This window comes from Dendrobium catenatum, unplaced genomic scaffold, assembly GCF_001605985.2.
Source record: "Dendrobium catenatum unplaced genomic scaffold, ASM160598v2 original_scaffold_224352, whole genome shotgun sequence".
In the NCBI taxonomy this organism is placed as follows: Eukaryota; Viridiplantae; Streptophyta; class Magnoliopsida; order Asparagales; family Orchidaceae; genus Dendrobium; species Dendrobium catenatum.
Genome location: NW_021542761.1, coordinates 578090 through 638943, shown reverse-complemented (window position 1 = coordinate 638943; position 60854 = coordinate 578090). Strand labels below are relative to the sequence as shown.

Here is a 60854-nt window from a genome sequence, read left to right as displayed (position 1 = left end):
CAGGAAAATTGAAGTCACAAGTAGACATTATGAATTTATGACATGAGAAAATTCTCACCCAATTGAGAAGGCCCATACATCGTCAAAGACAACATTGAGAAAGTGATGTGGGGGGATCATTGAAGAATCATGACAAGTTATAGCTCCTATGAGCAAGAACAAAAAAATAGTAATTACTATTATAATCCAAAAATATTCATTCATATCTTACTTTCTAAAGCAGCTTACATATATAATTGACAACAGAAACTTCTAGAGAAGCCTAGAAAACATGTATTAAATGATAAACTATTCCTAAGACTTAATTTAGTTAAAGATGTTCCACATCAGAAAGGCTCTTATAATTGTTGTTGTGTCCTAGAATATTCGCGACGGTAGAGTAATATATTTAGTTTAACGTCTTAGCTTTGTACGAAGATCTAGAACACAATAAGATAAAATAGAGGGTCCAACATTCATAAGATACCACAGAGTTTTTACATGGAAACCCCTGAAAATGGGGAAAAATTATGGGGCTTGGTCCAGTTTGAAATGATCCGCTAGTATTTGTAGTTGATTACAAATGAGGCACTTCCTTGGGGGGAAGGCCTTGACTTGATGTAACAAATATATATCATATGGAGTACATTACATGATGTGAATAGGAAGAATCACTATTGATGTGTTCATTTGGTCGGAAGAACCATAGTTAGTGGGCGATGGAGGTCGGAAAGACCATTGTCTGGCGATGAAAGTCAGAAAGACCGTTGTCTAGCGATGAAATTGGAAGGACCATAGTTGGTGAAGGAGGTTGAAAGGACCGTAGTCGGCGGGCGACGTAGGTTTTGAAAGACTATTGTTGGCAGGTGATAGAGGTCAGAATGACCGTTGTCTGGCGACAGAGGTCGGAATGACCGTAGTCGATGAAGGAAATGGGAAGGACATAATCGGTAGGCGAGGAGATCAGAAAGAATGTTGTATGTCTATGGAGGTCGGAAGGAGCGTAGTCGGCGAAGGACGTCAGAAGGATCATAGTCGGCGGACGACTAAGGTTGGGAAAACCACAGTTGGCAGGCGACGAAGGTTGGGAAAACCACAGTCGGTGGAAGTCTGGCATTATGCGGTGGTCTGGCGGAAGTCTGAGAGATGTTCGAGGAGGAGCTATGTGGTAAGAGCGATCTTCGATCTCTCTTCTTGCTTCTTTGCTTGGGCGTCCCCTTTCATGAGAAGGGAAGGGTCTATTCATAGATATCTGAAAGTGACATGACCCCGTAAATAGGAGGTAGATCAAGGGTAAATTTGGGGTGGTTTGAATGGTCAGTCGATGTTAAACCCTTTATCATAGACCATTTATTAGACATTTAAATGTCTTAATAATATTAGAATTTGGTGATCTTGGGCTCATTGGATTGTCTCATCAATCCGTTCGATTCTACTATAAGCATGTCATGTTTAGAAACTGTTTGGTAATCCAAATTATTGTTTGAACCTTCCAAATGTGTTTTGGGTCTTTGATTTGGACCCATTTGGGCTCGGACTGAGTCGAATATGGTGTCCTTGTGTTTGTCCTTTTGAGATGTTCAGTTCGATAGTAAGTTTGTTGAAATCAGAGTTCATATGGTCTTGGATTTAATTTTTGAAATTTCCAACTTAATTTTGCCTCAAGATTCGTGCCCGATCAAGATAATTTTTTAATGATATATTAATTATATCAATTATAAACATCTATTTATTGAAAAAGGGGTTTGCTTTGTATTGAAAAGATACAAAACAAATCATAAATAAATTTCTTTGGAAAATTTTAAATTGTCTTTTAAATTTTAATTCTGAAATTGAACATGTCATCAGAAACGATATACCACATTAGGAGGTGAAAATAAGATTTTTTTAACGGGGTTCATATTAGAATTGCAAACTCCATTCTAAATGTCGTAGTCAAATTCATGGATGAAATACATATGGCCCCTAATGTTCAATATAATGTTCGATCAAATATTTAGCTACGATAATCTAGATGTGTTATCATTAACTTCATATTCGAGGTCATAACAATGAATGCCATATCTCCTCGAGAAAAGAAAAATGTATGGCTTATCAATTATTCAAATATGGCGATTATGATTGTCGTTGATTTTGATTTCCTAAGAAGATTAATTAATTTTTTAAGAAAATTAATTTGGGGTCTTTAAATCTCCTACGAGCGCAAGATCTCATAGTTAATTATATCATAGGAAACTTGAATTTCATACAAGAACTCTCAATTAAAATAACCACAGAAATTTTATCTTAAGATATTTTAAGGAGTTATATCAAAGGAGTAAGGCTTGAATTTTCAACTGGGATTTGATTAAATTTTAAGCAATTATTTTTGTAAGTCAATGGAGAAAAAGTATGAGATACTTTGAGATTCTGAAATAATTCAGAAATATCACGTTCTATCCTATGTGTTGGGCTTTAAATTTTGATTTGAGTTGTCAATTTATTAGAAAGTTGGGGTCGCATAGTTTTGAGTCATGGATACTGGATCTAATTTGGGCACTAAACAATAGTGGCCCGAACCTAGCTAATATAGTGCAAATCTGGACTTATCACGACCTAGATTGGGGTCCTTGGGAGCTAGCTAACCACCTAAGCGCTTTAAAAACTAGCTCCTACCTGACTTACTGCTTATCCGCATCGGGAAGTCATGAAAAATTATGTGTCCAATCTGTTATGCAGATGGGTAGGGACGTTGTCTATTAATTTTTGAGGAATCGGGGCCAAGACTTAAAGTAAATCTTAAGTGACCCCTTAACTTATGTAGGTTGATTGATACTCCAAAAAATACAATTAATTTTTTTAAATTCTTTTAAATTATTTTCAATGTAATGCATGTTAAATGAACTTTGAATGTATAAAATTGATATGAAGTAGTTTGAAAAAACTTAAAATATATTTTTCCATATATATTGCACAACATCATTTACAGGGATGCACCTTAATAGATCAGGTGGTCTGCGAAACCGCAGGCAAGGAGGTGCCTAATAAGGTAGAGAAAAATCAAAATAATGCATGCGAACTCTTGGGTCGTTTCTGGGCTTATTTCTTAAGATCATTAGATTTCTATGTAAGCTTGATATATTTTATTTAATTTGAATAGAAAAGATTTTAATATACCCTCACGAGCCTCTGATCGATTCCAGGCTAAAGCAAAGATCAACATATAAAAAAAAGATTAACATACAATTTCTACTGTGCAATCAATATAAACAAAATAATTAAATCATCAAATTAAATATAAAGTCTATATGGCAAGCTCCACTTAATTACTACTAAGGATTTGTTGAAATTAAAAGTGGTAGGGTACCACCGACAACCTAGGTTTTACTTCTAAAATTGATGCAAGTTATTCTAAGAATGAGATTTCTCAGTCTTCATTTCTTCATCCTTTTGCAAGGTCCTTGGATTTGTTGGGTCCATGTATCCAAATGGAAAGAACTCCTCCCATAAGGGGTGTTTCTTTCATATTTGGATTCAAAACCATAATAACTTGAATTTTCAAATGGAATAGAACTCTCTCCTAAAAGATGTTCCCTCCAACTCTTTGGATTCCAAGTAGGATGTTTAACATCTTATCTCAAAAATCACTTTCATAGCATTTGACATGAATTAAATTACATTAAATCTCAAAAATTAAAAGACTATAAAACACTTGTTTGATTATTTTAAGAAATTAATATTGAAATCAACATCTCAAACAGTTGTATATATTAAATAGCTTAAATTTCAATTACATCCACACTTGATCATGCTCTTTTAATTTTAAGGGAGCTTAGCATATGTCACAACCCAACCCGACCATGACATGTCCTATCGCGTTAAGCTGTGACAGAAAAAACATCAAGATCTAGTTTTGAATTTTTTTTAGATTTTCTGTCAATATTCATTAAAATAAATGACAAACTACATAGCTACTAAAATATTCAAATACTGAAAAATATATTCATAAAGTTTTTTTCATTCATCAAAATAAATATCAACACTACAATATATGACTACAGACAAGAGCTACATAACTAAAAAAATTAAACTAATCATAATTGTACAAAAATCAAAATAACAAAATATCTATGACCTCAAATCTGATCATGAACTGCTAGTCCACAATCTCCTTCCCATTTCCAGATCTTGAAAATCAGAAGTAAAATCACAGTGAGTTATAGCAGCTCAGCAAGCCACACAAACCAATTTAAAAATTTAAATATTCTTTTATCAAATATTTTGCTGAATATTTAAAAATAGTTAATTGTAGTTTAAATAAATCACTAAACTGAGAATCAGAGAACTGAAATATAATAAATGTATAGCAGTTAGTATATGATTTAAATAATAATACATAACAAATAAATAAATTGAAATTCATATCACAGAATAGTTCATATCACATTTATCGGATTCATATAAAATCTAAAAGTATTCTAACTCCTAGAAATTTCCTGACACAGACAGAATTTCAAAGGATTCAAGCCCCTTATGACTCACAATATTATCATTTACTCACATATGCACATATATTTTCACATTATAACAATTAAAAAGTAACAGAGCGTGTATCAAAATTTTAATGTTGTATAACGATAGACAACATAAAATCTAACTATGAAAAATTCACTTTTTCAAAAAATTACCAAATTATAAGGGATTATATAAAATAATGTTTTAATATTTTTATTATAATACATTACTATTTTTCAACATTCCGATAAATTTTTATTCAATAAAAATCCCTTAAATTTTAGATCCTCCGGTGAAAAATTGCCAGAAAATATTCAAAATGTGCATAATCATAATCTCTATAACATGAAAAAGTTACGCGGTGAAAGCTTTATCGGTGCAAAGTTATCCTTACTTTTCGCCAACAAATACAAAATTTTGATCGGAATATTCGCTAAAACATGTACATTTTTTAAAATAGTGATGGACATAATTGTCTTACCTCGAGATGAACAAGTTTACCGATTGGACCGATGGACGAAAATGACCCGAACTCGCCCAAAAATAAGATTTCCTCTCTTTCTCTCTCCTCTTTTCCTCTGATTTCCCCTAAGCTATTCTCGGTTTGGGAAAACCGAAATAAGCAAACTTTTTATCATGAGATAAATGAGTGGAATTATATTTTTATTAAAATATTAATTATTCTAATTATTTAGTATTAAAATATTAATTTAATGCAATATATTTTATATCTTTAAATTCAAAAAATCCAAAAATTAGTGAAAATATTTATAATTTGGCAAATTTCGTTTGGAAAATTTAGGGAAAATCAGTTTGCAAAATGAAAACCCGACGGTCCCAAAACCCCCTCTTGTACCAATAGGCGTCGATTTCTTAATGAATTTTAACAATGCTAAAAAATTATGAAAAAATTAGGAAAGCTAAAACATGCCATTGTAAATGTTTCAGCGAAGACGATTTATGATTTGAACTTCTCTAGGTCAACCAAAAAAATATTTAAAAAATTTAAAGGGTTTCACAACATATTTAACACTTATAAAAAATTCGTTAATTTAACTTTAATTTTATCCTCTTATTTTTAGCTATGTATTAACATTACCACCTATAAAAAATTATGTGAGTATCTAGATCGTTCATAATTTAAGGATTTTCTAAAACCCATCAAATTAATTCAAATATTGCATAAATAAAATAAACAATCACATCAATCAAATAAAGAAACCAGCATGTAGTGAAAATTATGAAAAAACCCGGTACACAACAGCAGAAAAATAAACACCAGCCTAGCCTATAACTAAAAGTTGTTGTCCTAGTAAACCATCTAATGCGTGTACAGTATGCTGTGTAGTTAAGATTACTGATTTTAAAGTTTGAGTTGATATTTTCTTGAATTTAAAGTTAATTAATGAATTTTTAATTTTTAATTATTTTATTATATTAGATTATGGGTCAAAACTTGATTTTTTTATTAAGGTTGAATTCTTAAATTTTAATATTTTTCTTTAAATACTAAAACCTAATATAAGTAATTAAATACTAAGTTTTTTGGAATTTGGTTTTTCTAAATTAAGTTATAAATTTTTAATGTTTTGACTTAAATTTGAACTATAGTTGAACAAAATGTTGACTTTTGACTTTGATTTATTTCTAGTGGTTTAATATTTTTAATAAATACTAGACCTTAAATGGAGTCTAATGCCCTTGGGTTTGTTCAATTTAGAATTTTTTGAAATTAATTATGAATATTTGAAGTTTGATTATTTAATTGATTTATTGAAAGGGAGTTTAATGGTTTTGATTCAAATTGATTCCAAAAATTTTGCAATCGCTCCCAAGGGCCAGAAATGACTCATGAGAGTGTTCTCAAGTGTTTGAGAATTGTTTGAAATTTAAATTTTTTAATTAATTATTTTTTCTTAAAAATTAAATTAAGCTCAAAATTGAAGCCTAGTCAAGGGCCTTTTTATTTTCTTGAGTAAGGATTTAAATTTGTTCAATTTAATATATTATTTGTATTTTTATAATTTGATTTAAATTTATTGTTATTTTTTTTTAAGTTTCAAGCTTAATTAATGAATTAATTTTGAGTTAATTAAATATTTGACTTAATGAATTTTAAAATCATTGAATGTTCACTAAGTTAAAATGTTTTAAATTTCACCCATATTGGATGCTTATTTAATTTTCTAGATTTTTTTTTTAAATTTCTAAGACATGTCCTTAATTATTGTCCTTACGTGACACTAAGTTGTATAGTTTTTAAAATTAATATCACTAACCCTTCAAACAAACATAAGTGCATTACATCACATGCATCAATCAAGAAACCTAGAACTAGATGTATATGCAATCTTAAAAAAATCAAGAAATAGCTTAAATAATTGAAAAACTTAAAGAATGGGCAATTGAAACATAATTCCACATTAATCAATCCCTACTAAATCCATTTAAGAATAATGAATCTATGTTTGAAATCTCATACCCTATCTAAATGCATGCAAAGGATTTAAAATATGCAATTAAAATACATTTTGAAATAATTAAATATTAAACATAACCTTAAATTTATGTAAATTCAAAATAATATTAAAATTAAATTTAAATAATTTTCAAATATTCATTAGAGACTGAAAACATGTTAAAATAATTTTTCTCAAAATTTGAAATTATTTGGATGTATATTTAATGAAAAATTAATTAAATATCAAACAATTATTAATTGATATTATTTAAAATATATGAAATATTTTTTGTTCAATTTTAATTTTAAATGAAAGTACTTAAAATTCTGAGAAAAATTATTGCACTTATTTTTTTGGAGTAGTACTTATTTTTTATGATTTTATGAAAATTATGTTAATTAAATGTTTTATAATAAATTTAAATTAACTAATATTTAAAACATTATCGCTGGTGCTGGTGGGGGGACACGTGGCTTGTTATGGTTCATGGAAACGAAACTACGCTAATCATTGTTGGTGGTGGAATTAAATGCTAATGATTGTGCCGCCAACAATTATTTGCATTTAATGCGCAACGGCGCGGGACCGACGCACTTTCACTGATCCGCATCAGCGCGATGCGACAATTGTCTGATATTCCACTGTTTTGTATAAACAGCTCAGAGTGAATTGGACGTGATCTGTACCGCAAAATGGATCATGCAATTATGGCTAAATCAGGAACATCATGATCAGGGTCATTGATCACGAAATCAATTGCCCATAAAACGTACCATTAATGCTCGTTACATAAAAAAGCCTAAAAAATAAATGATTCATTCTCTCAATCAAAATTGACAAAATTTTAAATAGAGTATGTACTAATGAATATCATTAATGGGGGGTTAAATTACTAGTTTGAAATGCAATTTTCAAAAAGCTATTTGACTATAAGTGTCCTAATCTTGGGTTGGAGTTTTACCTCGGTTTAATGGATGGCATGGCCATTTAATGAATGGTAGCATTTGTAGATTGTCCACACAAAATCCCCTTAAAAAAGTGCTGTCTAAAATGCCTTGGATCGCGCATTCTCGGCCTAGGATGGAAGTGGTGTTTGGGGTGCCCGGAGGATCGCCGACAGGGTTTGGCCGGTAAGATTGAGCTTGGAAAATGTTGGTGAGATGTTTTGGAGCTCAAGTAAAATTAGAGTTGGGTTTGAGAGGCTCTTGATGGTGAGAGAAAGTTAGGTCAAGAATGAGACTTGTTTGGTCTCATTTGCCCAATTCAAGTCCTTGGGCTATGTGGACGGCTGAGATGGTTTTGGCAGCTTGTCAAGATGCTTTCCATAACGTTAGAGAGGCAGGGGATAGGACAAAACTAGGACAATGATGTGTAAAGGGAGTTTTATCCTCTTGTGCACATGGGAGCATTTGGGTTGAGTTTAGGATCAGCTTAATGCTTGAAATAGGATTAGGAGCTGCTTAAGAAGCTTCTAGAGAAGCTTTTAATTGCTGAAATGAATTGGATTTGAAGTTAAGTGCTTATTAAAGCTAGTTTGACCATTCTAGCTCATTTAGCCATTTGTTTGACATTTGACTAATAAAATAGTTAACTACGAGGGCTTATGCTCGTATGAGATTTAAAACACACATCAATTTTTCAAATCTCGATCAATATTTTTTTTTTGAAAAATCAAATTTATAATGATTGTTATCGTCATAATCGAACAATTGCTAACGAGTGATATTTTCTCCCATTGGGAGACACATAATTCACTAACATAAATTTGAATGTGAAATTAACGATCACTCCTCTTGTTTATCGTAGTCAGGTCATATTTGACTGAATGTCATTCTGACCCTTCGGGGCATATGTGATTCTCTCTTAAATCAAACTACAACATTCAAGAGAAAATCTACAATTCCGAGTTTGAACCCGTTAGGTGATTTTATCTTCCCCTTCTGAGGTGATAAATTATCCCTAATGGCCTATTCGACTCCAGATTTCAAATTTAAATGTAATTCCTAATTTTCCTAAAGAAAATTAATTTAGATTTGTATTGCTCTTTGCAAGGCAAATCACCTTTTCAAACCACAACAAGGTATAATGTGTCATACTAGGAATTTTCCTAAAGAAAATTAATTTTGATTTGTTTTGCTCTTTGCAAGGCAAATCACCTTTTCAAACCACAACAAGGTATAATGTGTCATACCTCGTTATGGACAACTTTCCCAACTGGGCCGACTGCTAAAAATGACCCGAAGTGACTCAAAATTTCTTCTCTCTCTCTCTCCCCCCCCAAAAAAAACCTTCTTTCTCTATAAAATCCTCTCATTCTCTCTCTACTTCGATTGCATGTAGCGCTCTGAATGAATGAAATAGTGGTTTCATTTTATATTTAAAGTGTAATTAGTGGCCTAAAACTACGATGTTTGTTCATTTTTCAAAAATTCGATACTACAATGTTTAAATGTCATTATTTGGCACCTTGGAAGTATTGCATCACTACGAGGCTCAGACACCTAGCACATATGTGGTCAAATTATAAAATTTTAGATTTTTTTTTAGCTAAAATGCACTCCAAACCATTGGGACTCAAACACATGCAAACTATTTTCATACACCAAAATATTTTGAAACACATACAAATGGGTTTAAAAATACAAAACTTAAAATATTTTTCTATTTCAATTTGAGTCAGAACAAGTAGAATCAAATGTTAAATCTAGAGGTGTCACAAATAGAAAAATGACCAGAGACAGTTAGATAGTGAGCTAGAGAGGGGTAGAGAAGGGTTTGTTTGGGGATTTGAGAGAGTCATGTGCAGGTATGGGGTTTGATGCACGAAATGGTTTTCGTGTGGGCTTGTTAGTAAGTCGTGCAAGGGAGTATTAGAATTATATGGATTTTTTATTTATTTATTTTGTTTATTAACACCAATCTCAGAAAGAACTCTTACATTTACTGTTTGGCTGGTGGTAGTATAAAATAATCTCTGAGGGTTTCAAGGAACTCCTCCTAAGTAATATCGACATTCATCCGGCCTTGACCCTTCTTCCTTTATTATTATATCAACCAACAATTAGCCCCACTATTGAATAAAAATACTTACGAAGACACTATGTTATCCTTTGGGCATTACATGTTGTCAAAGGACTTCTTCAATCTCAATGACTAGTCTTCTACAATATAATGATCCACTGTATTATTGAAATGAGGTGGCTTTGTTCTAAAAATTAATACCAAATGCTTATACGCCTCCTAAACTCTAATAACATACATTTTTCTCAATAACTTACCTATCAATTTGGACATCGAGCTAGCAAACTATGTCATATAATCAAAAGGCATTGCTTGCAGTACTTTGTAATAGTATAACTTTATTAGAACTATGCCAATTTGCCGCATCTTGCTCTTAAAAATTTATACAGACCCAATCACAACACCCACACCTAAGAAACCACATACAATAAATGACAATGATACACACATACACATAAAGGTTTAAAAAAACTTACAATACTCAATTTCTATCATTTATCTACAAAGCAATCATATTGCTTTGTCATAAATTAATTCCTCCAAATCCTACTACTCTAATATCAAAAGTTGTATCGCAACCTAAATGACATAACCCTCACATCGAAGCAAGTTAGACCATGATAAGTGCACATTAGATATTACATGAGACATATTTGAAAGGAATTCATTTTTATCTTTTATGTGTTATAACATAGAGCTACTAATACATAATCAAAATAGTAAAACAAAATCATCCAAATGAAATCATTTCATACCACAAAACAATAAATTCTAAATAATCAATATATAATAATCATAGTACACATCACTTTATCAATCATCATATAATATTACCATCACTGCAATATATATATATATATAATTAATGCTTATATGCATCATTTAATATGATGATCAAATTTTTGATCCAACTAATTTAGCATGGTGATCAAATTTTGGGATTATAAGTCATCTTTCCATCTATATCTTCACAATTGTAACCATTCCTATTATTTCTTGACATGAAACTAATCAACTTGCAAAGTTTATATTACAATTTCCATTTAGAAACAATGATACATTCCTTGAAAAGTTTGAATTTCCATTATGTCATAATTATGATTACATTTCATCACTCCATAAATATAATTTAATTAGATTAAATATTTTTTCTTCTCCTTTTTTTATTTAGATGGTTGACATTTGTTAACTTTTTATGATTATTATTGTCAACTAACAAAATCCCAAAAATAAATCTAACCCACATAAAATCATGATAAAAAATTGCATTTATTAACTTAAAGAGATAAAAAATTATACATTTAGTAGAAAAAGATCATTTTTTCTAATTATTGCAAATAAAAGTAGCCCATGAGGCCAATAATTTTGGGGAGAGTGATACAAAGTGGTATATGGTTTGTGGTAAAATGTTTGTTTAGTAATATAAATTGAAAAAAAAAAGAAAAAAAAAAGAGTTATTTTTTTTTAATTTTTATTTGTTGAGAAGAGAAAAAAGGTCGAGCAAAAGGCATGTTTGAAATAAAATTAGAACTCTGGTCGGGAAAGTCAATACAACCAGGTAAAATTCACCCCGGCGAGCGGGCACGTTAGGGCACTAATCTCTGTTCTTCAGAAACAGAAGGAAAGATGCAATCTTGGATAATCTTTTGCAATCCGAGTTTTCTGAAGATCTGAAACGAAATTGGGGCCATACCTTCCAATTTCGCCCGTGACATTGCGAAGTTCCTGATCGCGATCACGAACTTTCTAACCGGAAACCGCCTCCGTAGCGCTCCGCGAAAGCGTGAACGAGTGAGTCAACTTCGCCTTTTTTTCCGTTTCAATTGCTTCCAATTGAATCTTCAATGAAGAAAGGGTTTAAAGTGATTGTTAATGGACAAACGTGTCTGGTTTTGTTGCTTTTCGTACAGAAACCCTATATAAGCAACTCTTTTTCCAGCATTCTTATTCGTTTCCTATTTGTTCTTAGTGAGCTTGCTGAGTTTTAGCTTGCTTTTAGATTTTCTGGGTGGAATTCGTGAACTTTTACGTTCTTCAATTCATATCTATAGCCTGGAAGCTCGGTTTTTTATATTGGGATAGCGGTAAGATCTTTTTTCTTTCTTTTTGTTTTTTTTGGCGCTTCAGAGTACTTCTAAAAAGCTTATTGTCTCGTTGCACCACTTTCCTTCAGTGGAAGTTGCATTGCAAAGTTTGAATGTAATTGTGGTTGTATTCCTTATGCCGTATTTACTGGTTTGACTGCTTAATTATGTTGATATTGTCTATGAAGGCGCATTGAAAAAAGCTTCTGGCCATTTAAAGAATGCAACTGACTGCTTCTAAGATTTTGCTTAGACGAAGAGATAAATTTTGGTGGAGACTTCATGCATTTGTCGTGCTGGATGTAGGATCCTCCATGGCTGAGCCATGATGCGTCTTATCATTTTCTAGATAGGAGATCAATGTACAAGCACAGTTGTCTGCGAAGTCTACAAATCAGGCAGTTCAGCCGGTTTCTGGGTCCTGTCAGCTAACAGTGAATTCATTGTCATCCCAGATGCAAAATCTTGGCCCTCATGCCCATAGAATGGATCCTGAGCTGTTGATCAAGCGTAGGAGGACAACACAGGATTATATGTAAGTTCAATTCTGCAAAATGCAGCTCTTAAATTGTTGCCTTGTTATCACAGGCTTTTTTTTCATAGAGTTGGATATAACACTGGCTTTGAACATTTATAAACTTCCATTTTTTATGGTAATATCAAATGCGGGAGATTTAATATTGAATGCAAAATTGTTATTAGTGATAATGCTTTAGTTAGCTAGTTATATTATTCCTATATCACAATCATGCCTGTTTTATAGTTGTTTACCAGTTGAATTTATTGTACTGGCATTTTGCTTCCATTATTTATTTGGTAAATAGGAAGGCTCTCAAAACATTTTCAGATAGTTAGCATTGAAGTTAATTGTTTGGGCCTCATGAAATCTCACTTAGGAAAAAAATTCTCAAAGCTATTGTATACACTAGTGTTTTTGGTGCATGATTTATTTTGTTTACTTTATTTAAGAAAAGAGAGGAGCATCTCATGACTTAGAATAAAAGTAATAAAACTCATATTTATTATTTTCTTACAAAAAAGTTTGTTTAGATTACAAAGATTGTAAAATCATTCCAAGTAGAAGTTTATGTATCCAACATTGTTTATTAGTTTGGATGTTAAGATGATAGGGTGAAGTAAAATATTGTCCTAGTATTAGATTAAAGAACGTTAATAAAAATATGTTTTAGAGTAATATTCAATATCTTAAGATCTAAGTTATCCATGATAAATTTAATGTTATTCGGGAAAAAAGTAGGGGGTGATATTAAATATATTGTAAAGTTTGCTTGGAGAATCAAAAGGAAAACTTTTTAATGAAGGTTGTGAGAATACGATTGAATTTAGTGATCTTAGCCACCTAAATGAAAGTAAAAATTTATATTTTTATCGTCATATTATTAAAACCGAACTTGGAGAGGTTCTAAAGAAAATAAAATTTAATTATATTTATTGATGTAAAGAAAGCACATGACAAAGTTTCAAGAGAAGTGCTCTGGAGAGTTCTAAAAAAGAAAGGAGTTAATAATACTTATATTCAAGTAATTAAGGATATGCATACAAGAGCTGCTACTTGTGTTCAAGACTTCAAGCACAAGGTGGTTTGACAAATTATTTTTCTATTTCAGTTGGATTGCATTAATGTCTGTTTTAAGCCCATATCTTTTTTCTTTAGTCATGGCTGTTCTTACCAGACATTTGTAAGAGGATGTACCTTGGTGTAGCTTTTTGCTTATGATATCCTTTGTTATTGATAAGACTAGAGGTAGTTGATGAAAAATTTGAATTATGTAGGTCAACCTTAAAGTCTTAGTGTTTTCGTTTGAGTAGATCTAAAATCAATTACATGGATGGAAATTTAATAGTAATAGATCTAATGGTTGGATTATGACATTGGGTGATCAAGTCATTAAAAACTGTACGTTTTAGGTATCTCGGGTTTATTGTTCAAAGCGATGGCAAAATATATGGGATATTATTAGTAGAATTCAAGTTGGATGGTTGAAGTGGAGGAAAACATCAGGCTTGTTATGTGATAGAGAAGTACCTACCAAACTTAGACAAGCATAAAATTAAGTGTTGCGGAGATATTATGCTCAGCTGGATGAGTGACTTTACAGTTAGAGGCAAAATTTGAAATGAGTATATACGTGAAAAGGTTGGAGTAGCTCCAATGACAGATATGATTAGAAAGAGTTGCCTTAGATGGTTTGGTCACATAAAGCATTGTCCTTCAAATGACCCCGCTAGTAGAGTAGTTGTATTAGATTTGACCTATGTTAAGAAAAATAGAGATAAATCAAAAAAGACTTGGCTATATGGTATTAAAAATGATTTTTTTAAAAAATTAGATTTAAATGAGAATTTGCCTCTTCATAATACCCAATAGAGAAAAATGATTTATATAGCTAACCACACGTAGTGGGATAAAGGCTTGTTGTTGTTGTTGATGATGATGATGATTAGCCCACCATTTTGTTCACTGTACAGCTGATGGAGTTTACTCTAGGGTATCAACTTTGGATATATATCCTTTGAGATGATCTAGTTAATGTAAAGGTTCAAGCTGGTTGTACGAGCTCACAACCCATGATTAAATTTATTCAATTTTGCCACTAGCAATGCATGTTCATATAGTGGTTAAACATTCATGTGAAATATTATTGTTTCAAGTAATATTTGAGTTGATTGTGTGGCGCTCCTTGGTGTACCATGCCAACATGGTATTGCCATAGAATATGGTTACCAAATCGAAATATATAATCTAAGTATCGGGCAATATGCTAGATAATTTCTATCACATGACAGCATGCTCATTAACACCTATCCTAAATCTTTTTTATTTAGTTGCATCGCTCAAAGATCTTATACTGCTCAATATTGTATTTCCTATTGTTATGTTGCTTTGAGTTATGACCTTGATAAAGATTCATTGAGATATATGTGAATTCTTATCATGATATGCTACGTGCATAGGGGTTACTACTTCTATATCGATTGCTTACTTAGGAATAGGATCTAACCGTCCAATGCACTTTGAGATGGGAGACAAGTTGATGAGTGGCTGGATAGCTTCTTCATTTAAGGACAAGCCTACCTGTATTTTTTTTTTTTTTTTTTGAGTATGTGGGATTTCATCATGTTCGTTACCAATTTTTATAATTAATCACCTTGGATTCTATCTGGTTGAGGCTAAATCTACAATGACCTTGATTTCTACTAGAAATGCAATTTCATTTCATTTATCATGAACAATTCTAATATTTTACTTATGATGTTTGTATGTTTACATCATATTTGCCATGATGTCCAATATCACTATTTAAGGTATGTTGTTATATCTCAAGTGGTTCTCATGTGAGTAAGACCGTTGCACTGTTATACTTGTTACCACCTTTTTTTCTTTTGCTTCCATCTCATGAATTTATTTTATTCTTTTTTTTCTATTATTTATGAAAAATGTAGTTCATGAATATAATTTTTTGGTGGGTCATGTACATAAAATTTTGGTAATTTTACTAACTAAATATATTATGAAAAATGTTTACTTCTAGACTTTAGACCGAGTGATTAAAATAGTGAACTTTCTTAGGGGTATTATGTGATAAAAGGATATCACCTAGAGTTGAAGTTAATTATTTAATGATGCAATTATACCCACTATGTTGTATGGATCTGAGTGTTGGCTACTAAAAAGTTGTTGATAGTTAAGCCAAGCGCAACAAAATGAGAATATTAAGATGTATATGTGAAAAAACTAAAAGGATAAACCTAGGAATAAATATAGCGGAGGATAATTACAATGACATCTATTGAATATGAGATAATTGATAATAGACTTAATGCTTTGGACATATACATTGAAGGGTAGAAATGAACCCATTAGGTGGGTAGATAAATTTAGTGTTGAGGGATTTGGAAAGGAAGTGAACTTGTAGATAGAAGACGTTCAAAATGATTTCCAAGGATTAGATGTAACAAGTCAGTAAGAATGAATGAAAAAAGGTAGCCAATCCTAAATATTTGGATAAGGCTGATGATGACGGCTCATGAAATATAAAGACAGACATGATATACGAGTATGACAGAATTATAAAAGTTAGGGCACAAAATATCATGTATATGATATTTTCTTTTATAAATTATTAATATAAAATATGTAATCAAAATACCTGATTTTTATGTTTTCAAATTAAAAAAAAACATTAAATAGTTAAATCTGATATTATAAATATTGCATAAAAAGCTTCAAGTTCAACAAAAAAAAGGTTTAGTACAATTATTTTTTAATATTTCATCACAATTATTAACTATAACCCATTATTAGCATGAGTAATTAGACATGATTGTGTCAAAATCAACATTTTATTGTTCACATAAAATACCAAATGCAAAAAAAAAAAAAAAAAAAAAAAAAAAAAAAAAAAAAAAAAAAAAAAAAAAAACTTTAAAATAACTACACAAAATGTGATCCGGTTGATGTATCACTATTTGAACCAAACACATTTTGTGCTGCCACAATCATAATAAATGTCACTAATGTTCTTTCCAACATCACCTTGACCATCATTGAGAAAGAAAACAGTTTACAAAAGCTAGCTCTTTGAGAAAGAAACAAAATCACCATAATCAGCCATGTACAACTCTAATTTTGAAAGATATTGCATCAGTCAATTTTTAGATCATCAGACTTGTGTCGGGGTGTGGCTTATTCGTGTCTAACATGGGTACAAAAGGACTTTTGAAATATCTGTGCTTCATAGATGGTAACGTTGATATACATCTCTACCTTGACTATGCTTTTTTGTTTAAATCCTTAATAATACATTTGCCCATGCTGAATATCATCTACTCGTATAACATTTTTTCCATCTCTTATGGTAATCCTTTTTCAGCATTCAAATTCTTCAGCGAAAGAGTTATAATCCAAGTCCAGAAGTTATGCAGAAAATATCCGAGCTTGCTAGGCGCCTTGAAGAACGCATCTACAGGGATTCTCTTTCACAGGTACTTTTGCTTCAATCAGACTGTTCTCTGTCTGCATGAATATTTATGTACTTTTTGTGAACTAAGATTCGCCTTAGATGGTTGGTCACATAAAACGGCGGCCTTCCGATGACCCGGTTAGGAAAGTAGAGGTATTAGATTTGAATTATGTTAAGAAAGCTAGTGGCAGGCTTAAAAAAAACTTGGTTAGAAAATATTAGAAATGATCTTTCTCTATGAGATTTAAACGAGAATTTGACTTTTAATAGGACACAATGGAGAAAAATGATTCATGTAGCCGATCTCACATAGTGGGATAAAGGTTTGTTGTTGTTGGTTTTGTGAAATAAGATTCACTTGTATTGGGGTATTGGCAACGCTTAAAATAAAAATTAAGCTATCATGATTCTATGGTTTTTGTTCTAAAGTATAATCTTGGATCAATTAATTTCACATCTTTAGTGGAATGTGACTTAACTGATCAGGGAGAGGACTACATCAACATGACATCGACTACAATTGAACAGCGGTTACAGGGAATAACAAAGATTATTAATAACAGTCAACAGCCCCATTATATATCACCATCAGCTGTCAGTACAATGATACCTACACCTGGCATGCCCAATTTTGGAAATAAAAGCTCTACAGTATCTCAAGGTAACACCATGATGTCTGTCAGTGCTGGTGGTATGACTACACATGCTGCAGTGAATGTGGGGAACATGATACCTAATGCTAACGGATCAGTTGGTTTCAATCAAATTGGCTCTTTTAATGCATCCGCCGGTATAACTGCAATGCGTTTTTTTTCCCTTTACCTTATTGATGTTTTTCTTTAGTTTCCTACAAGTAGCAACATTATTGCTTCTTTTCAGGGTCAATCTTAAATGGGTATCAGCAACCACCAGCCAATATTGTCCATAATTCCGGGGGAAGCAATATGTTGTCATCCATGGGAATGATGCGCCAATCAAACCAAATGATCCCGACCCCTGGATTAAATAATCAACAATCCATTTCGTTAAACTCTGAATCTTCCAGTGGGGTTGTACACTCTAGCATGGATTCATCCATGGTTTCACAGCAACAAACGAAGCAGTATGTTGGAAATCATAGCAACCATATGTTTCATGGTGTAGGAATGGGAGGTGGTACGAGATCCAACATACAGCACAAGCCTTCTCCTTATAGTTTCCCCAATGGAGTTATGAATGGTGCTACTGGTAGTCTAATTGGGAGTAACCTGCAACATACGAATGGTCCTACAGCCCCTGAAGGATATCTTTGTCCAGTTCCTTATGGGGTTTCTCCGAAGTCTTTTCAGCAGAACCTGGACAAACAACAACATCAGACTTTTGTACCAAGTAATTGCACCTACACTGTCTCCCTTTCTTCAAGATTATGCTGTGCTCTCTTATCTACTTCACATTTTTTCTGGTTCTTGGGTCTTCATTTGTGCTTCTTCATTTATAATTTTTGTTTTCTCTGTTAATTTTTTTTATTAAATCTAAAATTATTCCGACTTTTCTTATCATTCAGCATCAATGTCGCAGCAGATGTTACCTTTGGTAGGTGATGGATATGCTATGAGTACATCTGATCTCTCTGGATCTGCGAACATATATGGCCCTGGCTCAACTGCTTTATTGTCTGTGAATAGTCAAAACTTGAACCCAGACGGGAATTTTAAATCAAAAACAAACCAAGGAATGCTTTCTCATCACACAAGTCTTTCGTCAATTCAGCAAACTCACCTGAAACCTCAAAAGCTTGATGGCTCTCAAAGTATGAATTTTCAGACAACACCCTCAACACAAGAACAACTTATTCAATCACAACAAAAGATGCAAAAGTTTCAGCAACAACAGTTTCAACAGCCTAACCAGTCAAATGTACAGCTTGTTCAGCACCCACGATATCATCAACATAATCAGCAGCTTCATCAACTTATGTCAAATGCAGATAATTTGAGACAGCCTTCCATCCCTTCAAATTTTACAGGGCAGCTACTGCCAGAAGTTGGTATTGAATGCAATAATGAACCGTTCCTTCCACAGGCCAATGAACAATTTCACCTTTCTGAATTGCAGAAGCAATACCAACATAATACATCCTCTGGGAATTTATCCAAAGGTGCTCAATTGCTTGGTCAGGTGCAGGGTCCTCAGAATTTTCAGCCTTTACCTTCCCATGTTTCACAACAGATTTTGCAAGCAGAGGAGCAGACTGCGGATTCACAAAATGAGCTTAGTTGTCTCTTTGTTGGATCACAAACTGATGTACGTCCTCAGGAACATTGGAACCCTCAGTCCCAACAGAAATCACAAATCCAAGAGAATCTTGCATTTGATCCGAATATACAGGAGGAATTTCTACAGAGAATTGTGGAGAAGGATGAATCACATCAACCTGTGATCTCTTCTGATGCTCATGCTTATATTGCACGTGCTTCTCTGCCTCAATCAAATAGAGTGTCATGTGAACCTCTTAAACCTAACAGGGAAAGAGACTATTTTAACCAGAAGAGGTGGCTGTTACTTCTGCTCCATTCTCGCAAGTGTCCATCTCCTAAAGGACAGTGCACGGAAGCCAACTGCATTAAGGTTCAGCAGCTATGGGTGCATATAGAAAGGTGTGAATCAACTAACTGCATGTTCCCTCGCTGTTCTCCGTCAAAGAAATTGATTAATCATTACAGCACTTGTAAAGCAGCAGATTGTCCAGTATGCAATCCAGTGCGCGAGTTTGTAGGGTCCGCGAGGGCACATAATTATAGACCATCTAGTTCTATTTTGGCAAACAAGATGAATGGCTCTTGGAAAGATGTTAAGCCTCTGGGTTTGGATAAGGTGGTGAATAAAGCATGTTCAACTCCTAGCGAAGCATCTGATTGTCAACAACCTTCTTCCAAGCGCATGAAGGTTGAGCATCCTTCTACTCTTGTACCAAAGACAGAATCATCTCTGGTTTCTGTTCCTCCAGCTAACCAACTTGAACCTCCCCAGGAGACACAGTTCAATAACTATGAACAAGTTGTTGCAGGTTTTCCTTGTAAATCAGAGGTTTTTGAAGTGAAGATGGATACACCCTCGGTATATAGACAGTTTCCTATATCAGGTAGCCAACTTGATGATATGCCTAGCCAAGTCCTTCCTGCAAAAACTGCTGCTGAACCTTCTCCTCGGAAAGAATCTGATGGTTACACCAAGAAGGAAATGCATCCTCTTGAGAAAGAGAATTCTCATGCTAAGATGGAAAGCAATCAGGATGCTACTGTACCACCAACTGACCCCACTTCTATCAGCAAGTCTGGCAAACCAAAGATAAAAGGCGTATCGTTGACTGAATTATTCACTCCAGAGCAAATTAGGGAGCACATAACCAGCTTGAGGCAATGGGTCGGCCAGGTTAGATGATACGCCTTTCTATTATCCTTTGCATTATCTTAGTAAACCATCCCATAATGGTATGTGTCGCTCCACCTTAAGCAATTTGACAGAAAAAATTTACTGAGACCAACCTGATTGGTTGGTCGTCTTTTTCTCTTCTGTGTTGGTGGGGGGATGTGTTCTCCTATAGAGCAATGGATTATGATAGTGAGCCCATCAAATGATTCAATGACTAATGGTGCCGAGAAAATTTATGAAGCTGCTTCGCTTAGAATATTTTGCGTGAGTGCTAGAATCCCTTTGAAGGTTGTTGTTGACATCTAAATATTCTTTGGAGGAGGCTGAAGGGCAAGTGAGTTTTTAATGTGTTGATAAAGGCAATGATATCTGGATTTCATCGAGCATATTTAGAAAAAGATTTTCCTTCCCCTCATACAACCTTTTTCTTGTATATAGATGCATTTTTGTGGGACTTAATGTTGCATCGATATAGTTTGTAAGGGCAAAATAAGGAAGCGAAATGTTATTTCCGCAGTATTAGAGTTGGTATTGATGCTTTGGAAGGGGGAAATCTTGCAAAATAAAATTCCCGCCTATAACTTTATCTCTCTCTCTCTCTATATATATATATATATCTCTCTCTATATATATATATAGAGGAGGGATTAATTTTAATTGAAAATAGTACACAAGGCTAGTTACTAATAAGAAGTTACAAAGCTAGTTGTAGTCTTGTAGATAAGAGATGCTCGGGTTATTATAGATAAAGAGAGCCCAAGGCCAAATACAGATCAGATTAGGGAATCAATAAATATTTAGCTTAATTAAAGATCATTGGTCGAATTTGAACTTGTGTTCTTTACCCTGGTTAGCAATGAAAATGCCACTTGAACTAGAACTCTTTTGATATATATATATATATATATATATATACAGACACACACACATATACATACATGTAAGTTTGCATATGTGAAGAGATACTACATACTACATAAAAATATACCGTCTGATCAATCAATTCATTTTGCATTTCGTCCTTTACTAAATTGACTTCGTAATTATACCCTTTTCCATGGATCCATATGACACAGCTGGTCCTAATCATTTTTGTAAAAATTTTTAGGTGATACTATTTTCTTTCATTCGATGGATTGTAATTTCCAGTATGATTTTGAGAGAAAAAAATACACAGTGCAAATGCTCTGCCGGCCCATCTGCATTTTAGTTGTCTACTTTATTATATCATTGACATGTGCTGAAACTTGCCACAGTTAGCTATCAGTTGACATTTTATTTTTGTTTGTTGTACGCCATCATTTCCATCACCACTTAGTAAAGTTGCAACTTTTTGGGTATTGATTATATAGTTAATCTTTTTGTCTTTTGAACATGTCCTGTGTTGATCGTGTATTTATTCATTTTTAGTTTCACTTCAAAGATGTAACATCATTTGAAACTTGTATAGTTCATCCGTATGAATCCATGTAAAAAAATTAGAACTTGCTGCTAACATTTGTTGCGGTCTCTTGTTAAAAATATGGTTGATATTCATCTCAACCTTCTTGTAGGGATCGCTAGCGACTTTATCTTTTTAATATGATATTTCCTAACATTTCTTCTATAACCCTTTAATGATTACTTCATCGTATTGTGGCAATTAAATTGTCTTTTGGCTCAACCTTTTTTTATACATATGTGTGCTTCTTGAGACACTTTCGAGTTGATGAGATTTCTAAAGTAATGTTTGTTCTCAGAGCAAAGCCAAGGCTGAAAAAAATCAAGCTATGGAACGTTCAATGAGTGAAAACTCTTGTCAGTTGTGTGCTGTGGAGAAGCTTACCTTTGAACCCCCTCCTATATACTGCACACCATGTGGTGCTCGCATAAAGCGAAATGCAATGTATTATACTGTGGGGACCGGCGACACACGTCACTACTTCTGCATTCCATGTTACAATGAGGCTCGTGGTGACACTATTGAAGCGGAGGGATCTACATTTCCAAAATTGAGGCTTGAGAAAAAGAAAAACGATGAAGAAACTGAAGAATGGGTAAGTTCACACCTTGCCATTCCATTTTACTTATTATTCCCTCCTAACTGATGGTTAAAGGGCTGTGGGATTCATAGAAAATGCTTACTATTTACTGTACACTGATCATTCTTGTGGTTTCATTTGCACTACAGTGGGTTCAGTGCGACAAGTGTGAAGCCTGGCAACATCAAATTTGTGCTCTTTTTAATGGAAGAAGGAATGACGGTGGACAAGCGGAATATACATGTCCTAATTGCTACATAGAGGAGATAGAAAAAGGAGAGCGCAAGCCTTTGCCTCAAAGTGCAGTTCTAGGGGCTAAAGATTTGCCAAGAACTATTCTTAGTGATCACATTGAACAACGCCTCTTTAGAAGACTGAAGCATGAAAGACAAGAGCGAGCAAGGCACTTTGGAAAAAGTGTTGATGAGGTAAATCCTACTTTTAACCTATAAGTTTATGAAATCTAATGACTTCTGTTAAATTTGGAAAAAGCATTATGGGATGGTAGTTTGTAGTTTGATCATCTCTTATTCAACATGCATTCCCTTCTAGTTTATATCGTGAAACCAAGATTGCAAATGTTGCTTATTTTTTACTTTCTAATTACTCATTATTTAAGTTTAATATATTATATATATATATATATATATATTGCTTATTTTTTATTAATCCCCAAATTCTTCAATTTGAGAATAATTTCTTATATTATTCGAAAAGTTTTACGCTGGTCCTGACAACTTTTTAGTATCTTAATATTGTCATTGTTAGGTCCCAAGTCTTGGATGAGAAAAGTGGAGGGTTACGTTAGGTAGTCGATAGCCAGTGTAAAATTTGTTGAATAATCATGACATGAATCCTTCACTATATTATGTTAATGCTAGGGCGTTCCCTATAAGCGACGCGATATATGGCCTGAATACAATGAGAAGTTTGCAAGGGCTGCTGCATTGGTGCCTGGGTGCAGTGTTGAATATGCAAGGGTTCTCAGATCATGGACGGATGTGGGCAAATAAGCAAATCCATGAAACTAGAATTCGGATAGGATCTTGGAATGTAGTTCTCTTATAGGCAAATTAATGGAATTAATTAATATTATGATTTATATGAAGATAAATATTTTATGCATTCATGAAACTAAATGGGTTGGAACGAAGGCTAAGGAGATTGATAGTTTAGGACTTAACTTTGGTATTTTGGCTAAGAAGATTGATAGTTTAGGACTTAACTTTGGTATACTGGCTGAAGAGATTTATAGTTTAGAACTAAAAATAGATCGTTTATATTGCAAAGATTATAAAGTTATTTCAAGTGAAAGTTTATTTACTCAAAATCGTTTGTTGTTTTTATACTTTAAGATGAAGGGGTAGACTTAACTTTGATAGTTGAGAGGATTCTTAAGACTAACGGGGTACTATAGGAGGTTTGTAAAAGGACACAATACTATAACATAACCATTGACAGAGCAGCTGAAGAAAGATGGGTTCTTATCGGGAGAGGCAGCCACAACATCATTTGAGAGACTAAAGAAGACTATGACTATTGTACCAGTCTTAGCTTTACCAAACTTCACTCAAGCCTTCATAGTTGAGACAGATGCTTCAGGATAGGAACTGGGGGCAGTCCTTATGCAGAATCGTCAACCCATTGCCTACTTCAGCCAGGTATTGACAGTCAGAGTCAAGCTGAAATCAGTTTATGAGTTGATAGCCATCATCTTAGCCATCCAAAAGTGGCGACCCTACATGTTAGGTAGGCATTCCATTGTCATAATCGATCAAAGGAGCCTGAAGTACTTGTTAGAGCAGTGGATGGTGACTGAGGTGCATCAGAGGTGGCTGACTAAATTGTTGGGATATAATTTCGAAATTCATTATAGGTCAGGAGTGGAGAACAAGGCAACAAATGCTTGTCTAGATGTATGGGGTAGCTGCAGACAATGGCAATATCGGTTCCTTTGATGCTAGATTGGAAGGCCATCAGGGAGGAGAGTGCTAGGGATGAGGAGTTGGGAAAGATCATGACAGATTTATTGAGGGAAGGGGTTAGCCACCTAGGGTACTCCTTGGAGGGGGATAAACTGTTGTATCAGGGGAGGTTTGTGATGCCCCAGACCTCAATCCACATTCCAAACTTACTCTAGAAGTTTCATGGGAGCGCTGTTGGGGGTCATTCAGGGGTGCAAAAGACATAGAGGAGGTTAGCCTCGGAGTTGTATTGAAAGGGGATGCACAGAGATGTGGAGGAAATGGTGGCCATGTGTGAGGTTTGTCAAAGGAACAAATACCTGGCTATATTGCCAGGAGGACTATTACAGCTGTTGACTTTACCAGGACTAGTATGGGAGGAGATATCCATGGACTTCATAGATGGATTGTCTCGTTCAAAAGGTTTCACGGTGATTCTGGTGGTGGTGGATAGATTAAGAAAGTATGCTCATTTCATCCCCCTCCAACATCCATACATCCCGGTGAGAGTGGCTTCAACTTTCATCAGAGAGGTGGTTATGTTGCATGGAGTACTAGAGGCGATAGTATCAGATAGAGATAAGATGTTCCTCAACCATTTTTGGAGGGAGTTGTTCAAATTACTGGAGACAGTTCTGAAGAGGAGCACCGCCTACCACTCACAGACGGATGGTCAAACATAAGTAGTCAATAGGAGCTTGGAGACTTGCCTGAGATACTTCGTGTCAGAGACACCCAGGCTATGGGCTAAGTGGCTATCTTGGGCCGAGTATAGGTACAACACCTCTTATCATTCTGCTTCTCAGATGAGCTCATTCAAGGTGTTGTACGGAAGGAATCTTCCTCAGTTGGTGCACTTTGGGAGTAGCAGTATTCCAGTTTCTTCAGTGGAGGAGTACTTGGGGGAGAGAGACAGAGTGTTAGAGGAGTTGAAGAGACATTTACTAAGAGTTCAAAATTATGAAGAAACAAGCTGATGGGCATAGGAAGGACATCCAATTCGAAGTAGGGGAGAGGGTGTTCTTGAAGCTCCGACCATATAGTAGAAGACAGTCGCCCATAGGAGGAATGAGAAGCTTGCTCCAAGATACTTTGGACCTTATGAAGTATTGGATAAGATTGGGTCGGTAGCATATCGGCTAAAACTACCACCAACGACGACTGTACATCCGGTTTTTCATGTATCTCAATTGAGAAGGGCCATTGGGGATTATACAGCCAGCTCGGAGCTACTGGTGGCACTTACTAAGGATTTAGAGGTGATTATGGAACCTTTAGAGTTGATGGAGTTTGCCAGCAAGAAGATGGAATTAAGGAAATGCTCATCAAGTGGAAGAATCTTCCTGACTATGATGCCACGTGGGAGTTATACGAGAGGGTCAAACATCAGTTTCCTAGCTTTCACCTTGAGGACAAGGTGGTTCTTTTGGAAGGCAATATTGTTACGGTTTGACCTGAACCATCCAAACCGGCCCAACCTGGGCCGGTTCATACCCACAAGAGGCGGGCTAAGCCGCCTCCTTTGAATGCCGCCCAAGTGTGTGGGCCCCCCTAGGGAGGCAAAGAGAGAGAGGGAAAGGGGGGGGGGACTTGCATAGGGAAACAATTTGAATAATTGGTTTATTTTAGGAAATCTTTTATTGGTTTTTATTAGGAAGATATGTATTAAAAGAGGGAGGGAGGCTAGGGTTAGGACATACATGATTTGAGTTGTTCTCTTGGAGTTTTCCTTGGCGTCTTGGGCTCTAGACTCATCATCTAGAGATTGGGAGAGTACGATCCTCCTTTCGAATTGAGGATCAATTTTATCTTTGCTTTATGCTTGCTTTGCTTTGATTTCCCTAATACAATCTACTGTTTTGGATTGATTTTGTTGGCGTTTTTGTGTTCTTTCTCGCTTTTTTTACCAATTTATCGTAGGGTTGCTTGCGAAATCAAGTAATTCCGATAGGATTACTTGCAAACTCAAGTATTTCATATCCGTTCCATCCAACACAGAGTCAAGCACAGAGTGGGATTTTTAATCATATTCTTATTTTTTTAGCAAGAAACAATCAAAGTTTCATTCATAGGAAGATCTAGGTAAATATACGAGGAGGACGATGATGCTTCATTGCATTCTCCTTCTTATTGCTCCCATATTCCTCATAGCCTCTCTTCGAGATCCCTTTATCCCAGAACTCTTTGATCTACATTAGTTTGAGTTGTGGAAGTCGTTCTTTGATCTCATTTCATAATTCCCACAACATATATTTACAATGAGCGAGAATTTTGATTACATTAAAGACAGTGTGGTACCAACTTCAGCCCTTAATTAACATAATAAATTAGGATTACTAGTTGTAGTATTGATTTCAATGCTAACTTTGTACATGTGGATTCATGTTAGCATCATAATTGCTCGACAATAATCTTCTTGGTTACGAAGGTACTTGGTTCTCGAGCAAACATCTTCCTAAGATCTTTTTTGAGTTTCTTTCAGCCTTGATTTCTTTAGGCAAAAGCCCAGGCTTCCTGGGGTTTCCCTAAGCCACATCGAGATTTCTCATGAGTCCTTTTAGCTTCAGGTCCTCACAGCTAAATGCTCCATACACTATCTCTTCAAGTCGAGTGAATTGCTAATCATAGCTGCAATGAATAAAAATGAGCACTAGAAAAACGTACCATAAATAGTTGGGGCAAGGCTAATTATGATGATGTTGATGATCACTGATAACCATTGTGCCTCAGTTGGTGCTTTTTTTCTTCTTGTTCCTCTATTTTGTGTGTTTTTGTTATATTTTTCCTTTGTTGAAGCTATGCATTTCCTTTATTTAATCAAATACTTGTGGTTGTTTTGAATTCCAGCTGATTGATGCATATTTCTCAATTTGAGACATGTTATATCTTTCTGCTTATATTCAGGTTCCGGGAGCTGAATCACTTGTTGTGAGGGTTGTGTCATCAGTTGACAAGAAGTTGGATGTGAAGCAGCGGTTTTTGGAAATTTTTCAGGAGGAAAACTACCCATCGGAGTTTCCTTATAAATCAAAGGTAAATAAAATGTTATCTTTGTCAACGTTTTTATTTCTAAGAGTAGCTTTTAGCCTTGGACAGAGGTGTCCAATTCATTGTTTAACACTCTGAAAAGAATGAGGCAAAGAAATTTCTCCTGATGAACTCACAAATTCTTTCTGCAGGTTGTATTACTGTTTCAGAAGATAGAAGGTGTAGAAGTATGCCTTTTTGGCATGTACGTCCAGGAATTTGGTTCAGAATGTCAATTCCCTAACCAAAGGCGTGTATACCTTTCTTATTTGGACTCAGTAAAATACTTCAGACCTGAAATTAGAACGGTAACTGGTGAAGCTCTGAGGACTTTTGTGTATCATGAAATTCTGGTACAATTTTCAACTTCTTTTCTTCGGCATGCTTGTTGTTACCTTTAAGCTAGCCCTTACCATTCTCAGATAAAATATATTTTATTGTTTTGTTAACATCTCTTTTCCATTTTTCATGATGTTTATTATTTTTTATGAATGTGTATTTTTTTTTTTAATTCTGAAATTTTCTTGCTTCATCTTGCAGATAGGCTATCTTGATTACTGTAAAAAACGTGGCTTCGCTAGTTGCTATATATGGGCGTGCCCTCCTCTAAAAGGTGAAGATTATATCCTATATTGCCATCCTGAGATTCAGAAGACGCCAAAATCTGACAAACTAAGGGAATGGTGAGTGAAGGTTTTTGTGTTTTTTTTTTTTTTTTTTTTTTTTTTTTTTTTTTTTTTTTTGGGGGGGGGGGGTATTCTCTAATCACGGGGCGACAAATTATTTCACATATTTTATGTTTTTCAATGCCCTAGTGATTTAGTCATCAGATTGGCCTGACTGACATGATTGATGCCTTCGCAGGTATTTATCAATGCTTCGAAAAGCTGCGAAAGAAAACATTGCTGTTGGTCTCACTAATTTATTTGATCATTTCTTTATATCTACTGGTGAATGCAAGGCCAAGGTCACTGCAGCACGCTTGCCATATTTTGATGGGGACTATTGGCCAGGTGCTGCAGAAGACATGATCATTCAGCTTCAGCAAGAAGAAGATGGTAAAAAGCAACTGAAGAAAGGAAAAACGAAATTGACTATCACAAAAAGGGCCTTAAAAGCTGCTGGTCATACTGATCTTGGTTGTAATGCATCAAAAGATGCTCTGTTAATGCAGAAGGTAATTATTTGGCGGACAACTAATTTCTTCTGCTTTATAATGTCCTCTGCATGGTTAAGCTAGAGACATCTTATGGAGCATTCCATCGGTCTCTCTGAATGTTTGACCCTAGCTTGATTTTTCTCATTTTATTACAAATCTTTTTTTAATTAGAGGATTTCAGATTTTAGTTACTAGAAGATTTTTTTTTTCTAGCTGTGTTCTTCTCTAATGTTGCATGTCAATGTTCAGCTAGGTGAAACCATCTCTCCTATGAAAGAAGATTTTATTATGGTCCATCTGCAGCATGCTTGTGCGCATTGCTGCATTCTGATGACATCTGGAAATCGTTGGGTTTGCAATCAGTGCAAGAATTTCCAGATTTGTGATAAGTAAGCTTTTCTTTTTCAGGTTCTTTCTTTGTCAGATTTATTATGATTTCCTTGTCTACATTTGTTTTAGCCAGGCATGCTAAATTTTCACTGAACTATGGAAGACTTGGAAACAACATCAATCGAATACAGTAGTAGTCCTCATGGGCATATCATGATCATTAATATTTCCATCATTGGTCTTTTTGAATCGTTTGGGTTTCGCTACTTCGAATCTTTTACTTGCAAGATTTACACCTGATATTTTTTCTGGGTTAGCTAATCCCTTTCAAACTATAATAAGCAATATTAGCCTAGGATTGTTTTTTTTTAATTCCCTTTATATTTCTTTCAAATTTATTCTCACTCTTTTTACTGCTGCTGCTATCCTATTTACGGTTTAGGTTCTCCATTTATTTTATTTTATCTCAATCCAGTCATTGTCACTCCTACATTTTTCTTATAGTCATCTCCATATTACTAGTCCTTGTTGTATCTTTAGCTATTAAGATTGTTTAAATCAACAATAATGAATATAAGGTAAGAGGGTAATTTTTTTACAATTTAAACTCCATGGGAATGTAGAATGGAAAAAGGTGCATTTTCAGTAGATGTGGCATTACTTCGTTGAAATTGTGAAAAATAAAATGAAACCCAATTTGAGGCTAGTTTTGTGTTGTGAATTGTGAATTGAAAATGATTAGAATGCTCTTACCTTTAAATTTTGTAGAAGTTAGACTATAAACCAAATCTAGTGGCACTTGCTGTTCTTTATTGTACATTGATGATTTATTTAATGCTAATCGTAGTCACAAATCGTTTATCTGCTTGATTTTACATTTAAGACTTGTTATTACAATTATTATAATATGTCATTTTAGTATTATTAAGATGAGGAAAATAACATGTTTCTGTTTATATTTCTTTTCGCTGTATGCAAATGAACAACTTGATGAACATGTTCTCTGAAGCTTTAAACCATTTTACATTTTGTATTGCAATGTTCTTGCAGGTGCTATGAAGCAGAACAAAAACTTGATGATAGGGATAGGCATCCTATCAGCAGCAGGGAAAGGCATGATCTCTACCCAGTAAGTTAACCTCTTGAAACTCGTCCATTCTTAATGGCATCAACTATTTGACGTTACTCACTCAAATCGAATGGTTGGAGCAGATTGAGATCAGTGATGTGGTTGCTGATACAAAAGATAAAGATGAGATTGTAGAGAGTGAGTTTTTTGATACTAGACAGGCTTTCCTAAGCCTTTGCCAAGGAAATCATTACCAATACGACACACTGCGAAGGGCTAAGCATTCTTCTATGATGGTGCTGTATCACCTTCATAATCCAACTGCACCTGCATTTGTCACCACTTGCAATGTGTGCTATCATGACATCGAAACCGGCCAGGGCTGGCGTTGTGAGGTTTGCCCTGATTTTGATGTATGCAACTCTTGTTACCAAAGAGATCGTTGTGTCGATCATCCTCATAAGTTAACAAATCACCCTTCCAATGCTGATCGCGATGCGCAAAGTCAAGAAGCAAGACAAAAACGTGTACTGCAGGTGTGGTCATCTTCACTCTTAAAGACATTAAATTTTATGTTTCCTTCCGTTTGCCTTGCTGAAAATTTCCTTTTTATTGATTTTTTAATTTGGTATCTAACTAGTATTCCTATAATGATCATCATCTTTAGCCTTATCTTATCTCAACTTTTTGGATTTTTCTTTATTAATCTTGCCTCGTTCATTTCTATTGAGTACTGCATATGATATTAACTTCATTTTCTGCGAAGCTTTTTTGCAAGTTTTAGCCATGGTAAAATCTAGTAAATATCGTCGTGCAAATATCCTGTCAACTCCGGGTAACATTATTCTTCTGTGACTTTTTACTGCTGCAGCTCCGGAAAATGCTTGATCTTCTGGTTCATGCTTCTCAATGCCGTTTTCCACATTGCCAATACCCCAACTGCCGTCGAGTCAAAGGGCTTTTTCGTCATGGCATACAATGTAAAACTCGTGCTTCCGGCGGCTGCGTCCTCTGCAAGAAGATGTGGTATGTGTTACAACTGCATGCCAGGGCTTGCAAGGAATCAGAATGCCATGTGCCTCGCTGCAAGTGAGCTAACTACTACATTTAAAATTATATGCCAACTTCTTAATCCTAAATTTAACAAGATTTGATGAATTTCATCTTGTCTAGGGATTTGAAAGAGCATCTTAGGAGGTTGCAGCAGCAGTCTGAATCCAGACGACGAGCTGCTGTAATGGAGATGATGAGACAGCGAGCTGCAGAGTTGCAGGGAACAGACAACTAATTGTAATTGTACAGTTTGATATTTATAGGCTAAATACAGAAGAAAAAGAAAACGAAGCTGAGACAGCTGAGAGACTTAACCGTCTGATGCTTTCTTCCTGGACAAACAGTTGATGGCATGGGAGAGAAAAGCTACAGCTTCTTATCAGGTAATTTTGTCGATTCTAACTATTTCTATACCAACCTTGCAAAGCAAATCAATAGGGGAAGAAGGTTAGGATCATGGTGGGATGAGATGGAAATTCTTTGATTTATCATGCAGTGCATTGCATTGCCACCCGTTCATAGGGTAGCATTTGTACTATAAAATGTTGCAATTTTTCTGTTGAAGTAGTAACCAACCCCTGTTATTTTTCTTGCTCTTGTTGTTTGTTGTTTATCTTTGCCATTTTATGTTCGAGATAGGGAATGGAGGAAGGGGAAGGATAGCCTGTAATTACATATTCATGCTGTCCCTTTTTTTTTGTAAAATGATCTCCTATTAAATCATTAAATAAATGGCCCGTTTTGTTAAGTACTATGTTGCTTTACTTTTTGAATTCATTAGAGACCGTTATTTTGTGTGTATTTGCATCCTCGCACTTATCTGTTGAATCCATTTATGCTGAATGTTCTCTCTTCAGATCTCATATTCAAATGAATTTGGATGATGAAGTTATTCAGATTTCTAAATATATGAAAGGAGAAAGTAAACGGTAAAGTTGCAGAGAAGGGTTTCTGTTTTCATTTCTGATGTGAATTATGTTGGAAGAAGGTCCATCAGTTTTCCAACCATCTTTTATGTCAGAAAATTTAAATATTTTTTTAATAAATTTTCAACATATTATGTAATTTACCTATCATATTTTTTTTATAACTATTTCCCAAATATAAAATTGTTGCAAATGATACCTTTCAATAGAAAACTGAGCTCCACTATCATATTTATTATTCCTATGATGATACCCTTAGTAGAACAAAATATATTCCTCTGATGATACCCTCATTAAAATTGACAGTAATTGATGCTCAAATTGACAGTAATTGATGCTTAATAATAATAATAATAATAATAGCTGCCAAGTTGCTCTCTTATCTCCAAGTTTGACTTTCTTTCAATTATTTATCAAAGGAGGACGACTAGGGGTGTAAGTGAGCCGAGTCAAGCTTATCGAGTTTACAAGTCGAATTCGAGCTTGATGATGCTAGGCTTGTTAGATTGTCTTCAACAGCTGCATAGGTAATAAAAAAATTCTCAAAATGTCAATGATATAAATGTTGCAGCTTTAATTATTATTAAAACAGTGAAATTATATATATAATTTAAAAGATGTTTTACCAATCGGTAGAATTAATTAAACTAGTGAGAAGTTGCAAGGCAAGTCTGCTGCTTCGTTTTCTTCTCAAATATTAATTCTCCCCTTGTGCAAAAATCGGGCGGGAAAATAAAAATCAGGCAGGAAACGATGCAGGCAGTCGTGAAATCGAGCGGCTCGATGACCTAGTTATAGAGTCATGAGTCGAGCTCAAGTTCGACTTTTAAGCTTGATTCGAGTTCGACCTCAAATTGGAGCTCGGTGTTTGACTCGCGAGTCGAGGTCGAACACCCCATGACTCAAATTCGACTCGACTCATTTGCACATGTTCGAATAGCCTATCACTTCCATTTTATATTAAATCTGAAATGGTCATAAATTCTTAATTGCAAAATATTATTGTTTAAAGTAATAAACTTTAAGCAATTTGTAGAAGGTTACAATTTGTTGCCGTCACTATAGATTTAATTATGATGATGATAATATTTTAAATGATGAATTTATAAATCTAATCCATCATACAAACATATTGATAGTTACACATCTTTTTTTTAATTATTAAAAAAACAAGATAAAAAAAAAAATATTACTTAATAAATTCATGGCCATTGAGATGTGGATTTGATCCCCTTTTGTTTATAAATTTAGCAATTTGTAGGATATCTAAAGGCTCATCCATCATTATTTTATCGTGTTTGTAGTGACAATCGATCTATAAACTCTTCATAGGAGTTATATTTGATATTTTGACCCCCTAAAAATTTTATTTTGCCCTAAAAAATGTCCAAATTACTCTTCAAAGTCCCCAATCCCACCTCTCTTTCGTATCTCTCTCGACTTGCATTCGCACGCGCAACAAGCCAACCACAGAAACAGTCGGCCCCGGCTTTGCAAACAGACACTGAGCGGCCCCTCACAGTTCGCACGCAGTTGATCCCGCCTCTCTCTACGTACTTTTGAGGTACTAAAACTAACTTCGAAATGAAATTATTTGTCCAAGTAACCTATTATATTAAGTTTTTTTATCATAATAAATATTTTTTTTTTTTTATATTTCCATAAAAGGCATTCGACAAAATATATTTATTATTGGTAAAGAGGCAGAGAATAGTGGCAAATGATCTAACTTTACGTGCATGCAGTGATATTATTGTTGGTAAACAAATTGAAACACTACAAATGTAACATATACCAAACCAACTTAAACTGTTCCGCTGCACGCGCACGCAATTGTGTCCCCCTCCCACTCCCGTTCTTACATTGTTCATTATATTGACTGTTCCTTTTAGTTCCTTTTGAACTTCTGCTGGTGCACCTGCATCAACTGTATGCTACTAATATAAATTTAATAAAATAAATTAGTATTGTAATATTATTTATTTCTTAGGAATAATTGAAATGTGACAACTTTTGACCTGCTTATGAAACATTTCGGGTTGACTTGCGAGTCTTATTTTGATTAAAAAATGATCTTATTCTTATTTTTTATCAATTAATTTAAACTCTATAGTTGATAATTTATATAAAATTTTATTTTTTTTTATCAAAATGGATTATCAGGTCATCTTTGGGTCAATGCTTTTGATAAACAGGTTAAGTTTGGGTTGATCAGATTCATGTCAATTCAATTTTGAGTCGAATTAGAATTTGAACCATTAATGTAATCAAAGCCATTGTTGAATACCAATAAAAATATCCACTGGCCATCATGGTTTGGTCAAAGAACACCAAATAAGCATTTTGTCTTTTTTTTTGGCCGCCTAAAAAGAAATTTACACGTTTTTTTATTAGACAAATAGGAATATTAGCTATTCAAAGTGAAATGTGGATTAATTGTACTAGTGGTCTATGTGAACATCACCACCACATTGCTTTCCCGCATGCTTCTTCTTCAGTGCATTTTTTTTTTCAAATTTTCTTTTGGGCAAAGTGGTGGAACAAACTGATCTGGATTCTTTTAAACGGTTCATGTCCTAATCAACGTTTTAATTTTGATTCTCTAAAAATAAAATAAAATTTATTTCAACAGTTTGGTTGATTTTGGAGTTTAGTAGCAATCACCTTTTTATTATAAATTATTATAAAAAGTGTATTTTTGTAATAATGAATGCAAATTTTTACTCAAATTACCTCTAAAAATTAATCAGAATTATCCATTTGTACTGAAACTAAGATTTTATTAGAGATGATTATAGTTAATTGTGTAAAATATGTGTGAAAAAATAGCACTTTTTTTCTTTCTGTAAATATCATAATCACAAAAATAATTTAAGAAAATTATACCTTTTTCACCTTATCTGAATCATAACTTATAAGTGGTAATTGTCTTATTTTTTGTTGTTAAATTTATAAATATTATAATTAAGCTTAATCTAATTGGAAAAATTATAGTTAATTAAATCCAAAGTGTCATAGCTGCTGCCCACTTGAAAAAGCTGGAAATTGAAAGACATAGAAAAGGACTTCCCCTGGATTTAAGGCGAGGTGGAAGAGAAAACCAAAGGCCACTTCATTAATTATATCTAGTGGAAACTGGAAAGTGCTTAGCACTAATTAGCTGCTTGATCAACTATTTATGTATTGCATGTAACCTTTTCTTAACCCCCCTTTTTTTTAAGCAATCATTTCTGTTTAATTAAAAGACTTTGTGTTTAAATTGATTACAAAGAGCATTAAATTGATAAAAAAAATAGCAGTAAAAGATTTATCATATTGATCTGAATGAGATCCAACAAATTGTAAATTGTTTACTGTTGAGAACTATTTCGCTTCAATAATTGTGTCCAGGTGGGGTGTTTATGACCGTTCATAACTAAGCAGCTCACCTTGATCTGTTGGTTGGGAGTTTTGGCTACCAACTAAAAGGTCTTCGGTTCGACCTTTACGTATGTGATATGCGTGTGAGTTTGCGTTAAATGATCTAAATGTCTAAAAAAAGAAAGAAAGAAAAAACTACGCTAAGTTGTCTATGTATTTTTTTCATACATAGAAGATAGGGATTGCATAAAAAAAGAGTTAGATAGGGTGTAGCAAATTGAGATGATAAAAAGAAAAGTATGTTGATAAAGAAATAGTAGTCGAAGATTTATCATATTGATCTAAATGAGATCCAACAAATTGTAAATTGTTTACTGTTGAGAACTATTTCGCTTCAATAATTGTGCCAAGGTGGGATGTTTTTGACCGTTCATAACTAAGCAGCTCATTTTGATCTGTTGGTTGAAAGTTTTGGCTACCAACTAAAAGGTCTTCAGTTCGAATTTTACGTATGTGATATGCGTATGAATTTGCATTAAATGATCTAAATGTCTAAAAAAAAGAAAGAAAGAAAAAACTAAGCTAAGCTGTCTATATATTTTTTTCATACATAGAAGATAGGGATTACATAAAAAAAAGAGTTAGATAGGGTGTAGCAAATTAAGATAACAAAAAAAAAAAAAGTATACGAACAAGCTATGTCAACAATGTTTTAGCTAGCAGACTTGTTAGAATTGTGGCATATAATGAAGGACAAATAAGCAAGTTCTAATAATCTAACTGCCTCCAGCAAAGATTCCATTATTTCCATTGAAGGCATCAGGTCAAACCTTTATTTTTTTTTCTTAATATGTAACGTACCATAGAATCTAAGGGCACCAAATATGAAGTAAATATTTTAATAACAAGTTGCCCATACGCATGAGCTTGCATAATCATGCATCAATGAGATGGTGCTATATCCTTCTTGTCATAAAATAAATTGCACATACGCATGGGCTTGCATAATCATGCATCAATGAGATGGTCGCAACATTAAATATTTGAGTAGGGGCTCGCGCGCATCGCAGCTCGTTGATTGACGCAAATTCGTTTCTCCCATCGCGTTCAAAGCATGCACCTCAACTTCCCAAGTTTTTTTTAGTAGCTCATCTCTAATTTAAAATATATAAGCACATCATGTTTAGAAATTCGGTTGGTAATCCAAATTGTGGTTCGAACCCTCCAACAGCGCTTCAGACCTTTGATTTGGATTCATTTGGATTCGGATTGAGTCGATTTTGGTGTCGTTGTGTTCATATTTTCAAGACGCTCAGTTCGAATGTAAGTTTGCTAGAATCGGAGTTTGAATAGTCCCACTTTAATTTTGGAAGTTTCCAACTTAATTTTCCCTTGAGAAATTCGTTTCTGATCAAGATAATTTTTTGAGGATGTATCAATGATATTTATATAAAAGGGAAAAACTCACAATATTGATATAAATATAAAAATTAAGTTATTTCATACATATATTAGAATATCTTATATTACATAAATAATTTATATTACACTTAACTCTATTAATTAATCTATAGATTATAAAACCATTCTAAATGAAACTTTGGCCTAACTCAATTTTCTTAATAAAAATTTAAATAAAAAGTTAGAATAAGATAATCCAAATTTTATCATAATTAATTTTATATTCACTAAATTTATTTTGAAATAAACAAAATACATATTTAACAAATTAAAATATATCACACTCATTTCAAAATAAGCTAATTATAAAATTTCTATCATAATATTTTAATGTAGGTACACTTTTCCATATTAAAAAAAAAAAGTTCAAAACATGCTGATTATGACATAATTATTTTCTTAAACCATTCTAAACTGAAGGCCGCAATGTACCATTCAATAATTAAAGCTTAATGATCAGTCGACCACCACACAGATGTCTGCACTCACACCGTTAAATTTCTTTTATTAGATAAAAACCTTCCCTGCTGCTTTTCATTAATATCTAATTAATCACTATGGAGGCTATAAATAGGCAGCAAGCCGAAGCCCAAAGCCGCACAGATAAAGAAATGGGGAAAGAAGGGGAGAAATCCAGGCCGTCCATTATACTCTCTGCGAGAAGTATGTTCATGCACGCTGATGTCGCCGACTGCTGGCTAATGGGCCTCGGCTTTATCGGGGCAGTCGGCGATGGACTTTCTGGGCCGGTCATGCTCACCCTAATGAGCAAATTTGTTAACGCTTTCGGCGCCGGCCCTCACTCGCCGGGGTTCGAGCACGCCGTTAACCGGAATTCACTTCTCTTTGTCTATCTTGCCGCTGCCAGCTTTGCCTTCGCCTTTCTTGGTCAGTATATATATATATATATAATATAAAGATATAATTTTTTTTTATAATATAGAAGTTGAAGAATTTTGAATTTAATTATATTTAATAGTGATGATATATACATGTTTGTGTGTGTATGCATGCAGAGGGGTATTGTTGGACGAGGACGGGAGAAAGGCAGGCAACGAGGATGCGTGGTAGGTATTTGAAGGCAGTGCTAAGGCAGGACGTTGGTTATTTTGATATGAAAGCTATGCCAACGATCGAAGTGATCAACTGCGTCTCTAGCGACTGTGTTGTCATCCAAAATGTTCTTAGTGAGAAGGCATGCTCTCAATTATCATTTTCATAGAAGGATATTATGAAAATAATAGTAATAATGATAATGAGAACTTTTGAAAGTGTTAAATATAATTAAAGAAAAATATAATATAATTAATTATATATTATATTTTATTATTTTAGTTAGTGTTAGTGCACATTTATGAAAGTAATGGAGGATCCCGTTGCCATTATACCTATATTTATAGATCTATGTTATGTGATCATAGCCACCATCTCCTTTAATAAAATATGGGCATAGTAGTCACCATGTTGGATCATGGATGTGTGCTACTTTTATGGATAATCACTAATACAAATTATTGGATTGTGATATTATATTAGTCAATATAATAACATGCTAATCATATATATATATATATATTACTCTCAACTTAAAATGAATGGAATCAATATAAAATTCATTAAAATCATTTTTTTATTGCTACTTTTTAAAAAAGTACATAAAAGTTATTTTTTAGAATAATTTTATTTTAACAGTTTTACTAAAGAATAAAAAAATTATTACGAATAAAACCTAATTTTGAATGAGAATATTTTAGATAACTTTATTTTTAACTTTAAAAAAAAATTAAATTATAAATTTTTAATTAAATTTAGTATTAGAATAATATGAAATCAACCAATTTTTATAAATATTACACTTATCTGAAAATACATATATAATAAATTTTTAAATCATTTGTGATGAAACTCTGATGAAGATATTTCTCTTAAGAAAATGATAATAATAATAATATTTTAAGAATATAATGTAAATTTATTTTAAGAACAGTTCAATAGATAGAAACGATGATTGATTGATTTGCTTTTGATGTTTTTAATTGTATTTTCTCTTGAACAAATAACGCAGGTACCAAATTTCATAATGAACATCGCCACATTTATCGGCAGCTACATCGCCGGCTTCGTCCTACTGTGGCGAGTAGCCTTAATCGCCTTCCCCTCCGTACTCCTCCTTATCATCCCTGGCTTAATATACGGCCGCGTCTTACTAACGCTTTCCCGGCGGATCCAAATCCAGTACAACAAAGCCGGGCAAATCGCCGAACAAGCCATCTCCTCCATCCGAACCGTCTATTCTTCTGTTTCCGAAAGTCCGACCATCACCTCCTTCTCCTCCGCTCTAAACTCCTCCGTTCGCCTTGGCCTCCAACAGGGCCTCGCCAAAGGTCTCGCCTTTGGAAGCAATGGCATAACTTTTTCCATCTGGGCTTTCATGTCTTGGTACAGCAGCCGGCTCGTTATCCTCCATAAGACTACAGGCGGAACCGTCTTCGCCGTCGGCAGTTGCATCCTTGCCGGCGGACTATCCCTCGGCGTAGGACTCTCGAATGTTAAGTACTTGGGAGAGGGGATGGCGGCGGCGGAGCGTATTAAGGAGGTTATTGAAAGGAAGCCGGCGATAGATTCGGAAAGCCAGGAGGGGGAGGAGGTGAGGGAAGTGAGAGGGGAAGTGGAGTTCAAGGAAGTGAGATTCGGGTATCCGGCGAGGCCCGAGATTGAGGTTTTTAGAGGGTTTAGTTTGAGGGTGGAGGCGGGGAAGACGGTGGCTTTGGTGGGGGGAAGCGGGTCGGGGAAATCGACGGCCGTGGTTTTGTTGCAGAGGTTTTATGATCCAATGAGCGGCGTGATTGAGGTGGATGGAGTCGATATAAGGAGATTGAATTTGAAATGGTTGAGAGGGAAAATGGGATTGGTGAGTCAGGAGCCATTGTTGTTCGATATGAGCATTAAGGAGAATGTGCTGTTTGGGAAGGAGGATGGGACTATGGAGGAAGTGGTGGAGGCGGCTAAGAAGGCTAATGCGCATGCCTTTATTTCGCAATTACCTATGGGCTATGATACGCAGGTATTTTTTTTTTATTTTTTCATTTTTTTTTTAAATAGTAATGTCATAAAAATATCACAAATATTAATAAGTAAATATAAAATTTAAATGATTTTTATATGTAAATGTATACAAATTCAATGGCTTGCATGTAAATCTCTCTTTATAATAATATTATTCAAATATTAAAAAGTAAAAAATTATATATATAATAATATTTTCTTAAATAAAAAGATTCAATAAAATAATATTGTTCGTATGTGGAGTCCACTCTAATATAACTTTAAAAAAAGAGTAAATGAACGGTTCTTCAGACATGCTTTGCAATAATTCTAATAATTGAGAATCGCCTTTAACCTAACTTTACAGCTTTTTCATTTCTATATTTAATAAAGAAAGAAAAAAAAAATAGTTAGTTTTGTTAACTTTAGAGCTATTTCTTTTTCATTTCAAAATTTTCCCTTATTTTTACTCAAATAAATAGAGTTATCTCTTGCTTCTAGAATATATGATGATTATGTAATTATTCACAGAAAAAATTATTTAATAAAATTTCCATGAAATATTCCCTAACAATTAAAATCCCACAAAGTGACACCCTTTATATATATATATATATATATTCCTCCATTAGAAGGAGAAGACAATGTGATGTTTCTGTCATTATCATCATCTGTACGTGAGTTGATCATTACAATTAAACTTAGATATCCACATTGCATAGTATGTGACGCCTTCCACCAACAAAGTCAGATCTCATATACTTAACAATGTATTTTAAGAGAAATTAGTGTGGAGTCTGGGACTCAACTAAATATTTAATGTGCATTTACTAAGTATATGTTGATTTGATGCTTATTTACTGAGTATTTGCTGAGCACTTATAAATACTCAGCAAATATTCAATAAATACATCAACAATCCGGATATATTTTTCCGTCCGGATTCCGCACATAATAATTTTCCATATTTTAGTGTTCTAAATTCTAATAGCTTAGTCTCAGTTGTTTATTGCTTTTGTTATGATTTATTTATGTTATGAAAGAAATTTAATTTTATTTGAAACAATTTCATTATTATGATTTGAAAAAAATGATATTAAGAAAATGATCTCAAATAAATTTTTAATTAAGAATGTTTTATGGAGTTAAAAATTTGGTTAGCTCCTCACCGCATAATGATGTATAACTGAATCGATGGTAAATCAATTAGGCCAAATTTTAAGAAGGAGCTCGGTGTTTTTTAAATTTAGCCTAAAGAGCGTATTGAAAAATTAATTTAAAACAGAGCAAAATTGCCATTAATCACGACACCCTTCAAATAGTCAACAAGTAAAAAAATGCCTTTGCTCGTTTAGAATATATATAGAAGAAACTAGAAAGCAGCAGTGCGTTAAATAATTATTAAATTATGACATGACGAGCTGAGGGACAGTCTTATAATAAATAATTTGTGCTTACATAAGAAGAAAAAGGCAAACTGTATGCAATATTTAATTATTTATTTTAAATTTTATTTATCATAGTATTATTATGAAAAATGAGATTTTTGAAATTATTATGGTTAATATAACTTTTAAATTTGCATGCTTTGAGATTAACGCGATGATGATCAGGTAGGTGAGAGAGGAGTTCAAATGTCTGGCGGACAAAAGCAACGCATTGCCATTGCGCGTGCACTCATTCGAGAGCCGAAGATCCTTCTCCTTGACGAAGCCACCAGCGCTCTCGACTCCGAGTCCGAGCGAATCGTTCAAGAAGCCCTCGACGCCGCCGCCGTTGGCCGGACCACTATAGTTATTGCCCATCGCCTCTCCACTATTCGCAACGCCCATTCTATCGCCTATGTCCATTCCGGCCAAGTAATCGAATCCGGATCTCATCAGGAACTCATCGCGAACCCTAACAGCCATTATTCTAATCTCATTCGCGTACAACAATCACAGCCGGTGGAGGAGCACGATTCCATGGGCAGGTCAATAAGTTTTTTCAGCATTTTATTTTTAGTTTTCTTTTCTTTAAGCATACATATATTAATATGATGAAGATGCATACTTCAGCAGCCGCAGCATGAGCCGTCGGTTCTCTGTATCGAGCTCGACCAAATCGATCGGCGAGATCGAAGAATGGAATCAAGGGAATGGTAAGCAGGGACAGGGGACCTCCCGGGCGGTTCCATCTTTACGTCGATTGTTGATGATGAACGCGCCGGAATGGCGACAGGCTTTGCTCGGCTGCTCGGCGGCCATTCTATTTGGTGCGGTTCAGCCAGCTTATTCATACGCTCTGAGCGGAATGATAATGATTTACTTCATTGAGGACCACGAGGAGATGAAAGATAAGATCAGGACCTATGCTCTTGTATTTGTGGGATTGTCTATCTTCTCCTTCGCGGTTAATGTGATCCAGCATTACAATTTGGGAGTTATGGGGGAGTGTTTGACGAGAAGAGTGAGGGAAAGAATGTTTTCAAAGATTCTGACTTTTGAGGTGGGCTGGTTTGATGAAGAGGATAATTCTACTGGCGCTATTTGCTCGCGATTGGCCAAGGATGCCAGTGTGGTATGCCCACTCGATCCATCATCTAGACAATTATTCTGTCTGTGCGGAGTCTTAACGCAAAGGATCTTTCGAATTATTATGGAACTTATGCATAAGCTCTGACTATACTTTACGTATTTATTATGTATATTTAAATATGCAGAGTGTAAGCAAAACGTACACAGTGTGTCAAATAATTTGGAAGATCCTCTACGTTTGGAGTACTCCCGCACAGAAAAATTTCCCCTATCATCTTAGCACAATAGTTTGTCAAAGCCTCATGCATTAAATATATATAGTGTTAATAATTATTAATTAATGTGGTTATGTTACAGGTGCGATCGCTGGTGGGAGATCGAATCTCGCTTATAATCCAGGCATTATCGGCCGTAACAGTAGCCTTCACGCTAGGCCTCGTAATCGCCTGGCGCTTCGCCCTCCTCATGATCGCCACGCAACCGCTCATCATCGCCTGCTTCTACGCCCGGCGCGTCCTCCTGCAAAACATCTCCAACAAATCCATCAAATTCCAATCCGATAGCAGCAAACTCGCCGCCGAAGCAATTGGCAATCTCCGCACCATCACTTCTTTCTCCTCCCAATCTCGAATCCTCCACCTCTTCCATGTCGCCCAATCCGACACTCGCCAACAATCTCTCCGCCAGTCCTATCTCGCCGGCCTAGGCCTCGCAATCTCCCAAGCCCTCGTTATCTGCACATGGGCCCTCGATTTCTGGTACGGCGGCCTCCTCGTCCGCCGAGCGATTATTTCCTCCAAAGCGCTCATTCAAACCTTTGTGATCTTGGTCAGCACCGGCCGCGTCATAGCAGATGCCGGCAGCACCACCACAGATATAGCCAAAGGCGCCGATTCCGTCGCGTCCGTTTTCTCAATCCTCGACCGGTTCTCAGCCATCGAGCCGGATGATCCCGAAGCCTACCAAGCCGGATCTTTGACCGGATCCATCGAATTTCGCGGCGTCGAATTCGTTTACCCGGCTCGACCCGACGTGCCCATTCTCCAAGGTTTCTCTCTATCCATCAAGCCCGGGAAATCAACCGCGCTGGTCGGCCCGAGCGGGTCCGGCAAATCAACCATCATATCGCTTATTGAGCGATTCTATGACCCGATAGCCGGGCTCATACGGATAGACGGGCGAGACATCCGGACTTACAATCTCCGCGAGCTGCGTCGGCAGATGGCGTTGGTGGGACAAGAGCCGACCTTATTCGCCGGCACGGTGCTGGAGAATATAACATACGGGCTTGACGAAGCGGTGGCGAGCGAAGCGGAGGCGGCGGCGAGAGCGGCGAACGCGCATGATTTTATAAGCGGGCTGAAGGATGGGTACGACACGTGGTGCGGTGAGAGAGGGGTTCAGTTGTCCGGCGGGCAGAAGCAGAGAATAGCGATAGCGAGGGCGATATTGAGGAATCCGAAGATATTGTTGCTGGACGAGGCGACGAGCGCGCTGGACGGCCAGTCGGAGAAAGTGGTGCAGGAGGCGCTGGAGAGAGTTATGGTCGGGAGGACGAGTGTGGTGGTGGCGCATAGGTTGAGTACGGTCAGGAATTGTGATTTGATTGCGGTGATGGATAAGGGGAGGTTGGTGGAGAAAGGAAGCCATGCGGCGCTAATGGGCAAGGGGGCTACGGGAACGTATTATGGATTGGTTAGTCTGCAGCAAGGAAAGGAGAGCGGGAAGATGTAGAAGAAAGAACTACAGTAATTAGTGGCATGAATTTATTTCTCTGTATAAAAATATATATGTATGGAGTAATCGCGCCTGTAATATGTAGATTTTTGTATCTTTAATACCTCAAATGTATTGGTCGTTTCTTCTTGGGATCATTTTCTGGCTTTGTTGATTCCATTTTTTTGTGACTTGTCATACCATAATTAACTTCATGATGTTGTACTAAGTGCAGATGCCTATTTGGTTGAGTTGCTTCAAAGTGACTATAGAATCTGCATCTCCTGTTGTTGAGATTTTTTTTTTTTTTTCATCTGGATGATCGGTTGCTTGATTTTTTTCCTATAGACATCATTATATATATATATATATATATATAGATATAGTCTATCATGAGGCAAAGGGAGGGGAGCATGTTAGATATAAATATAATGGGTAGCTTTAATGGGTCATTTTCGAGTCATATTAGTTTGTAAGTTATTAAATTTATTAAGTTGCTATTAGGTATTTAGGTGTTTTCTAATTTTTGTTTAGGTGTTTTGTAATCTTTTTTTAGGTGTTTTGTACTATATAAATATTATTCTTATTGGAAAGTAGGGTTGTGCAAAGTATTGAATGAGTTATGCTTTGCTGGACGCAAGAAGATGAGTTACTAGAGGCAAAAGTGGCAAACTTTCTAATACCTCTAAGGATTATAAGTCCAGCATTTTTTTTTTAAATTTAATAAGATTAGGAAGATTGGAGTCACATCGAAGTGAGAGATTATTCTGTCCGTAGTGCGGACGGGAGAATCGTTCGACAAGTACTGGGTACCAAGCGGTACCGAGTGCAGGTACCGAGCTGGGTACCCACCAATGGGGTGACGTGGCGCATGTTTATTGGGCTCCGAACGCCCTCCGCACTCTGCACAAAATAATTCTTCCATCGAAGGACTTCACCACTTTCTCCCTCTTATTTATACTTATCTTCTATATTATGATCATTATGTTAGTTTAAATTTGTGTTAACTTAGGCTTCGTTTAAGACGGCTCTCTTACTGTTTTTTAAAACAACTTTTTAATACAAAATTTTTATTTTTTTTAGCTAAATATTTACTTTAAGAAGTAGTAAGAAAAACGTCCAAATGAAATCTTAGTTATATACTTATATTCAATCTTTTTTATTTGAAACTAGTTTATTTTTTGCTTGTTTTTTCTCAATAAATATTCCTAAAACTAAAATTAACCTTCAACTTCATTAAACTCTGAACTAATTAGCTAATATATATATATTAATCTTATGATATTAAAAAAAAGGAGAATGGGCTTTCTTTCCTACGAAGAAAACATACTACACAGCTCACCTTGGCTTGTTGGTTGAGAGTTTATGCTTCCAACTAAGAGGTATTGGGTTCGAGTCTTTGTGTATGCGTTGTGTGTGTGAGTTTGCCTTAATGGCATAAATGTCCCCAAAAAAAAAAGAAAACATACTCATTATTTTATTGTAGAGGTTGAATTTTTAATGAGGCATTTTTAAGTTGATTTTGTTCATTTCTTCTTCATATAAAATGTATTTTTATTATGAGTTACTTTTTTTATTTATGAAATGAATAACTTTTAAGCACACTAAACTATTTTGAATAAATATAAATTATCTGATGAATATTAAAAATATCTTAAAATAAAGATGACACATTTTGCCGTACAAGACTAATGCACCATACAAATTTATTTAAAAGTATAATATTATAGAAAGTTATGTCATTTTAGGCTATGATTTTTATCAAAAAGTTTAGAATTGTAATATCAAATATTTATATAAATGAGGAGAAAGAATTTATAATCCCATCGAAACTCTAATTTTAGCAAACTTAAAGTCGAATTAAAAGTCTCAAACAGACAAATCCAATGACATCAAATTCATTCCGATCCGAGTTCATATGAGTCCAAATTCAAAGACCAAAACATTCTTGGAAGTTTCAGAGCATTAATTGGTTGATGGAGCGATATCAAATATGACATGTTTATAGTCAAATCGAGCGGCTTGACGAGACAAATCGAACAAGCCCAAGATTACTTAATTATGATATTATTAAAGCACTCAAATGCTAAATAAATATTTTATGATCAATGGAACTAATATCAATGGTCTGATAGAACACTCCAACTGATATATCAAGCAAAAATTATCTTGATTGAACACATCTTGAGGCAAAATCAAGCCGAAAGCTTCAAAAATTAAATCCGGATTCACTTGAACTCTGATTTCAGCAAACTTCCAATCAAACTGAGCGTCTCGGAAATACGAACTCAACGACACCAAATTTGACTCAATCCCAGTCCAAATGGGTCCAAATCAAAGACCCGAAACACATTTGGAAGGTTTGAATCACAATTTGAGTTATCAAACGGTTTCCAAACATGACGAGCTTATAGTCGAATCGAGCGGCTTGACAAGACGAATCCAACGAGCATAAAGATCGCCAAATTCTGACATCATTAAGGCCTTCAAATATCTGACGAATGGTCTATGATCAAGGGATTCAATATCGGCCGTCCATTCGAACCACTCCTGATTCACCCATAATCTATAAATAGACCCCTCATTTCTCTTGTGAGGAGGGGCCAAAGGAAGAAGCAAGAAGCAAGGAGGAGAAGTGAAGAATAGGAGGGAAGAGACTCCTCCTCGACCATCGCCGGAGTTCCGCCAAACTCCAAATGACGCAAGAATTCTGCCTGACTTTCACGAGACACCGAAATTCTGCCCTACTTCCATGGAACGCCAGAATTCTGTCTAACTCCCACAGGACGTTGAAATTCTGCACAAATAACGACAGAGTCACCCCCATGACGCCGAAACTCCGCCCAAGTGATATTGGAGTTCTCCTCGGCCTCCAACAGACGTCAGACTTCTACCTGACGCCGTCCTTCTAACATTTGTCGTCAAACAACAGTCCTTCCTACCTTCGTCGCCAGCCGACTAAAGTCTTTCTAACTTACGTCGCCCGCAAACTACAATCCTTCTGACCTCCGTCACCAGACTATAGTCCTCCCGACCAAACGAACACGTCAACAGTGACTCTTTGTATTTCCAACATGTAATGTACTTCATATAATGTACATCAAGCTCAAGCCATCCCCCAAGGAAGGGCTTCATTTGTAATCAACTGCTATACTAGTGGATTCATTCAAACTAGGCCAGGCCCCATGATTTTTTTCCCTTTTTAGGGATTTTCCACGTAAAAATCTTGGTGTCTCATAAATATTAGACCATTTCTCTTATCTGATTGTGTGCCAGATTGTCGTACAACGCTAAGACATTAAACTTTATATTTCTCTACCGCCGCGAATACTCCTAGACGCAACACCAACATATCCTTGATTTTTTTCATAATTACTAGTCATGTCACTCCCAAAAATTATAAATAGCCATCCATTATTCACATTGAGGAGGAGGAGAAGAGGAGAGAGCTTGGGAACTCTTGTGCATTCTTCATTCAACCAACGCTGCCATCACTTGAGTTCTTTCCAACCACCGATCAAGGCTAGACTTCCCCCAGTTCTCCAACTATCGTCGGGATTCTTCCTGGATGCTACCGACGTCAAATCTCTTCCCAAATATTATCACTTGCCGACTATGATTTTTTCAACCACCATCACTCGCTGATTACGGTCCTTCCAATCATTGTCGCTCGCTGACTACGACCCTACTGACCAAATAAATATCTAATACTCTTTTAACAACTGTTGACATATAATAATATAATATACTCTATATAATATGTATTTGTTATATTGAGCCAACACCTCCTATAAGGAGGGGTATCATTTCAATAATTAAAATAAAAAATATTTTAAAAAAATTAACTTAAACAATTAAATATTTCTTTGTATTTCTTATTTAAATATAAATCTAATCATACTTTATTATAGATGATATCAAATATCACATAAAACTTAAATAAGTAATATAGCTTTTATTAATTATTAAAACATAGTTTATTCAAACGTCAATTGACATAAAAAGGCAGACCTTCAAGCTCTTACCATTTTATTATTATTCTAGAATTTTCTTTCTACAGACGTATTAGCTTCTGGCATTTTACAAACTTTTGTCGCCTTCTCATTAATTTCTTGCCATTCACGTATTTACATTTGGTCTACAAACTGTACTTATAAATACTTGAGAAGTTCACCTTTCTTTCATATCGCTGGCCAAACAGAAAACAAATCGCAAAGCGCTTTTCCAAACGTCGCCACAATTTTTTCAATCTCGATTTCCTCAAAAGCTGATGACCGTGGGTGCCCTGCCGGCTCCATCCCGGGCCGTCTCTCCGGTGAAGTCCACCGGATCTTCGAACCGCGAAAACCGCCACCGCACCCCTCCGCGATCCCTCCGAACCACCGCTTCTGCCGCCTCCGCCACCGTTGACACCCGATCACATATCTCCAACCTCGAGCGCGTTCTCCTGAGATCCGCTCCCCACGCTCCCTCCCTCTTCCCCCGCAGCTCCCCCGATGAAAACTGCGATAAGACGACATCCTCCGCCGTGAGGGATGCCGGCGGCTCCGGATCCAGCGGCGGCCTCCTCCACGCGCTGAATCTATCCACTCTGTTTACTTCCGTCCGAAGCGCCGTGGCCGCCGCCGATGAGGTTTCCCCTCGTAGCCTCGCACGACTCCAGCGGCTTCTCTCCGATTCTTCCCGCCCATCTCCAAAAGACTCGATTGCGTCGCGGTGGCGACTGCTCCACGGCGCTCAGAACTGGTCCGGCCTCCTTGACCCCCTCGACGAGAATCTCCGGAGAGAACTCGTTCGCTACGGTGACCTCGTACAGGCGGCGTACCGCATATTCCACTCTAATCCATCCGCCTCCCCTTCCCGTCCTCGCTACATGGTCCTCCCCGACCGCAATTACCGAGCCACCCGCAGCCTCTTCGCCACCTCCTCCGTCGAAATACCCCACTGGGTTCCCCAAGCCGCCTCCTCCGCTCCGCCATGGATGACCCAATCCTCCTCTTGGATCGGTTTCGTCGCCGTCTGCGATAACGACCGCGAGATCGCCCGCATGGGCCGCCGCGACATCGTAGTCGCCCTTCGCGGCACAGCCACCGCACTCGAATGGGTCGAGAATCTCCGCACCTCCCTCCACCCCCTCCCCGATTCCCCCGATTCCAAGGTCTCGTGTGGTTTCATGAGCCTCGCCAAATCCTCCCCCGGCCCAAACATTCCAAGCCTTTCCACCACCGTAGTCAACGAAATCCGCCGTCTCGTTGATCAATACGCCGGGGAAGAGTTGAGCATTACAATCACCGGACATAGCCTCGGCGCGGCACTCGCAATTCTCATCGCCGATGAACTAGCGGACAAAATCGAAAACGCGCCGCCAATCTCCGTTATCTCCTTCGGCGGCCCGCGCGTCGGCAACCCCGGATTCGCCGATAGGATTGAGAAGAAAGGGGTGAAGGTGCTTCGTGTGGTGAACGCGAATGATGTTGTTACCAGGGTTCCCGCCGGCCTTCCGGTACATGGCGGCGGAGAGGATAAGGGTAAGTGGTGGGGTTCGCACGTCCTGGATGGATTGGAGGGCTACGCGCACGTGGGAACGGAACTGCGTGTGGATAATCGGGATTCGCCGTACCTGAAACCCAACGCCGACCCGGCTTGTTGTCATGACCTGGAAGCCTACCTGCATCTTGTTGATGGGTTTATGGGGACGGGCTGCCCGTTCCGGTCCAATGCCAAGAGGAGCCTGGCCCGGCTGCTGAGTCAGCAGCGACCTAACGTGAAGAAGATCTATGTGAACCGGCTTAGGTCGCTTGGGGCTGTCGAACCGGACGGCGATGCCTTTGGGGTCCACCATGGTCGTCTTGTTAGTCCCTCTGGATGAACCAGTGATGAATGAACAAGTTTTCTTTTCTGTATTTCTGTCTGTCAGAAAATTAAAATGACAAGGACTGTACATTCTTCTTCAATCCTAGATGCTAAGGGAGAAAAATCAAAATTATGTTTATTCTTAATATTCTAATTTTCTTCTCATTTGATTCTTCATTGATTTTTTTTTAATTGATGACTTATGTGCTCTTCCTTCTCGCTAACTTGATAGAAATTCCTTGCCCCTCTTGAGTGATAACTAAAGTTTGCCCTCTTTAGTCCATCTCCCTACTATAGTGCGGAATACAGACGTAGAGATACATCTTGACATTCACTTAAAGTGTGACACGTGGAGTGCATTTTGGTTGCACTTCTTTTGCGCTTTATTTGTGCATTAGTTGCGCTTTGACTGTTCTTTTGTTGCGTTTTTTCACTGTGCTTTACCTGCACTTTGGCTACGCTTTTGGTGCGCTTGACTTAAGGTTCTGGTGACACATTAAATATGTAAAGTAAAAAATAAATTCAATTGAATATCCACGTATCTACCCCACATGTCAACATTTTATTGGAGTCCAAACGTATCTCTACGTTCGAACTCTGCTCCTAATAATTTCTCTTACATTTAAAGCTTAGTGTCTCATTCTCTAACAGGTCAAGATGTCATCTTGTAAAATTTGGACAACTTTAAATTATCCTCTCCTTGAAGTCGAGCTTATATTTCTCATGTACTTTGGTATATTTAATTTTATGTGATTGGACTTCATTTTAATATAATCAATAAATCAATTTGTTTAAAAAAATTTATTAAATCAAACCTAATTTATCTTACTCAATTGTTTGTATTGACTAACATGACAAAATGATTTTAAGCATATGTTGAGCCAAAAAGTCAATTCCTATTTGCCGAGTAGTGGGAAGGTGCCCTGTAATACTCACTATAGATGGAGTAATAGTACTTGACAAAGGTCAACTCGCAATGCTTGGGAGACTAATAATATTCATAGTTGAGTAGGCTTGACTATTAGCCGAATAGTATAGGAAATGGATCCTTTAAGCTTTTGATAAGTGTAAAGCTTGTAGGGATTCCCCACCTCAAGGACCAATTTTTCGGTTATTAGATTTGGATATTATCACCCAACATTGATCCTCTATGCTATGATACTAATAATGGGAGAAAATAGATCTAACATAATTTGTCGTATATTTTTTTTTTTAGAGAAGACAAACCTAACAAGAGGAGTGATATATGAACCCTTCTACTTTTATTAAAAATAATAATTTTTTAACTTAGATAGTTGTGTCAATTTTTGACATGGCCCGTAACATGACCCAAAACCAACATGAAAAAATTCGGGTTCGGGTTAACCCGAATAACAAATGAGTCATATCAATTTGAGTTTCGGGTAGACCCAAAAACTCGAATCGACCCCGGAATTGACCTGGAAACTGTTTTACCAGCGTCTACTGCCCGGCATGCCCTCCCGCGCCCGTGAAATGACTTGTCATCGGGACGCGTTGAGTCGCTCAATTTGTCAGTTGTGTACTCGTGTGTCACGTATGAGAGTCTCTTCACCAGCTTGCCTCCTTCTAGGCTGACGCCACTCCTTGCATATGCTGCCCGATGTTGCTATTGTTGCACTCTTCGCGACTTCGACGACGTTCCTTCTTTCCTTCGATGACAAGAGCTCGTTATCTTCCTTGACGACATTCCTTCCTGTCAAATCAAAAGTCGGTATAGCTCGTCGCCTCGCCGAAATTAGAACTAGCGACAAGAGCTTGATGACATTCCTTCATGTCGATGCGAAAATCTGTGTCGGGTTAGGTTGACCCGAACCCGAATCGGGTCGGGTTCTGGTCCCAAAAATGACCCATTTGTAAAAAACGGGTCGGGTTTAGGTCTAACAAATCGAACCGTTTGTAAAAATTGGTTTGATTTGGGTTGACCTGAACAGTGTCGGGTTAATTCTGGGTTCGACCCGTGACTCGAAATTGATATAAATTTTTAACTTGAATTGTTACTATTCCATTTACCTAGGAAAATGTTGTACAAATGATCAACTTTAGAGATTAAGTTCAAGGGTTGTAAGAGTAGGAGGGTGGTATAGGTGTGAATTTTTTAAGACTTCACATTTGTTTTGTTTTTTTTTTAAACGGAGTATCTACCCACTGCCACTCTAAAGGGAGAGCTTGACGGTGTCACTAATCCCTCCACAAAACCTAGTTAGGCCACCAACTGGCATCAGAATCATACTTGCTTTGCCCCGTTGAAGAGATGAAGTCGTAATAGAAGAGATTCGAACCTATGATGGGAGTTTCAAATCTTGCTCACCCACCAATCATCCTAAGCCTCGATGGATCACAATTGATTTCATCTATCCTCTTTTCCATCGAGATTATATCTCAACTTTCTCGCGTATTTTTCATTTATAACAAAGTCTTTTTATGACTTTCTATTCTTTAGAAAGAGTTTGGTCAAAAAAATATTTAAAAATTTTAAATGTCAATATTATGTAAATGATAAAATATAAAAATTAATTATAAACATAACTCCTCCCCCCCAAAAAAAATATCTGTTAGAAGTTTTTACCAAAAGAAATTAATTCCCTCGACCATCTCCCAATCGCTGCTGCTGCTGCTGCTGCTCTCCTCGTTGACAATGCATCGATTCCGATCCGTATTGTGCCGCGGTACTCTTAATTGCGGAAGCAGCAGCTCTAACGCCTCCGCTGCTCAATTTCTTCATAATAGCCGCGCTTGGAGATGTCTTCCCCATCCCCCGGCTCCCGCCGCCGTGGCGGCGCCGTGCCAGTTCCGTCTTTTCTTCTGCAGAACTCTAATTCTTCAAACAGTCCCCAATGTGGTGAGAATAGAAAAACTCTCCGATTCGGATTCAGGTAAAGTTTTCGCGATTAGGTTACCTTTTTTTTAAAGGGGATGGGGATGGAGTTTGGTCTGCTGGTAGATGTCCAGCTCACGGAGGATTACTTCACAGGGATTGTGGATTTGAAGCTGGAGAGGGCTGAGGCAAAGAACGCGATCAGTAAGGAAATGCTGAGGGGATTGCAGAATGCGATAGTGGAGATTGATAATGACTCATCGGCCAAGGTCGTTATAGTCAGCAGTTCCATTCCTAGGGTTTTTTGCGCTGGTGCTGACCTCAAGGTATTAGGTTTCGCTTGTTTTGATGATTTTTACTTGTTTTATGGTACGAAATAGTTTTCGTTAGGGTTACTATGATTAAATGGAACGAATTCAACCCTTGAAGCCTTGGTTTCTTTTTGCATTGAATGTGCACTAACGATTGCCATAAGAATATTTTCAGAAAACTTTGGTTTTAGGGTATTTATGTGTCACACCTCGGGTCTGAAAAACGGTAAACCTTGACAACACAGGATATTATGAGGTGAAAAAAAAAAAATTATATTATGAGGTGATAGAAAGACCTATTTTGTACTCGTAGGAATGGGAGTTCATAATACAAGTGATGTAAATAGAACATATCAAAGTAAACAATGAATAATAAAAAAGTTTCTTTTTATTATAATGAATCTAAATAACAGTACATCAATAAAGTAAAAATAATTACATGCTTTAATAGAATCGAAAGAAACAATTATAGAAATAAACTGTCCAAACCGTCTAAAGAAATTACGAATGATCTATTTTAAAAATATGAAATACCATATATATATGCTATTGCTAGTTGCTTAACTCGTATAGTTGTAGTCCACTTAACGCTCCCCATAATCTGTTATGAGAAAAATTAATAATGAGTGAGCTTGAGAAATTAAATCTAACAAGTAATTCTTATCTATTAAAGCATAAACAACAACGGAATGTGATATGCAACACAACCAACTAAATGTATAGAAGTGATTATGTAATAGCAAATAGTTAATCTATTAGTTTAACAATGCAATCATTATGCCAAACCACTATGATGCACAAAAAAATAGACACGACGACACATATACGACACGACATTGACATGGGACTCATCAATTATTGAAAATATAGAACACAAACATGGATTGAACATATTATTATAATTTTATATTTTAAAAATAGTGTATAAAATTGAATAAGTATACTATTAAAAATAATTTAAAAATAATAAGTCATTTTACTAGAATTCATGCTTAAAATGATTAATATTAGGATGTTAAGAGTCAGCTTCAATGCTATGTATTAGGCATCAAGAGAGGAGACGACAATGCTGTCAAGAGTCAGACATTGATGTTATACAGTAGGTATTGGACGTCTATGTCGAGAGGGCATATATCATCGATGTTGAGAGAGTGTTTGTCGTCAATGTTAAGATAACGTTGGAAAAATCATCAATGTTAAGAAAACGTCGGACAAAGACAAGTTGTCGTTGTGGGTGTAGAAATTGCTAGCGTAGAGCATCAATGTCAAGATAGTCTTAAAAGATAGTCTTAAATTTTGATATTGAGATTGTTTAAAATGTCTATGTTATAATGACATCAGACATCAATGTTGAATGATATCGAGCATTATTGTGAAACCAAAGTCGCGATTCGCCAAAGAGAAATGAAAATGAGAATATTCGATGAATGTTGTATTGAATGCAGACAATTGATTTGTTGTTATGGAGGGAAAATACGAAATTTAATTTTTATATTGTAAATAAATTAACATTTAAAATACAAAAATATATATTAAAAAATTCATAAATTATTTAAGATACGCGTGTCTGATTTGCATTTAATATTTTTTTAATTAGGCATGTTTTTGGCATGTCCGACATGTGCAATAAGGTTCTAACAACTTAGATACCATTGTACACATGCATATAATTTTTATAAGCAATTTTTCAATATTTATTATAAAATCATTATGGAAATCAAGAATTCTATAGCTAATATGATTTGCTGAAATATCATTTATCGCATTTATGATTTAATAGAACTAATGAGAATGAATTAAATTTTCTGTAGCATGAATTGACTTGAATATGAGCTTGTACAACAATCAATCAAGTTAATCAAGGCATCTAGCTCTTTTAATAACTCTGAAATTAAGAATCTCTAACATGACAAAAAACAACATGCAATTAAACCTTAAAATTGACTTTGATTTGCATTATCTAATTTTTAAAGGAAGAAGATGTATCGCTATATTTTATTACGAAAAAAATTGAAGACTTTTGGCACTAAGGCTGAAATAAGTATTTGGAGTGCTTGAAACCAAGTTCAAAATTGAGTTTCAACATTTGTTTGGTAGAAAATGAATGAAAGTGACTCTTTTTATGCCAGCTTGTTTCACTGCAAATTTTTAGATCGCAATTTCGTAAGTGAGTCACATTGAAGTAAGTTCCAATGATATATATTTATTTTGTAAAGACTCACTTCTTATCGGAAGAGTGACTCTGAAGTCATATATATTCAATTTTTCAAAAACTCACTTCATATAAACTTAGTTTTTATGTTTGAATTATAATGAGCTTTATTCTTAATCTCTCACATCAAATTTTTTATCACTTTAGTATTATTATATGTAAAAATAAGTATTTGGTTCCGAAACTGAGGTTTGTTTGGCTGAAAGTGGATGAAAGAGTGATGGGGACATCAGATCATCATGGAGAGTTTATCAGAGACGTGGTCGACGATCTACGGCCACATCGAGTCTTTATATTTTTGAGTCGTTGATGTATTTTATTTTCCTGTAGCTTGTTATTTGCTTATGTGGCATTTAGAGTCGTTGTATTTTTTATTTTATTTAGTTGCTTATGTGTTTTCTTTCCCGTAGTACCCCTCTTATGGGAGTCGTCGTATGTAAGCCTAAATGACGTTTGTGTCTTTTATTTCGAGTCATGTTGTAGGAGGCTATTTAAAGCTCCACTTTATTCTATTATGGGTAATGAATGATTGTTATGAAAATTTCTTCTACTCTTGTGTCGTAAGAGTGTTTGAGAGTTCTTGGAGAGCTTTGGAGAGATCCATAGGAGAGGGAGACCGGATCACCCACCAACCTTGGAGACGGCCGGGTTCGTGGTTTTCTTTTATCTTCTCATCTTCCCTTTGGTGAACCCCTCACCCTACTCCACCTGCCGCCGGATTCTCCACTCCACCCGAGCCATTTCATCCCTCACAACCCACGGCCACATCACCCTACCCGAATCCTCAATGCCGGCGGCCCCAATGCACTAGCCGCCGGCATCCCATCCACCTTACCTCTTTTATTGTATTTCCTAATTGGGGTTGGGATTAATTGGGGGTAATTTGAAATTCAAATTCACCCAAATTTGAATTCAAATTGTTTCTTAAATTAGTTCCTCTATTTTAGGAAAGTATGTGATTTAAATCTATTTTAAATTTTAAATTCAAGAGGATTTAAATTAAATATTTCCTAATTCTAAATCCTAAATTAGGAAGCCTTAATTGCTCTCTTCAATCAATCCACCACCCTTGTATACCACCGGCCCCCTTACCTCTCCTCCATTAATTCCCTTTCAAAGTATTTCCTAAATCCAACACCTCTCTTAGGAAATATTTCAAAATCCCCAATATCCCCCTTGGCCGAATTCCTCAATCACCTCATGCTTGCATTTATTTCCTGGATCAATTAATCAATTTAGGGAATTCAAACTTCACGCCTCCATCAGCCCACCGCCCCTCTCCATTGCCATCTCTCTCTCTCAAATCCCCTCTCCACCTTTGATTCCCTAGTGGACTAATTCCTTATCCCTCACTACTTCAAGTTCATCTTCCCTCTACACCAAAACTGAGAATTCCTCTCAGATTTCTGAGATAAATTCAGAATTATTTCAGATTTTTGAAAGGGGCAAATTCAGATTTTGGAAGGAAACTTGGAGCTAACTCTTCGCCGCTACTTGAGAGTTGTACCTTTGTACCACAGAGATTTTATTTCCAAGCCCAATGAATGACGGGATCTATCGACGAGCATCTCGAAGGCATCGATTGGAGGATCGCCACGTCTCATTAGCAAAGGTTTTCCTTGTCACTTGCACTCAAATCCTTCTAAATCCAAGTTCTCAATTAATCATGAAAGGCTCTTCTAAGTGCTCTTGCTAAACTTAGTAACCGTAGGTTTGAGCGTGCCTTCACTGCATCCTAATTCTCGTTGTTAGATTAGGGATTACGTTTGTCACGACCCGGCCCGAGTACTCGATCTAACGAGCCTCTCTGTTTCGCGAACTGCACTATTCCGCGATCCTTCTGTTCGCGGAATTAATAAGGGTGGGCCGGCCGGTTCGGGTGAACCGGCCGGATGAACCGGTTGTCACAACGTTGAAGCCTACTACTTTGTATTGTTTGATTGTCTTATTTATTTTGAAAGCTTTAAAACTCAGAGCATGTGATTTCACCTTGACTAATTATCTCCCAATGTGTTTTGAATATCCGTTGAGAATTGCTAGTGAATTTTATTCTAAATTATTCTAATTCAAGAAGTTGTGCAATGCCAAAATGAACCCATAATCATATCATCCAAATAGTTCTGCATCAAAGAGATCAACCATTTTTGAAAATCAGCTTCAGGAAAGTTATGAGTTTTACGTATGAGAACTTGGAAGGTACCTTTATTTTTTGCAGTTTCGTAAAATAATTATAAAATGTCATGTCATTACAAGGGGAGTGGATTAGAATGCTACTTTTGTTCATAATATGAATAATAGAATTATATACTTTTAATGCGATAATGGATAGAACATAAACTCATCACAGATCGAACCAGCACTTGCATGTTCATTAGAAATGAGTTATTGAAAAAATGAAAACCTATTAAACTCACCTCAATGAAGCTCAGTCCAAAACACATACGTGACAACAAATTGGCCTTAAATAGGCTTGAAAATCACCTTCATTGTTGCTTTTTTTTGCGTTAAGTAACAAGAAAATAAGTTACATAAAAAATAAGTTGGGTCATACTATTATTTGTATTCATAATAGTAATGGAGTAATATATAATTACAGGATGATGGTAAAAATGAAACTAAATCCGAACAAACACTCGAACTAAGTTCTTAAATGGTGTTTTCTTGCATAACTCTATTTTAACACTTGAACTAAGTTAACGGCAAAAATTGTTCTTAAATTTAAATTTATTTTGAGTTTCAATTGTTGGATGGTTTCTTACAGATTTTAACTCAAAAAGTTGCAATAAAAGATCTAACCCCATTTATGATGAATATTGCGAGAAACTATTCCAGCTATGATTCAGGCTGATTCAATGCCCTAGGCAACATTTAGGCAAAATGACGACCAAAATCACTTGTTATAATTAGAGGCAGTTATAAATCTCTGACTAAGGCTTCGTTTAGGATGGCTTTTTTTCTTATTACTTTCTAAAACAGTTTTTAGCACAATTTTTTTGTTGAATTAAACATTTTTTACTAGAAAGTTACTTTAGAAAACAATAAAAAAGCTATCTCAAATGAAGCCGAAATCGTTCTAATACTTGAGTTCTTGCTGTTTTATTTTGTAATATTGCCCATATTTCATTTGAATTACAACAACTTAAGCCATAAACCATCTTCTTGAGTTTTCTTGGCACATATTCGGTGGTGTTCTCTAATTAATGTTGTATTATCCAGGTAGCCTTAATATTCCAGCTGGCTAATATTTTCATGGCATAAGCTTTAATGACAGGAGCGCAGACTGATGAATACCTCTGAAGTTGAGCATTTTGTTAACTCTCTGCGTTCAACGTTCTCCTCACTGGAGGTTTATTCACACCTTATATGACTCACGCTATTTATAGTTTTATTTCTTCCTTTTTTGGTACGTCTATTTACAATGTATTTATTTCACGTGGTTTCACAATTTGCTCAACTTTTGTTGATTTGTTGAATAACTTAATCAACTTGTGAGTGGTTCAAATAATTATTCTATGGTCATTGATCAGATTTATTAGCATTTTCTTCTACTATTTGTGCTTCAATACTTGAGTGTAGGAAGTTCTATATTGTGAGGGCATTATTACCTTTCATTTTATTGCTCATGCTTCATCAGATTTATTGTATTGAGTCTATTGAATATAATGTCACAGTTTGTATTATGGACTCTAATTTTCTATGGTTATTGATCAGATTTATGAACATGTTCTTCTATTCGTATGTGTGTGCTTTAATGCTGGAGTGAGGAGAGTCTGCATTCATTTTATTGCTCATGTTTCATCACATCTATGTTATAGATTAGCATATCAGTGGCGTTGTATTTAGTATGTGCTGCTTTAGGGTAGACAAAAAATTAAGGGATTAGATTAATCCGATCTATGCATACAAATCCCTAAAGGCACTTAGTGCCATAAGAAAAGCTAAGATGGAAAATGAATCAAGCAAAATGTGAAGTAAACATTAGGTTTCCAGCAATACTGAACTAAATGTAGAAAGGCACGCAGAAAATTTTCAGATACCAGTAATTCGCTGAAATAAATAAAATAGGCTAATGATTTGATGGAGTTTTCTCCTCCAGGAGGAGAAAAATTATCATCCCCTAATTTTTGTACCCTTGGATTTAGATCTGGATTGCTACAATTTTCTTCCATGGTTCTTAACAACACAATCATCAATTATGATAAGGACGCCTTCCTTGTTATCATGATTGGAAGCAATTTGCCTTCATGCCCCCTCATCAACTTTTTCAGATTATACTGGATTTTGCTGGAATTAGTTTTGATTAGGTTGAGTGGGCTCTAGCTAACGATTAGGGATTTGGGAGAGCTGGATTGTCCTCTCCAATTAAAGATTCAACTGTATCTTGTGTTTGTCTTCTTAGTTCTTTCAATAAATAAATAAAAAGAGTTCTTGTGTGTTCTTCTTCCTAAATTTCTTGTATCGTTTTCTGGTTTTGCTGAAATTGCATCCGCTTCCTATCACATTCATTGTACTCTAGCGTAGTAATAGTGAGCTTGAGCAAAGAAAGAAGAGGAAGAATGGATCAAGAATTTAATGTTGGAACACAACTTGAAATTGCATCCACTTCATGTAGGTGATGTATTTCGACTCTCCCTAGCTTGATCCCCATACTAGGCCGTTGAGAGTTTTATAGAAAGCTTAGGTTAAGTTCATCTCTATGCCCAACTCATATGTTGGCAAAGAAAGGAAGTCATAGCCCGATATGGAATTAGCCTCGATAGAAACACTATTCATCATCAATTGGGGTCTCAAAATGGGTTAACAGGTTGTTTTTAGATTTGACTCAAAGTTGATCCTCTTTGAATCCATTTGACCCAAACCAAACCCATTTAGTAAGCAATTCAAAACCTTAGACCCAAACCCGACCCGCCAAGACCTTGTTTGACCCGACCCGACATACAAACCCATTTGTATTAAAAAAAAAACAAATTTAAGCTGGAAATACAAATTCAGTCTTCCTAGTAGTACCAATTAATAAATCTTGATTTAAGAGTTTTTAATGTACATTGTTATATCAGATAAACATTCCTAATTATAATGGCAAATTTTATGCTACATAAATCACACCCATCAACACGAGTCAATTGTGGGTTGACGGGTCGACCTAAACCCAACTTGATGATGAAACAGTTTAGGAAATCTAACTCGAACCCGACCCATTTATTTAACTAGTTGCTCAAACCTGAAAATTTTTGGTCATATCATTTATTGACACACCATAATCATCAAATAGTGAGTTTTGAAACTCTTCAAACAATAAATTCATTGCTTAGATCGAGCATCTATTCTAGAAATTTTGTGCTCCTCTTTGCCAAAAAGGAAGTGAATCGCCATTCAGCCTTTGGCTAAACACTCAAAATTGTTCGCGAAGGAAGTAAACATTACGCAAGAAGGAAGGAGATGGAGGAGGGTAGAAAGAAGTTTGAATATAGTGGAAACTCAAAGCATAGGAATTTCAAGAAAACTCGAGAGCTTGTGAGAGCATAATGGAAAAAAAGCACAAAGCATAATGATGTTTAT

General features: G+C 35.7%; 4 protein-coding genes across 10 annotated transcripts in view; all 4 read left to right on the top strand.

Moving 5' to 3' along the window:
- Positions 1 to 11473: 11473 nt before the first annotated feature.
- LOC110100536 (histone acetyltransferase HAC1) lies at positions 11474 to 31810 on the top strand. 6 transcript variants are annotated; one of them, XM_020828074.2, is made up of 18 exons: positions 11474 to 11747; positions 11956 to 12040; positions 12347 to 12575; positions 16936 to 17047; positions 17512 to 17815; positions 17905 to 18393; positions 18569 to 20436; positions 22176 to 22472; positions 22607 to 22885; positions 27326 to 27454; positions 27601 to 27801; positions 27989 to 28131; positions 28313 to 28625; positions 28857 to 28996; positions 29988 to 30066; positions 30150 to 30542; positions 30878 to 31095; positions 31180 to 31810. In XM_020828074.2, exons 3-18 carry the CDS (start codon positions 12496 to 12498, stop codon positions 31292 to 31294), a joined length of 5160 nt encoding a protein of 1719 aa, XP_020683733.1. In that variant the 5' UTR covers positions 11474 to 11747; positions 11956 to 12040; positions 12347 to 12495; the 3' UTR covers positions 31295 to 31810. The 6 variants fall into 6 exon arrangements, with proteins under 6 accessions (XP_020683733.1, XP_020683731.1, XP_028548386.1 ...); XM_020828072.2 differs by having other exon boundaries at positions 12229 to 12575; XM_028692553.1 differs by lacking the exon at positions 11956 to 12040 and having other exon boundaries at positions 12496 to 12575.
- Positions 31811 to 37387: 5577 nt separating this feature from the next.
- LOC110100547 (putative multidrug resistance protein) lies at positions 37388 to 44241 on the top strand. Of its 2 annotated transcripts, none has more exons than XM_020828103.2 (6): positions 37388 to 37694; positions 37823 to 38001; positions 38872 to 39870; positions 41465 to 41823; positions 41912 to 42410; positions 42725 to 44241. In XM_020828103.2, the coding sequence occupies exons 1-6, from the start codon at positions 37418 to 37420 to the stop codon at positions 44099 to 44101; spliced, it is 3690 nt and encodes a 1229-aa protein (XP_020683762.1). In that variant the 5' UTR covers positions 37388 to 37417; the 3' UTR covers positions 44102 to 44241. The 2 variants fall into 2 exon arrangements, with proteins under 2 accessions (XP_020683762.1, XP_020683761.1); XM_020828102.2 differs by having other exon boundaries at positions 41909 to 42410.
- Positions 44242 to 48111: 3870 nt separating this feature from the next.
- Positions 48112 to 50084, top strand: LOC110100564 (phospholipase A1-Ibeta2, chloroplastic). The gene has a single exon (XM_020828130.2). It carries the CDS (start codon positions 48354 to 48356, stop codon positions 49950 to 49952), a length of 1599 nt encoding a protein of 532 aa, XP_020683789.1. The 5' UTR covers positions 48112 to 48353; the 3' UTR covers positions 49953 to 50084.
- Positions 50085 to 52501: 2417 nt separating this feature from the next.
- The window catches only part of LOC110100550 (probable enoyl-CoA hydratase 2, mitochondrial), a 17456-nt gene continuing 9103 nt past the window's right edge, over positions 52502 to 60854 (top strand). The window contains exons 1-3 of the mRNA XM_020828107.2: positions 52502 to 52830; positions 52929 to 53098; positions 58567 to 58641. Of these exons, the coding sequence (XP_020683766.1) occupies positions 52593 to 52830; positions 52929 to 53098; positions 58567 to 58641 (483 nt within the window). The 5' untranslated portion in view covers positions 52502 to 52592. The remainder of the gene's footprint in view (positions 52831 to 52928; positions 53099 to 58566; positions 58642 to 60854) is intronic.

Coding starts and splice junctions, on each gene's coding strand:
- LOC110100536 (XM_028692553.1), top strand. CDS start 12,496: ATGCAAAATCTTGGCCCTCATGCCCATAGAATGGATCCTGAGCTGTTG. Junction 28,132..28,312: donor TCTGACAAACTAAGGGAATG/GTGAGTGAAGGT, acceptor ATGCCTTCGCAG/GTATTTATCAATGCTTCGAA. Junction 28,626..28,856: donor ATGCTCTGTTAATGCAGAAG/GTAATTATTTGG, acceptor GTCAATGTTCAG/CTAGGTGAAACCATCTCTCC.
- LOC110100547 (XM_020828102.2), top strand. CDS start 37,418: ATGGGGAAAGAAGGGGAGAAATCCAGGCCGTCCATTATACTCTCTGCG. Junction 38,002..38,871: donor AAAATGTTCTTAGTGAGAAG/GCATGCTCTCAA, acceptor CAAATAACGCAG/GTACCAAATTTCATAATGAA. Junction 42,411..42,724: donor TGGCCAAGGATGCCAGTGTG/GTATGCCCACTC, acceptor GTTATGTTACAG/GTGCGATCGCTGGTGGGAGA.
- LOC110100564 (XM_020828130.2), top strand. CDS start 48,354: ATGACCGTGGGTGCCCTGCCGGCTCCATCCCGGGCCGTCTCTCCGGTG.